The 72089-nt window shown below is 39.1% G+C and overlaps 1 protein-coding gene across 3 annotated transcripts; it reads left to right on the top strand.

The window, feature by feature from the left end:
• Positions 1-20643: 20643 nt before the first annotated feature.
• Positions 20644-61023, top strand: NTPCR (nucleoside-triphosphatase, cancer-related). Of its 3 annotated transcripts, XM_069064865.1 has the most exons (6): positions 20713-20861; positions 25525-25687; positions 27144-27240; positions 49684-49893; positions 51183-51275; positions 60359-61023. In XM_069064865.1, exons 1-5 carry the CDS (start codon positions 20828-20830, stop codon positions 51225-51227), a joined length of 549 nt encoding a protein of 182 aa, XP_068920966.1. In that variant the 5' UTR covers positions 20713-20827; the 3' UTR covers positions 51228-51275; positions 60359-61023. The 3 variants fall into 3 exon arrangements, with proteins under 3 accessions (XP_068920967.1, XP_068920966.1, XP_068920965.1); XM_069064864.1 differs by lacking the exon at positions 51183-51275 and having other exon boundaries at positions 20714-20861; XM_069064866.1 differs by lacking the exons at positions 25525-25687; positions 51183-51275 and having other exon boundaries at positions 20644-20861.
• Positions 61024-72089: the final 11066 nt, after the last annotated feature.

The raw sequence follows: 72089 nt of genomic DNA, 5'->3' as shown, positions 1-72089 counted from the left end.
ATGTACATCAAAGCATATTATTTTTCACTTTATGTATTTTTTCTTTGATTCTGTTTCTTCTCTCACAACATGACTAATATGGTAATATGTTTTGCATAAATGAACATATATAACCTATAACAAATTGCTTATCACCTCAGGGAGAGTGATGGTGAGGGAGGGGAAAATTTTGGAACTCAAAATTAAAAAAAAATAAATGTTAAAAATTGTCTTCATATGTAAGTTAGGAAAAAAATAAAATATTATTTTTAAAAATTAGCAATGAACTTATGTCCTGAACAAAAGTCTATCCCAAAGCTAGGGTGTTATTATATTTAGCAAAAGGATCACCAGTCAAGACCCAGCAGCGTATCTTGGTTGAGCCTTTGCACACTATCTTGAAGTTTTTTTACTGTGCCTGGGTCACAGTAAAATCACACTAATCTGAAGAAATTGTTCTTCCTTCTCTTCTACTCCCAGGGTTGTTGTGAGGCTAAGATGAGATAAAATTTGTAAAATGTTATGTAAAACTTAAGCACTATGTAATGCTATTTATTATTATTATCATTGTTATTATTCATACTACAAGGTTTCTCCTTTCTTTTCTGTTTCATCACCAGACTCTGGTAACAGACTCTATTGATAGCTGAAACACTGATTCTCTCACAGATACTCAACCCCTAGCCCCAATCCTAAGCTGTTCACCTTGCTTCTGTGCCTCATTACATTGTGGGCTCCTTGAGAATGGGGATTGTCTTTGCCTTTAAAAAATAATCCTCTTTTGCCTCAGTTTCCTCATCTGTAAAAATGAGGTGGTGTAGCAGCAAGCACCCTAACATACCCAGGATGGCTGCTATCACGGGTTCCTAGATCTGCTTTTCTAAAGGAAAGCAACTCAAAATGGGTTAACAATCTTATTTTAATCAAACGTATATCATTTACCTAGTTCAGGGGAAAAAGTCAACACCCCGAACTTCAGAGAATACAAGCAGAAGTTACGAGCAGACAGAGAAACAGATCAGCAGAGAGGGCTTCCAGCTGTCTGACCATTACATCCATACCTAGTTAGTTACCAGAGAGGGAAGCACCAACATCTGGGTTTTCAAAGCTAGGGGTTTCAACGGCTGCCCAGGGTCTCATCTGGTCAAATCACACAACTCTTCCCAAAGTAAGCCCCAAAGCAAAACCTCACATTAGGGTATATATAGCCTTCTCCTGGCTCAGAGAATGTCACAACCCTCTTGATCCACTGCCCAATCACAAAGTAACAAGATGTGGGCATTCCTGAAAAACAAGCCTCCTGCCACAGGTTCCATGTGACCACATTCAGCTTATTAGAGGGCAGAGTATATTTTCAAATCAGGGAAGGTTCTCATAGTCACTTGAGCTTATCAAAGGGCCAAGGGGCAGGAAAGATCTTCAGATTCCCATTTCCATAACAGGTGGAGAAAGGAAATGGCCAACAATCCAGTATCTTTGCCAAGAAAATCCCAAATGGGGTCATAAAGAGTTGGACATGACTGAAATGACTGAAAAACAACAACAAAGCTTCAGGGAAGAGTAGATTAGTTAGCATAAATTTGCAGTGTACCAAATCATCACATTTTCCTGATTTCCCCCAATTCCGTTTAGCAGTATTTGAACAGGAATGAGGAGGCAAATGCTGGGAATAATCCAGTTTGTAAGGTATGATTAGTGACATAACAAAGAACAGGGTATTTAAGTGTAGAAGGTAGAAGATAGTTTAGAGTTGAACTGGCTCACCAAGGGGTCAAATTTGGGAAGAGAGGACAATATAAGCAGAGTAACAGTAATGATCTGACAGTACTGAGAACTGCAAGTTTTGAAAGTCAGTTGTGAAAAAGAATATGTTTAAGAATATGGGGGAGAATTGTCAACAGGATTACCATCTAACCCACACCTTTTCATCTTGTTCACAAGAAAACAAGGAATAATTTACTTTGCCAACATCTCGATGCCCTATGTCTTTGGCATTTTTCTGATCCATCAGCTAACTTGGTATTCCAAATATTTAATTATTTATGGAGATGCAAATGTTCACTTTACATAAAGGATTCAAATGGATTTCTCATACAAAATTTCATTTTAAAAAATCCATGTTTTATTTTTTCAGTTTGTTATATTTTTTTTTCCCCTTGAGATGGAGAAGAGGGGAAAGCTTATTCAGAAACTGCTAAGGGTAAAATAAATAGTCAGAAAGAGATGAATGATGTCTCATGAGCTGAGACATCAAAACAAAAACAGAGAAGTAACCTTATATATTAGCAAAAGTATTTAATTTTTATTCAATATTGGCGCTGCTAATTATTACCTATTTTACTTTGGATAGATCACTTAACTCTTTGAGTTTGTTTCCTCACCTACAAAATGAGGGGTTAGATTAGATGACTTTAAAGGTCTCTCTTAACTGAAAATCTACGACTCTACATTATCCCTTGTTATGAAAGCTGTAATCTAGTTTTGAAGACAAAACTAACATAAACAAACTAATTAGAGAATCAGTGTTTGAGTGTGCGGTACTAATTATAAGTATAGTAGGGATTCAGAAAAGCGAGTTTTACGTGGTTTAAAGTAATTCAAAAAAGCTTTGTGGAAGAATTGGGTCATGAGCTGAGACATCAAATTATGCTTTCTCATGAATCTGGAGTTGTAGCTTGAAGGAAATCTGCATCAGAAAGCTGAGATAATGTATATGATAGGGCTTTGAAAACTAAATGGCTATAAAAATGTAAGAGATAATGATGATGAATGATCATAATGTGTGAGTTAGTTGCTAAGGGCAACATGACCTGAAGTGGAAACCACTGGATGCAAAATACTAGTAACTATTCTAGTCAACAGATTCTGGTTGGGAATAGGAAAGCTTTTCTCTCCTTTGAATGGACTCCCTTCTGATTGGAAAAAAAATACAGTAACATCATTAGAGATAAATCTTGTGTAACTCATCTTCTTTTCACATGTGGAAAAAGCAGAAATTTTTATTGTTTATGAGTGGTTGTAAAAACTCTAAGAGGGGTATCATTATGAGATAAAGATAACAAGTAAGTTGGAAGGATATATCCTAATCAAGTCCAGGGATAAAATAAGGCTTAGATTAAGCTGTGATTTTTTTTTTTAAAGCAATTGAGGTTAAGTAACTTGCTCAAGGTTACACGGCCAGGTGTTTCTGGGTGGGCGCTAAGTGTCTGAGCCTGGGATTCCATCTCCAGGTCTTCTCAACACTGGAGCTGGTGCTCTTACTCGCTGTGCTACCTGGCCGCCCCGATTAAGCTATAATTAATACCCATTGAGAATTAGTTGGAAAGATATCAAATTGTGCTCAGGTATTTATTTCTTTAAATCTTGCTATATATAGGTATCACATTAAAAAAATCATCAGTATGAAATTCTTTTTATTTTAAGTCATGAGTAAGGAAAGTACCACATTTATGTAAATGGTTTAATTTTTTTTTGTTTGCCAAACCATATGATATTTTTTCTTGTTTGTTGCATGCATAGCAGAAAAAAATGCTTACCCTAAAGTCAGAATATCTAGATTACAAATCCCATCTCTGTTATTCTTAAAATTGTGGTCAAGGGATGGGAGAATGTGATACAGAGATGAAAGATAAGAAGAAAGGCCCTTGACCCCTTCATGTTAAATAATAGATATGAGACTATTCCATTAAGGGTGAGGTTGAATAATCTGAAGAAGAATCATGTTTGGGCCCCAAACATAATTGGAGGGTCTCATATTACACGTCAGATCTGATGAGCATGATGATTCAGGAACAGGGTATTTAAGTGTAGAAGATAGTTTAGAGTTAAACTGGTTCATCAAGGGGTCAAGTTTGGTGATTCAAATGGGGACCAGTGATACTTCCAGAGGAACCTAGGAAGTATTACTAGGGATTATGAAGTCTTCAAAGAAATTGAAGCCCTTCATGGGGTTTTTTACTTTATTTTCCCATTGCTACTGATTCAAGCCAAAAACCTCAAATGAGAAATGAAGTTTGGGGAAGTTAAACAGCTGGCTAAGAAGATGTCTGACAATAAGATTTGGATTTCTGGACCATTGATAATAACATAGTAATGATAGGTTTTTGACTGGAAATGGAGTTTAGCCAATGAGGATTGGTCAAATATATAACCTGCAGCCCAGAATTATTCTGAACTAAAGTCTTACCTTCTGTAAGAAACCTTTCTTAGTCCTCCTTAATCTCAGTGGCATCCTTCTGAGGCTACCCCCAATTTATCTTTATATCTTGCTTGTCCATAATTGTTTACATGGCCCCTCCCCCAGAGGTTCCCAAAGTGACCATTACCACCCTCTGGGGAGTGCTAGAATGATCCAGAGAGGTGATAGTAGCCTCTGGTGCAACTGGGGATCACTGAATAAAAATAAGGGGGTAGTGCAAGTCTAAGGAAAGAAGAGAAGAGAATTTTGAAAAACCATTCGTACATGTTTCATTTGTTGTGTAACAGAGTTAGTCATAGTGATTATGTTATTTTACAAATAAACACACAAAAGTTATAAATGATCAGTAGTGATCAAGTCCACTGACAGGTCTTAACAAGCAAGTGTTGGCAGACAAGCATGTTATACATTGTCCCAAAGTCCAGCATGCATCAACAGGAATATGTGTGTGTAATGACTTGTTTATATTATGATACTATACAGTTACATGATGCAATATTGCATCATCAAATTTTCAACACAGGAAAAACTCCACAAATGTGTGATAAATTATTAAATTTAAGTTGCATCATTTTATAAAATATTATGTATTTCTTTGAAATGACACAAATTTTGAAAAACAAAAGTTAAAGGGTTAAAGTAGATTACCAGGGGGGCACTGAGTAAATTATTTTTGAAAAGGGGGTGGTAGGTCAAAAAAAATTTGAGAACCTCTGCATTAGATTGTAAATAGGGACCTGAAAGCAGGTATTGGTATTTTTGTCTTTTTTTGGATCCCCAGGGTTTAGTGCAGTACCTGGTGCATTGTAGGTGCTTAATGAATACTAACTGACTGGCTGACTCACAAGGGTTTAGGTTAGGGAATCTCTCTGTAAAATCCTAAGGATTGTCCTTACAACAGAAGAAAAAGTGTTCCCAGAACTCAGATTTGCGTGTGTGTGTGTGTGTGTATGTGTGTGTGTGTGTGTGTGTGTGTGTGCAGTACTGAAGGATGGTTAGTGGACATTTAGAAAAGGAAACAGTGATCATAAAGAATGAGCATAATTGAATCAAGGAGAGATCATGACAAATTCACCTTGTTTTATTTATTAACAAGGTTATATATTACTATATTACTGAGGAATGCTATAGGTATTGTTTAATAAAATCTCTTATTTTATTGCTCTTGCCAGAATACAGAAATATGAGTTTGGCCTCATACTTTTCTTTTTTTTTTACATTTTTATCAGTGATTTAGGTTAAGTCACAGATGATATGCTTATCACTTTTCAGATTACACAGAGTTAGAAGGGATAGATAACATGATGGATGATGGAGTAAGGATCCCCAAAAATCTTGATGAATTAGAACCAATCCAACAAAATGAAATTTAACAGACATAAATATAGAAAGTAAAATGTTTTGACTAAAATTAATCAACTCTAGAAGCAGAGATAAGGGAGGCATGACTAACCAGTAGCGATTCATTTGAAAAAAAAGATCTGATTATTTTAATGGGCTACAAACTTAGTATGACTCAGTAATGGAACATGGCAACTAAAAGAACTAATGGGATCTCATATTTCTTTAAGAGAAACATGATATCTTGAACAAGAAAGGAGTTAGACCTGCTGTATTCTGCCCTGGTCAGAACACATCTGAAGTGTTGGGTTCATTCTGGCTACCATATTTTAGCAAAGAGAGTGACACATTTTAAAACATTCAGAGAAGGTCATGAGGAAGGGCTTCAAAACCAAGACCATGCTATATAAAGATCCAGTGAAAAAGTTAGATATTTAGACTGGAAAAGAAAAGACAAGGAGGATATGATATTCATCTTCAAATATTTGAAAAGTAGTCCTGAACTAGGTACAAAGGGTAGAATTGGATAAAAGATAAATTTTATTTTAGTATAAGGAAAAACCTGACAATTACAACTCTTTAAAAGTGAAACAGAAAACTTCAAGTGGTAATGGATCCCTTTCATTAGGTGTCTTTAAATGAATGTTGGCATACGACTTGTTGAGGATATGGTACAGAAGATTGTTATTCAGGTATGAATTATCCTACATGCCATTTGGAGTTGCTTCCAATGCTAAGATCTATAAACCTGGGAGAAAAAGTAGAAGCTTACAAATGGGTGACCCATGTTGTCAAGACCCGGTCCATAATTCTGTTCTCTATCTTCTGTTCTAGAAGCAAGTTATTATTTGGTATTAATTTTGAGAGTTTAGTTAACAAATTTCTTTTCTATCCAGAAATTGCTTCTTGTCCTCCATCTGACTTCTAAAAGATAGAAGAGAAAGAGAAGAAGGACAATAAAATTTCACCAGGGTTTAATTTGTTTTTAGTAAAAGGCCATGGTCAAATGGACAGGAAATAAGTGCCACAGATGCTGTTGCTGTTGTCTGAACCTGATATTTTTCTAGAGAAATTTTCCTTTCAAAAGCATTTGGGAGTTATGGAGAAACACTAACTGGTATGATGTAAGCTAAGTAGAGCCCTAGAGGTCCGTGTGTGGGCACAAACAGATTAAGTTAAACACTTACTAAAATTGCTTTCTGTACCCTAGATGAGAAATGATTGATCGCAAGTCAAAATGTTCTCATTTAGAGAGAAAAGGCTTACAGGTAAATCTGGCCTAAGGCTAACCCCACATCCTCTTTTCTCTGACATTCACATTTTGCCTGGTAAAACCAAAAGGAAAGGGTGCTCAGCCTAAGGTCACTTAATTCCTCACATATAGCATTCCAGCTGGTCTTCTGTTGGTTTAATCTTACAATTTGAGACAATAATGGGAAGTAGGGCTTAAGACATATGACTAATGGCCATCAGAGTCCACACACACACACACACACACACACACACACACACACACAGACTCTCTGACTAAAGTCTCTGGTTTCAAAGTATCTACATTTAACAAAACTCTTAAGGATGTTTTTAACTCTCCTACAAATAAACAGTTTAAATAAGAGAATAATTACAAATTATATAAAAAAATTACAGAATCATAAAATTATTGAGGGATCCTTGAGGGCATCTAGTATTACAAACTCTGAAGCACTGTGTACATGTGAGGAATTACAATGACCTAGGCCACCTGTTCCCTTTGATTTACCAATCACAGACTTAGAGTTTGAAAGACTTCAAATGGATCTCAATCCCATCATATGACAGATGAAAAAACTAAGGCTCAGAGAAAGGAAAAATGGGCCCTGAAGTCACAGAATCAGGAATATAATTAAAACAACAAAATAACTATAAGTTTTACATAGAACCTAAAATATTTCAAAGCTCTTTAACTTTAAAATTATTATTTTTTTCAATCAGGGAAAGTCTGCCTTTTCTGCTCGACCCTCTCCTCTTCCCTCTCATTGAGAAAGCAAGAAAAACGAAATCCTTTTTCGCAAACATGTATAGTCAAGCAAAACAAATTCTAGAACTGACCATGTCCAAATAGATATTGCTGTGGGTCTACAGACAGAGATATATCAGTCTGTACTCTGTGTCCATCACCTTTCTCTCTGGAGGTGGGTAGGGTGTTTCATTAGGGGTTTTCTGGAATTATGGTTGATCTTTTTGCATTGATCAAAGTTCTTAAGTCTTTCAAAGTTATTTGTCTTTACAATACTGTTATTGTAGAAATTTTTCTCCTGGTTCTGCTCACTTCACCTGTTTGAATTCATACCATTCTCTCTAGGTTCCTCTAACACTTATTCCCTTCACCATTTCTTCCTGCACATTTCCTCCTCATCTCTCACCTTGTGAAGATCTTGTTGACTTTGATTCTCACTCTGATTCAAGGATGGTATCATGAAGTCCAAATCTCCACTTAAAGAGAAACTCCAGCTCAGATATCTCCTTATCTCTCACCTGCCTGTGCTACCTTGGGATTTCTTTGATTTTTCTACCTTGCCCCTGCATTGGATACCTTCCCTGTCCTCTTATCTTCATCTCCCCCACTTCACCTTCTTTTGGGGTTTTGTCTTCTCCCAGTAGATTGTCAGCTCCTTGAGGGCAGGGAATATTTTTTTTCATATTGTATCCATAGCTTAGCACAGTACCTAGCATATTTTGTTGTTGTTGTTCAGTGGTTTCAGTCATGTTCGACTCTTTGTGACTCCATTTGGAGTTTTCTTGCCAAAGACATTGAAGTGGTTTGTCATTTCCTTCTCCAGTTCATTTTACTGATGAGGAAACTGAGACAAACAGGGTGAAGAGACTTGCCCAGGATCACACAGCTACTAAGTGTCTGAGGCTAGATTTGAACTCAGGAAGATGAGTCTTCTTGATTCCAGACTTGGTACTCTATGCCATGCACCACCTGATAAATGTTTATTTACATTCATAGAGCATAACTTGTTCAGTCATTCCCAAATTGATAAGCACCATTGGAGCTTCCAATTCTTTGCAACATCAACAAAAAGAATTGCTCTAAATATTTTTGTTGTATATTGTTCCTTTCCCTCTTTCTTTAATGACTTTGAGAGATAGGCCTAGAAGTAGTATCCCTGAGTCAAAGAATATACACAGTTTACTAACTTTTGACCCAGAGTTTCAAATTGATTTCCAGAATGGCTGGACCTGTTCACAGCTCCATCAATAAAGTATTAATGTACCTTTTTTCTTAATCCCTGTCTCTCCACTTATTCTCTCACCCTACACCCACAGATTCTTTTTCTTTCTCTTAAACCACTCTTCAAGAGCTACCCTCCTTAGTAAAAGTTTGTTTTGCTTAAGACTAATCCTTCCCTTAATGTGGTCTATCTCTAATACTCCCCACTCCCATTTTCCTTTTCCCTGCTTGTTCCCTATTAGGTGAAATACATTTCTGTATCAATTGTGTACTCATATTACCCTCCCTTGACCAGTACAGATGAGAATGACATTCAAGTTTTGCTTACTCCTCTACCCTTTTCCTCCTTTTTTGTATAGTTTTTTACTTTACATCCATATTATCTGAGATAAATTTCCTCCCCCGCTGTGTATTGCCTTTCCTATCTCTTCTCTTTTTTCTTTTAAGATCATCAAAATATAACCAAAACCCAAACAGGTCTTCTATCTTGTTAGATTCCCTTGATGACCATTATAGTTTATCTTTGTTTAATCCCTTATGATTGTTTGGTCATATATACCTTTTTATGTTTTGTTTGACTCCTATATTGGTATTTCAAAATTTCTATGCAGTTCTCATATATTTATAAGTAATGCTTGGTAGGGGCGGTCAGGTGGCTCAGCGAGTAAGAGCACGGGCTCCAGTGTTGGGATGACCTGGAGATCAAATCCCAGGCTCAGACACTCAGCACCACACCCAGAAATAACTGGCCGTGTAGCCTTGAGCAAGTTACTTAACCCGATTGCTTAAAAAAAAAAAAAAGTAATGCTTGGAGGTCTTCTATTTCCTCCCTATATCACTATATTAATTTTTGCTAGGTATGTGATTCTTGGTTGTACGTCTACATCTTTTGGCTTATGATACTGTATTTCAAGCTCTCCACTCCTTTTAAGTGGTGGCTACTAAATCTTATGTGATCCTGACTGGCTCCTTGGTACTTGAATTCTTTATTTCTTTCTCTCTGCAGCATTTTTTTCTTTGACCTGGAACATGGAGCCATTTTTCTTTAATGATTTCTTACCATATGATATGTAGGCAACCTTTTTGGTTATGATTTTCCTCAATTTATTTTCAAGGTCAGTTGCTTTTGCTATGAGACACCTTAAATTTTCTTTTTTTTTCTTTTGTCTTTTAACTTTGTTTTAATATTTCTAGTCATTAGCTTCTATTTTGTCTATTCTAATTTTAAGGGAGTTTGATGCTTGGGCAAAGTTTTGTACTTCTTCCAAAATGTTAATTCTCTTTCCAGTTCTGTCTTCAATAGTTCTTATTTCTTTTTCTATTTCATTAGCAAAAAAATTCCATTCATAAAAATCAAATATTGAGCATTGTTTTATTCTAGAAAATAATGATGATGATGGCTAGCATTTATAAAATGTTTAAGGTGTGCAAAGCCCTTTGCAAATATTATCTCATTTTATCCTCAAGGCAACCTTGGAAGGAACTACTATTATTATCACCATTTTACAGAAGAGGAAACCAAGGTAGACAGAAGTAAGCTTCTGAAGCTGAATTCTGACTACAAGTCTGGATTCTTCAGCCTAGCTGCCTCTGGGTGTTGAATGTTATCTAATTCCAAGGTTTTAGGGATAGCTTAGTCTGGGGACCTGAAAGCTTTCAGTGTTGCCAAAGTATTCTGATCTGTCCTCCTGGTCTGGTTCTACTAGATCCTGAGCACTGAAAATATTGCTGTGCTGCAATCAGGAAGAAGCCTTTAATATTTCAAGATTTTTTAAAATAGCTGCTCTAGGTAGAGTTTGGTGGAAACCTTCCAGTAACGCCAGCAATAGTCATCAGGAAACCGGGTCTTATTCTTGGCTCTAATGAGCAAATATAAAAGGAATGTTATACTTCAAGGGGAATGAAAAGCACAGTTAACATATGTGTCCTGGGTTTAGAATCATAGGATCTGGAAAATGTAAGGGGTCCCAGTGGTCATTGAGTCCAACCCTTCATTTTATAGATGAGGAAATGAAATAGAGAGAACTGACTGCCCATCAACATACAGTTCTTTAAAAAAAACAAACAAACAAACAATTTTATTTCCAGGTTTTTTATCACTTTTATTTGAAATATATTTCTTTCCCTCCCTTACTCTATATCAAAGAAAACTATAAATACCATAAATGGCACAAGATTGCCAGAAAAAAAAATCACTTGATTGATCATTATTCTATATTCAAGCCATTTTGGACTTGGAAAGAGAGAAGTTCAAACAGATATAGTTTCCTTATGCCTTCTGAGATGCCTCTTTACCTCAAGACATTTCGAGGTAACATTTATAGGAATCTTGAACAAGAAAAAGATCATATGTTAAAACATTCTAAAACAATTAGTCCTGCCTCAGTTTCTTCTTAGATCAATTATAATAAACTACAACAATTCCTTACAATCAACAATTCCTAGAGGGGATGAACAGAGAGGAGATGGTCCTCAGAGGGATCAATAGTTCAATAATTTCAGGGGTGGGGAAGGTGATGAACACTCTAGAACCAACACAAGAGGTATTCTTTGATCTAAGTTTTGGTTACCACTCTTAAACTACTTCCCTAAGAAAGATCCCAAATAAGAGCTTCTTAGACCAGAGAACATATTTTTTCCACACCAACAAGCCTTGCCTTGTAAAAAAAAATTTTTAAAAGGTGTGAAGAAAAACAGCTCAAAAAAAAAATTAACCAACATATCTAGTGAGTCTAAAAATGTATACGATATTCTATACTTGTAGACTACTACCTCTGTACAAAAAGGAAGGGAGTACTTTTTCTCATTTCTTCTTCATGTAAAAGCTTGGTGATTTTAATTATGGTATTTTGTAGCAGATTTTGTTTTCATTTGTAATGTTGTAGTCATTATTTATATATACATATTTTTGTGTAGTTATTGTTTCACTGGTTCTGTTTACTTCACTGCATCTGTTCATGTCTTCCCATGCTCCCCTGAAATTTTTATATTCATTGTTTTTAAAAATAAATTTATTATTAATTTATTTTAAACATTCTCTTCTTTTTAAATTTTGAGTTCTAAATTCTCTCCCTTACTCCCACCCCTCTTCCAACTGCTAAGAAGGCAAGCAAAATGATATCAGCTATATATAATTTCATATATATAGCAAAACATTTCCATATTAGCCATATCATCAAAAAAAAGTAACAAAAAAGTAAAGTGAGGAAATTATACTTCAATCTGTACTCAGAATTCATCAGTCCTCTCTATGGAGGAAGATAGCAATTTTTTAAATTACATTTTTTTCCCAATTTTTAAACATTTTTATTTAAAATTTTGTGTTCCAAATTCTATCATTCCCTCCCTTCTGTCCCTTCCCCTTCCCTGAGACAGTAAGCAATAAGATATAGGTTATACATGTGCAATTATACAAAACATTTCCATGTTAGTCAATCGATAGTATTTTTCATCATGAGTCCTTTGGAATTGTCTGCTCCTTTGCCATTCATATTCTAAGACTTCTGTTGTTTCTTTTTGTTGCTGTTGGTTTTCCCACATGGAAGCTGCTAAATTTCATGTGATTCTGACAATGGCCCCATGGTATTTGAACATTTTCTTTCTGGCTGCTTGAAGCATTTTCTCCTTGATCTGGGAGCTCTGGAAGCTGGTTATAATATTCCTGGGAGTTTTCATTTTGGGACCTCTTTCAGGAGGTGATCTGTAGATTCTTTCAATTTACATTTTACCACCTGGATATAAGATATCAAGTTGGTTTCCTTTATAATTTCTTAAAACATGATGTCTAGGTTCTTTCTCTGATCATGACTTTCAGGTACTTCAATAATTCTGAAATTATCTCTCCTCAATTTATTTTCCAGGTCAGCAGCAAGCACCCTCGCATATCCAGAATGGCTGCTAGCATAGGTTCCTAGATCTACTTTTCTAAAGGAAAGCAACTTAAAATGGGTTAACAATCTTGCTTTAATCAAACATGTGTCATTTACCTAGTTCAGGGGGAAACGGTCAGCACCCCACACTTCAGAGAATACAAACAGAATACAAGCAGACAAAAAATACAGAGAAATAGATCAGTAGACAGGCTTCCAGCTATCTGACCATTACATCCATACCTAGTCAGTTACCAGAGAGGGAAGCACCAACATCTAGGTTTTCAAAGCCGGGGTGGGGGTGGGGGGCTCAACAGCTGCCCAGAGTCTCATATGGTCAAATCATACAACTCTTCCCAAAGTAAGCCCCAAAGCAAAACCTCACATCACGGTATATATAGCCTTCCGCTGGCTCAGAGAACGTCACAACCCTCTTGACCCACTGCCCAATCACAAAGTAACAAGGTGTGGGCATTCCTGAAAAACAAGCCTTCCTCCACAGGCTCCGTGTGACCATATTCAGCCTAGTAGGGGGCAGAGTATATTTTTAAATCAGGGAAGGTTCTCAGAGTCACTTAAGCCTATCAAGAGCCCTAGGGGTAGGGAAGATCTTCAGATTCCCATTCCCATAACAGTCAATTGTTGTTCTGATGAGATGTTTCATATTTTCTTCTTCTTTTTTTCATTCTTTTGACCTTTTTTATTGTGTCTTGATGTTTCATGGAGTCATTAGCTTCCACTCACCTAAATCTAAGTTTTAAGGAATTATTTTCTTCAGTGAACTTTTGTACCTTCTTTTATTCTATGTGGCTAATTCTGTTTTTTAAGTAGTTTTTTTCTTTAGTGGATTTTTGTGCCTCTTTTACCATTAGGTCTATTTGTGGGTTGTTTTTTTTTTTTGGTCTTTATTAATTTGTTTACTTTTAGTTTACAAGATTCATTACCACAATTCCTTGAGTTTCAAATTTTCTCTCCCTCCTCCCTCCCCCCCCTCCCATGGCAGCATACAATCAAGTATAGTATCTGCAAATACTTTCACATTAGGCATTAGGTTATAAAGAAGGATTGTGTCAGATGGAATGAAGAATGGGAAAGTGGAAACAAAACCAACCAAGAAAAAGAAAAAGGGCAGGTAGTTTGCTTCAATCTGGGTTCAAACTCAGTTCTTTCTCTGGATGTAAACATCTTTCTCCATCATGAGTCTTTTGGGGTTGACTTATGACTCTGGATTGCTGAGAAGAGTCTAGTTTATCAAAGTTGGTTGTCACACATATGTTGTGTCTGTAATTGTGTACAAATTCCTTCTGTCTCTACTCTTCTCACTCAGCATCAGATCATATAAGCCTCTCCAGGTAAATATGAAGTCCATCTGCTCCTCATTTCTTATTGCACAATAGTATTCCATAACATGCATATACCACAACTTGTTCAGCCATTCCCCAATTGATGGGCACCCCCTTAACTTCCAATTCTTTGCTACCACAAAAAGAGCTGCTATAAATATTAATAAAAATTATAAAAAAATAGGTCTTTTTCCCACTTCTATGATCTCTTTGGGATACAACCCTAGAAGTGGTATTGCTGGGTCAAAGGGTATGAAATTATTTATAGCCCTTTGGGCATAATTCCAGATTGGTTTCCAGAATGGTTGGATCAGTTCACAACTCCACCAGCAATGCATTAGTGTTCCAATTTGTCCACATCCTCTCCAGCATTTGTCATTTTCCTGTTTTGTTATCTTAGCCAATCTGACTGGTGATATGTTGTACCTCAGAGTTGTTTTGATTTGCATTTCTCTAATCAATAGTGATTTAGAGCATTTTTTCATATGCTTATAAATATCTTTAATTTCTTCTTCTGTAAACTGCCTGTTCATATCCTTTGACCATTTATCAATTGGGGAATGACTTGTATTCTTATAGATTTGACTCAATTCTCTGTATATTTTAGAAATGAGTCCTTTATCAGTGACATTGTAAAAATTCTTTTGCAATTTTCCACTTCCCTCCTAATCCTGGTTACATTGGCTTTGTTTGTACAGAAGCTTTTCAATTTAATGTAATCAAAATTATCCATATTGCATTTGATAATGCCCTCTAATTCTTGTTTGGTCATAAAGTCTTCCCCTCTCCACAAATCTGACAGGTAAACTATTCCTTGCTTTCCCAGATTGCTTAGAGTATCAGGCTTTATACCTAAATCATGCACCCATTTAGACTTGATTTTGGTATATGGTGTTAGATAATGGTCTATGCCCAGTTTCTGCCATATCTATTCCAGTTTTCCCAGCGGTTTTTGTCAAATAGTTCTTATCCCCAAAACTGGGGTCTTTGGGTTTATCAAAAAGTAGATTACTACAGTCATTGACTGCTGAATCTTGTGTACCCAATCTATTCCATTGATCCACTACTCTATTCCTCAGCCAGTACCAAGTAGTTTTGAGGACTGCTGCTTTATAGTACAGATTAAAGTCTGTTATAGCTAGTCCACCATCCCTAGCATTTCTTTTCATTAATTCCCCTGATATTCTGAACCTTTTGTTCTTCCAAATGAATTTTGTCTAGCTCTATAAGGTAGCTTTTTGGTAGACTGATTGGTATGGCACTAAATATATAATTTAATTGAGGTAAAATTGTCATTTTTATTATATTAGCTCGACCCAGCCATGAGCAATTGATGTCTTTCTAATTAGTTAGATCTGACTTTGTGTGAAAAGTGTCTTGTAGTTGTGTTCATATTGGTCTTCAGTTTGTTTTGGCAGGTAGATGCCCAAATATTTTATAATGTCTACAGTAACTTTAAATGGGATTTCTCTTTCTATCTCTTGCTCTTGAATTTCATTAGAAATATACAGGAATGCCAAGGATTTATGTGGGTTTCTTTTTTATCCTACAACTTTGCCAAATTTATTTATTGTCTCAAGTAGTTTTTTACTTGATTCTGTAGGATTCTCTAAGTGTATCATCATATCATCTGCAAAGATAGATAGCTTGGTCTCTTCTTTGCCTAATTTGATTCCTTTGATTTTTCTTCTCTAATTGTTACTGCTAACATTTCTAGTACCAGATTGAATAAGAGGGGTGATAGTAGACATCCTTATTTCACCCCTGATCTTATTGGAAATGCTTCTAGTTTCTCCCCATTACATATAATACTTATTGAAGGCTTTAAATATATGCTACCTGTTATTTTAAGGAAGGCTCCATTTATTCCTATTCTTTCTAATATTTTTAATAGGAATGGATGTTGTATTTTGTCAAAAGCCTTTTCTGCATCTATTGAGATAATCGTGGGTTTTGCTAGTTTTATTGTTGATATGATCAATTATACTGATGATTTTCCTAATATTAAACCATCCTTGCATTCCTGGAATAAATCCTACCTGATCAAAGTGCATTATTCTTGTGATAAGTTGCTGTAGTCTTTTTGCTAATATTCTACTTAAAATTTTTGCAAATATATTCATGAGGGAGATTGGTCTATAATTTTCTTTCTCTGTTTTATCTCTTCCTGATTTAGGTATCAGTACCATATTTGTGTCATAAAAAGAATTTGGTAGGACTGCTTCTTCACTAATTTTCCCAAATAGTTTGTAGAGTATTGGAATCAATTGTTCTTTAAATGTTTGATAGAATTCACTAGTAAATCCATCTGGCCCTGGAGATTTTTTCCTAGGGAGTTCACTGATGACTTGTTTGATTTGTTTTTCTGAGATGGGGTTATTTAAGTAATTTACTTCCTCTTCAATTAATTTGAGCAACCTATATTTTTGTAAATATTTATCCATTTCACTAAGGTTGTCAAATTTATGTGCATACAACTAGGCAAATATTTGTGTTTTATAAGGTGTTATTTTCTTTAGTATTTTTTGTATCTTTTTACCAAGCAATTAATTTTGTTTTCATGAATTTCTTATAGTACTCTCTCGTTTCTTTTTCCAATTTTTCCTCTACCACTATTCTGGCTTTCTTTTACTTTTCCAGGAATTCTTGTTGGTTTGGGATCTAATTTGCATTTTTCTTTGAGGCTTTGCTTGTAAATGTTTTCACATTGCATTCTTCCAAGTTTATGGCTTGGTCTTCCCTACCATTGTAGTTGTTTTTTATGGTCAAATTCTCTCCTTTTTTCCTCCCAGTCTATTTCTTGACTTTGAATTTTGTACTAAATTTGGGCTCTGTGCATCTTTGGGTGGGGAAGCCCCATCCCAAGCCTTAAGCTTTTTCATGCTGCTGTTTTTAGAGCTAGTTCTAGGTGTCTGTGATAGTAATGGCAATTAAAGATTCCCCTGTATTGGCTTGGTTTTCAAATTGATTGTGTTAAAACCCAGAGCTTGTTAATCCCACCTGTGGGATGGACTTTTTGATGTGAAAAGAAAGTCCTGAACTGGGAGGAGCTGGTGAAGTAGATTTGGAGAGACAAGAGAGAGGCGGAAGATCTTTTTGGAAGCAGCACCTCGTGGAGAGAGAGAGACTAAGAGAATTGCTGGTGGCCGCTTTGAATTGCCTTGGACTTTTGAGGCCTGCCCCCTGAGCTGCCAAGGACTGAGGAGACATGGCTGTTTTGCTGGTACTTTGTCTGTCTGTTTTGATGTTCTTTTGCCAGATTTGTCCACTGGTGAAAGACAGTCCTTTTGTTGAAGAAGTCCTGGAACCTGGCTGTTCACTAAGAAGCCCTGAGACTGTCCTGCAGACAGAGAGTGAATACTGTCCACTGGTGAAGGACAGTGCTGTTGTTGCAGGGGTCTGGGAGCCTTTCTGTTGGTTCAGAAGCCCTGAAGAAGGATTTTCTTGTTGTATGTTTACAGAAATCCTGGGAGAGGGCTTTGCTAATGTGTTCAGGGGTTCTAGGACTGTTCTACAGACAGAGGATGAATTCATGAAGGGACTGGCAATCTATCTTGTGGCTTTGCTAAGCCTTGTCTCCCCAGGAACGAAGATTGCTGAGAACTTGCCTCCTGTCAAGATGAAGAAAAGACCTCCATTTGGGTGTTAAGTGCTGTGTTTAAACTTGATGTAACTCTGGGGTAGATTCAATTGTGATCCAGGGGTGGGGAACTTTTGACCTTATGTTTGGAAACTAATCTCCATTTGAGAAGAGGGGCTTTGTGGTGGACTTAATTAAGGTATGGCCTAGGGGTGGAGAAGTATTTAGAACAGAGACTTTGTAATTGATTGAATGATTGGAAGGTCCTGGGGTGGGGTAGTCCTTGGAAATTATTTAATCACATTTAGTAAATGCTGTATTTGGAATGATGTCATGTTCTTGGTTGGTCATTGAATAAAATGGAGAGCACCTATGCTGGTATTCTGAACCTTGGGAAGTTGCCTTTCCTTGGCATTACATTACAGTGTCTAAAAGCTTTTGGTGCTTCCAAGGTGTGGTAAACTACAGAGAGTTGTGGTCATTGCTCTCCTCATCTGCACTCTGGTCTTCATCTAGCAAGGGCCTTTCTTTCCCTGAAGCCACAAGAGCTAGTGCACCTCTCTGCCTTGGAATTATGACCAGGGCCCCTGCTCCCTTGTGACTAACCAGAAATGCTTTTCTCTGGTTTGGAGCTATGACGCAGAACTGTCTATGGGCAATAGAGTTGCCAATCAGTGCCAGCAAAAGGTCCCTTGAAATGTCTCTGATCAATTGTCTAACCCCCTTACTATTTCTGGAACAAAAACTCACAGAGCTGCTGTTGCTGCTTGCTGCTGTTGCATCAGCAGCAGCCTCTAAAGCCAACAACTGGAACTGTTGCCCTGCTCTAGGCAGCTCCCACCCTGGTGTCATAGACCTCTCCTGTCAACCTAAGTTGTCTTAGACTGGAAAAATGTCTCACTCTGACCTTTTGTTGGGTCAGCTGCTTCAAAATTAGATTTGAGGAGTTATTTTAAAGTTGTTGGGAGGAGAATGTTGGGAGAATTCAGTTTGGTTGCTTCCTATAATCTGCCATCTTGGCTTCATCATCATTGTTTTGTGTTCCACAGTAAAATGACATTTCAATGGGCAGCTAGGTGGCACAGTGGATAGAGTGCCAGGTCTGGAGTTAGGAAGACTCATCTTTTTGAGTTCAAATCTGGCCTCAAACACTTCCTGTGTGACCCTGGGCAAGTCACTTGACCCTGTTTGTCTCCATTTCGTCATCCATAAAATGGGCTGCAGAAGGAAATGACAAACCAATCCATTATCTTTGTCAAGAAAACTCCAAATAGGGTCATGAAGAGTTGGACATGACTGGAATGACTGGACACAACATGGCATAATATTTATGTACTACAGTTGGTCTGGCCATTCTCTAACTGATAAGCATCTACTTTGTTTCCAGTTTTTTGTTTGTTTGTTTGTTTTGCTGCTACAAGCTGCTGTGAATATTTTGTTATTTCTGAGACCTTTCTTTTCTAGCTCTGACCTCCCTGGGTTATATGCTTAGCTGTGGCATCTTTGGGTCAAAGGTTAGGGATGTTTTAGTCATTTTCATGGTATACTTCCAAAATGGCTGAACCAAGTCACAGCTTGACTAATGGTATAATATACCATTTGTGTATTAGTGTGCTTATCTTTCCATAACTCCTTCAACACTGACAATGCCCATCTGTTATCCTCTCTGATAATCTGTTTAGTATGAGGTAGAGTCTGAATTGTTTTGATTGCATGTCTCTTATTATTGGTGATTTAGGGCATCTTAGAAAATGGCAGTCAGGATTTGAACCCACATATTCTGACTCCATATCCCATGTTCTTTGTTGTTGTTTGAAGAGACCTTAGCAAGCATCTAGTTCAAATCTCTACCATATACATGACTTCCTTTTTGTAATGTTAACCCAAAGTTCTCAACTAGTATCTATTTGAAAACTGCCCCATAAAGCAGTCCTTTACATATGTGGTCATATCCAATTATTAGTAGGTTATTTCCTGTTTTAAACTTAATCTACACCTGAATTGGGTCAAGGAGGGCCATAGGCAGTTACCCAGATTGTGCTGAATGGTGAAACCTCTCTGAAGACACTGATGGATCTTGTGGCTTCACCTGTTGCCTAGAACTCCCATCTCAGGATACTCATTCTAAACTCAAAAGAGATATAGGCACAATGCATTCACAAACACATGGCAACTGGTGAGGGCTGGTTTACTGCTGCCCTTCTCTCACCTAACAGATCACAGCAGTCTTCTTCACTAAAAAGCTCCTAGGAGGCTTATATCCTTGAAATTCTAGTCTGCAGCCAATTAAAAGATTCTCTAAAAATTTTTTTGTTACAACACAGTACTGACCCCTGAGTTGTCATGGCTGGCATGGCTATCCTACTCTCATGGAGGCAGTAGGATACCTGCACGCAGGGAGGGGATGGACCCATCACCTATGACTGATGCAAGCATATTCCAAGCTTCCGTTTATTTGCTTGGAATGCCACTTGGGCATTCTCCAAGGAGGACAGTTGCAGGGGCAGCACTAGGAGCTGAAGTCCCCTCCTTAAAACTTGGTCCTATCAGGTTTGTCAAGGTCCCAGAACTTTTAAAGTGAGATATAAGAGTTTCACAACAATCAATAAATCGATGTACATTTATTAAGCATCCACCATGGGCTAGGCACTTGGCTAACCAATACACAGGATGAATCACCCCGCTGGAAAAAGGTAGCCCTATATGGCTGGGTTTTGTTTTTTTTTTCAATATGGGAGAGGGTCTCACCAAACCAGTGTCCAGCTGTAGAGCTAAGGCAGCTAGGTGTTACAAGTGGGCCTGGAGTCAGAAAAACCTGAGTTTCAAATCCAATCTCAAATACATTTAGAGCTGTGTCATTTAACCTGTTTGCCTCAGTTTCCTCAACTGCAAAATGGAGATTATATTAGCACCTGTTTAAGAAATGGTAGCTGTTCTTATTAGCATTAGCTTTTCCCCTTCTATGGATTATCAAGTACCGGTGTCAGTGATGTGCCCAGTAGGTCCTGCTAGAAATGTCATAATGTCATTTCAAATGCATATTAACTTTCCCTTCATCCAAACTGCATGCAGCCTGTTCAGGGCAGAAAGAAGTTTTCCCCTCTGTCAGAACTCCAGCCCTTGAACTCAGGATGCAAAAGCAAAGGGAAGCAGAGGATGTGCAATGGACCATCAGTAGAAGCACTCTCCGCCTTCCTCAGGGGGAGGGGGAAGAGGAAGGGAGGGGAAGCGGAAGAGAAGGAGGTGGAGCCGGAGGTTGCACATCCCGAGAGGGAGGATCTGAGAGCTCCAGATGCCAGCATGGCCAAACACGTGTTCTTAACTGGGCCGCCAGGTAAAGCCCGCTCCCCGGCAGTGCAGCAAGCACCAGGGTCCAGGCCTGCTTCTAGATTCCCCTCCCACCTCTCCTGGTGCTCCTGAGTCCAGGCAGCAGGCTCGAGCTGCTTGAAACGCGGAAGGGAAGTTAGGTCGTTGGCCCGCCCTCCGTCCTCCCCGGGGGTGAAGGGCACGGGCCCGCTGGGCACTCGGGACCTAGCCCAGTGTAGCGGAGGGCCGTGTCCCCACCCTGCTCCTTCTCGGCGTGCCTCGGTGTGGGGGCTCCCCGCCCTGCCGGGGCCGCTGCCGCAGCCTGCAGCCGCTCTGCCTTCTCGGGGCGCAGAATCCCGACCGCGCCCGCCCCTGCCCCTGCCCCTGCCCCAGCGATGCGGAGCAAAGCGCAGGGATTGGAGATTGAGGACGTGTCTCCAGGATTAGCTTCCTGGCTGGAGGGCGCCTCCGTATTTATCCTCCACTTCTGGCCCTTTTGGGGGGGCTCAGGGAGAGGAGGAAGTGCTAAGGATAGATAATTAAGCCATTAACAGTTGTTGCTTCTTAATTAGTTCTGCGACGGCCAGAGGCTGTCTAGTCTTGGTTAGAGCTGGGATCAGCTACCTGGTCTAAACTTCCTAGCTGGGTGCCCTTGGGCCAGTCTCCCAGACCGCTGCCTGCCTCAGTTTCCTTATTTTTTAAATCGGGATCATAATAATGCATGTCCCCCAGGGTTGGTGTGAGAAAAAACTGTGATAATATTTGTAAAGCCCTTTGCAAACCTTAAAGCACTACAGAAATGTTGGCCATGATTAATAAAGTGTCTAGTCACTGTGTGATCCTGGGCAAGCAGCTTAATCTCTGAGTACTCCTGGCTATTCTCTGAAACTAAATTGTTGGAAAGAAGCTGACTGGCATGGAGAGAGAGAGAGAGAGGGAGAGAGAGAGAGACAGAGAGAGAGAGAGACAGAGAGAGAGAGAGAGAGAGAGAGAGACAGAGAGAGAGAGAGACAGAGACAGAGACAGAGAGAGACAGAGAGACAGAGACAGAGAGAGGGACAGACAGAGACAGAGAGAGAGACTTTCCTCGCTGGGTAGTTAGTTCCCTGTACCAATATATAATCCGAGGTCTGGTTCCTCTCAGTATTCCACCACAAGATGCTCACAGGACATACTTGCACAAGTTTTCCTGGGAGTGATACAGAAGCAAGAGTGATGGAGCTTTGGGAATAGGACAGTGTAAGGGAAAGGGAATAAGCATTTATATAGCATCTGTTCCTACTACATGCAAGGCATTGTGCTAAGCACTTTATAGATACCTCATTTAGAGTAGTGAGGTTGCCAGTCAAGATCACCATCAGGTGATTGTGGTCTGTATAGGACTAGGTGATAGAAAGGTGTGTGGATGTACACACACAGACACACACACATACACACATACCCATTCATGTGTTTGTAGATGTTCAGCTGTGTCCAACTCTTCATGACTCCATTAACTTGTCCTTGGGGTTTTCTTGGCAAAGATACTAGTGTAGTTTGGCATTTCTCTCTCTGTGTGTGTGTGTGTGTGTGTGTGTGTGTGTGTGTGTGTGTGTGAATGGATGAAACAGATGAATGGGGGGAGAAACATCTCTTCCATTAGAATGTGTGCTTATTTAGTGCAGGGAGACTGATTTTGCTTTTTCTTTGTAAACCAGTCCCCTCCCCTCCCCCCCCCCCTCAAAGTGCCTGGCACATAATAAGAGTTTAATAAATGCTTGTTAATGTATTGATTCTGAGCCAGAAGACCTGGGTTGAAATCCTGGCTCAGCTCTGTGTCTTTATTCTTCTTGAGTTTCTCACTTTCTTTACCCTAATATGATCAGGGTGGATTGAGTGGATGAACTCTAAGGTCCCTATGATCTGAAATGGTCTGATTACTGTGAAGAAATTGTTTTCTTTATTACTCATTTTGCCCAGTGGGCCTAAGAAATGAACACCAATTGACTAAAATGGTTCCATGGATCAGTGAGCTTAGTGTTACTTCACCTGATGAAGTTCCCAATTTTCCCTGTAGTCTTGTCCTGCATTTCTTGTATGTGTCTTTATGCAAATCTACAAGGAGCATGCTCCCTGGTTCTCTAGGTTTGTTTGTTTTTTAGATACTTCCTGGGTACCTGTGTACCGTTCAGGCAGTCCATCTGTTATGATAGGTGTTCTTTAAAATGCCTAAGGCCACTTATAAGCACATATGTCATCATATGCTAAGGCTACTTCAACCCACTATTCCTCTTTCCATTGCTCAGCAGAAGTGCTGATCTCTGGTATTTTTTCAGATAAAATCCTTTCTAATATAAATGATTTTTTCCAATGTTTATTGCCCTTGTAGCAAAAGGTGAGTTTGAGATTTAAAATTTTTAAAGAACCCAGAGGAAGCCAATCAAAAACATTTAAATACAAATTACAGACAGTTCTCCAGCTTCCAAATGGATTATATTCTAAAGTTCCATACACATTTCCCCATAGGTTTCATTTCAGTTCAATGGACATTTTTTAAGTACTTTTATATATGCAAAGGATTGTGTTAGGTTTTGGAGAGATACAAACATGAAAAAATGATACCCCCTGTTTTCAAGGAGTTGTTATGTTCACTTCCCAGGCTGGCCTTTAGCTCCCTCTGACCAATCACTTCGTGGATCAGTTATGATAGTAGTAGCTAGCATCACTAACCAGAGTAAGAGATCATAAAATCAGAAGAGCTATGTTTTAACAGAGAGAGGAAGACTTTTTTTTTCTCTTTTCCTAAGCACAGTAAAACTTCAATGGCACATTAACATAACAGTATGTTATCTTGTCCAGTTGACATCTCTTTGAGAAACATACTTTATGGTATAGGCATTTATATAGGAAAAGATATTTAAGGGAGATAGCCCAAGTGATGCTTATTTAGGGTAAGAGCCAGAATTAAAGCTTAAGTTTCTGACTCGTAAAATGGTGCTTTTGCTAGAAAATATTTTTTTTCACATTCTTTGAGGTACTTAAACCCTTACATATTGTTTTTCATGTTTAAGCAGCCTTGATCCAATTATGGTATTAGGGTGGAATGAAGAGGTTCCAGCCTAATATAAAGGATATATAAAATTAAATGATTCTGCCTTGATCATAAATACTTTCAAGGAATCTTAAAGATTTTTTTTAGGAATTTGGGCTAACCCTCTATTTTTGCAGAATAGGTAATCTCCTGATTAATATTATTAGAGATGTATAATATCAATTATAATTAAAATACATTAGTAAAATATAAAATAAAAATAACAGTAGCTTGCCACGTATATAGTGTTTTAAAAATTCACAGAGCACTATCTTGTGAGCTAGGTAGAGCAAAGAATATTGTTCCAGTTTTATAGAGAAGGAAACTAACTCAGATTAAAAAATAACAACAGCTGATATTTCTAAAGTATTGTATAGATGACTTAAACAAGGTCACACAACTAAAAGTATGGTTATTGAGAGTAGAAATCAGGTTTTCTAACTCCTGATACAGTATGTGCTTTGTAGATCATGTCTTCTCAGCAGGCTTGGTCAGAATGATTAGAGTCTCTCCATTGCATCCAGTCTTGATGTCTCCAGAAGGCAAAATTTAAATGTTTCCAAGATACTATGTGACCCCTTAGTACTCATTGTTCTGCCAGCACAGTGGATGGTAAGATAAACTAGCTTGTTACATTCCACACCCAGTAGGAATGGGCCAGAGGGCCAGAAGACATAGTATCCCTTGGATACCATGGGATTAAGGGGCTCAGAAGAAGGCATTGTAGTAGGGGGTGGGGCTTGGCATCCTAAGTGTACAAGACAAGGGTGGGGGTCGTGTAGAAGGAGAGACTGGGTTGAATATTAGTGTTTTTGAGAGACTTTGTCCCCTTAAGTTGGGAATTCAATTTAATTCAACAGTTATCTGTTGAAGGCAAGGCATTGTGGTGGGATGGCAGAGGTAGAAATGGTACAGCACCCGTTTTCAAGGATCCCACTTTCATTTGCAAGATATAACATGCGTACAGAAAAGATGTCTGAGGCAACTAACTAGAGAGAGGGACAAAAACTCTATGGTCCTTAGTCAGAAGAACAAAATATTTTCCTGTGCTATTAGTGTTAAGAGACCAAGAAATCCAAATCTTTTTCACATTTACTAAAGCAGAGGTGGAGAAACTGTGGCCCTCTAGGTCCTTGGGGTATGGCCCAATCCAATAGGGCTGCACTTGAGGACTTAGAGGGCCACTTGTGGCCTCAAAGCCTCAGCTTCCCCACCCCTGGACTAAGGCCTTTGACCTCAGTGGCTTGGTTTTGCTTCCTAGATGGAAAAATGAGTCAACATCTTCTGTCTGCTTGGAGAAAACTAAGGCTTGTTTCATAGGATGTAAATTACCGGAAGAGATTAACATCAAAACCCCTTTTGTTACCTAGAATTGGCAGTGAGACCTTATGCTGTAAAATGAGGCATGCTCCAGAATGCAAAGAGAAAGCCTAGAAACAGCAGATTTTGATTCTTCTAGTTTCAATTCGAGATTAAAAAGCTTTCACACCTGGAGCAATCAGAATTAAAATAAAATTAGTATTCATGGGATGCATTTATATACTGTTGGGCATGACTGCCACTCTGGATCTTAGCTCTGGTACTCCTGGCTTCATTAATGGATACTTGTTTTTTCTTTTAGGGGTTGGAAAAACCACGCTAATCCAGAAAGCCAGTGATGCTCTCAGATCATTGGGTGTGCCTATTGATGGATTTTATACAGAAGAAGTCAGACAAGGCGGGAGAAGAGTAGGATTTGATGTGGTCACATTGTCTGGATCGAGGGGGCCTTTGTCTAGAGTTGGGTACTGATGTTTAGATTATGGGGGTTCTTCCTCTCTTATATGCTTTAAAAAAAAACATTTTGGGAGACTTTCTCTTCTGATGAAGTAGAAGTTTATTGCTCAGTGAGCAACTTCTAAAATCATATTCTGAGTATCCGTATCAGATTGAAGACTTTGCCCTACATTCCTCCCTCTCATATATGGGCATAGTGTTTAAAGGGGGTAGAGCTTTGGGAATTGAGTGAATGGAATCTGGATTTTTTTTTGGTGCAGACCTTGGGCATTTTTCCAGAGAAAATGAAAACACAGAAATAGGTTTTGAAATCAATTTAATTCTGCAAATATTTATTGAATACCTCCAGACATTGTGCTGTGTTGTGAGAAATATAAAGAAGAGAAAAACACTTCTCTTTGGGAGAGTTGCCATATATATTATCCATGTGGATAATATATATGTAATTCTAATTAAAGTAAAATGTGAAAATACTGGAAGAACTTCCAGCAAAATGCCCTGTTAGTTAAGGAAGGAGAAATGAGATCACTTTGGACTGGGGAATCAGATGCATTAAGCATTCATTAAATACCTACAGTGTATCAGGCATTGTGCTAGATTCTGGGCATAGCACTATAATTATGACAAAAGTCCCTGCATTATGGAAACTTACATTCTATTGGGGGAAAATTACCCTTACATAGTAGGAGGGAGAGAGGAAGGAAACAAGCATTTATTAAGTGTCTACCATGTGTCAGGCTAAGTGTGTTTACAAATGTCTCATTCTATCCTTGAAACAACCTTGTGAAATAAGTGCTATTATCCCCATTTTACAATTGAGGAAACTGAGTCAAACAGCTGTTAGGTGACATGCCCAGGGTCACACAGCTAGTAGGAGTCTGAGGCCAGATTTTAACTCAGGGCTTCCTGACTGACTGCAGGCCAGGCACTGTATCTACTTTGCTAGCTATCTCTAACATGAGCCTCTGGACTTGGAAATAGGAAGACCTGGCTTTGATATGCATTAGCTGTGTGACCTGAGACAAGTCTCTAAACTTCAGTTTCCTCATCTGTTTAATGGGGTTAATAATAGGACCTACCTCACAGGGTTGTGAAGATCAAATGAATTAATGTTTCCAAGTGCTATGATGTAAGCTTTGTATTTTTATGATTGTATCTCCAGTGCTTGGTACATACTAGGAGCCTAATAAATGCTTATTGAAAGATTGAAAAATATAAAATATGGTTCCAGAGTCAGAGGGCTGACGGATCTGCCATCAAAACTCAGTACTGGGCCTCCTGTCCAGTCCCCCAAAGCACTGTCTGTGTTCTGGAGAGTGGGTGGATTGCAAGCCACCAGTTTTAGGGATGAATAGCTCTAAGGATGATTCAGCCCAGAAGGGAAAGCCCCAGGGATGTAGCTGAAAATGAGACATCAACAGAGAAAACTGATGTGATTCAGAACAAGCTGTTTTTTACATTTAGGTCAGAGTCTCCCACTGGAAGACGTGAATACCGAGTGGGCCAGTATGTGGTAGACCTTCTTTCTTTTGAGCAGTTAGCTCTCCCAGTGTTGAAAAACGTGAGTATTAACTTAAATCATCTCTCCACCAATCTCCATTGGCATCGGGGAGACTTGGATGACCTTCTGACCAGAGTAGTTTTTTCTGATTCATGGAATGTCAGTTTTACACTTTATGGCATCTAGGCCAGTTGACTGATTTGCTGTCAGGTTCTATTATTAAATAAGTCCCTAGGACTTTAACAGTTCAAACAATTACTTGCCTTCATTTATATGCAAATAAGTTACTTCTTTCCATTTTTCAACACTTTATTTAGCCTTGTTGGTTTTAGAGCTGGAAGAGATCTTGGAGGGATTGTTCCCCCACATTTTGCAGTTGAGGAAACTGAGACCCAGAGTAAATAAAGTAATTTATTTAAGGTCCCAAAACTAGTAAGTGGCACTGCCAGGATTTGAACTAAGGTTTGAAAATAGCATTTCTTTACTCCCATTGCTATGACAAGTTACCTCTTGCTGGAAAAGTAGGTCAAAGTCACATTGTGGAGAACATCAAATGCCTGACTACAAAATTTGTATTTTATTTCATATAGGGAGCCACTGAGGTTTTTTGAGCAGGGGACTTAGATGTATGTATACATTGGAAAACCTTTTTGTTATTGTTGCTATTGTCATTTATGTCTGAGATGGTCTGGATGGGGAGGAACTGGACAAAAGGAGAACAGTTAGGCCATTATGGTAGTCCAAGGGAGGATGTAGTGGCAAGCACCCCAGCGTTCCCAGGGTGGCTGCTAGCACAGGTTCTTGGATCTGCTTTGTTAAAGGAAAGCAACTCAAAATGGGTTAACAAGTTTACTTTAATCAGTCAGACATATATCGTTTACCTTGTTCAGGAGAAAAAGTCAGCACCCCGAACTTCAAAGTATACAGGCAGAATTATCAAGACAGAAACAGATCAAGTAGACAGATTTCCAAACTGTCCAACCATTACATCCATACCCAGTCAACATCTGGGTTTCCACATCTGGGTTTTTCAAAGCCGGGGGGGGGGGCCCTGGACAACGGCTTCCCAGAATACAGATCAAATCACAGAACACTTCTCAAAGTGAGCCCCCAAAACAAAGCCTCACATCAGGGCTTATATAGCCTTCTCCTGGCTCAGAGAATGTAACAACCTTGTTGACTCACTGGCCAATCAAGAAGTATCTATGAAAAACAAGCCTCATACCCCAGGCTTCAGGTGCACTTTAGCCTAGGGGCAGGGAAGATCTTCCAAATCTGCATTCCCATTACAGAGGAACACTCAGGGTCTAAATTGTGATGGTAGCCCTGTTAGTGCATAGGAAAGGACAGATAAAAGATATAGATAGAGTGGATGCAATATTGACAAGCCTTGGTAACAGATTTGATGTGAGGGGAGAGGGATTAGGAAGTATTAGAAATGACTGAACTTTTTGAGTCTTGGCTAAGTAAGAGAATAATGTGGTACCAACAACAGAAACAAGGAAGTTGGGAGAAGGCAAGTTTAGGGGAGAAAGACAAGATAGAAAAGTAAGTTTTTGACATGTTGGTGTTGAGTTACCAATGGGTCATTCAGATGAAGATAGTCTTTGAACAGTTGGAGATTTGGGATGAACAGGAAGGATTGGAGCTGGATCTATAGGTTTGAGAACTGTCTTCAAACCACTTCTTATTGATGTCATGTGAATGGCAGACATCAGTATTGGAAAGAATGTAGAGAAAGAAAAAAGAGCCAAGGACAGAGCTTTGAGAACATCCACACTTAGGAGATGTGAAGAGAATGATAAAATTGGTGATCAAGACAAATTGGTCAGATAAGAGGAGATTCTGGAAGGAGCAGTATCACAACCACTGATGGAAGAGAGAGCATAGGGTGTCTCAATACCACCAAATCCTTGCAGAGAAATTGAGGAAGATGAGGGCTGAAGAATGACCATTGGATTTGGTGCCTTTCCTCAGGGAACTGAGTTTCAGTAGAATGGTTGAGCTAGAAGCCAGAAAAGGGTTTAAAGAGAGATATTATGAGGAAGTAGTGAGAGGAAGTGTAGACCATTTCTATAAGCTTAGCAGTAAAGGGGCATAGAAAATATTGCAGTGTCAAAGGAAGGTTTTACATTGATTTAGAAAAAATTAACTTCTGTGAACAGGTTATTCATTGAAATCACAAGTGCTCTATTCTTGAGAAACTTTTCTTTTTCTTTTTTTGCATTGTTGTAAGTATTGCCTTAGATGGCCTTAAGGAAAACGATCCTTTGTCAAGTTTATGATCTTCTCTCATTGTTTGGTTAAAGTTGTATATATATTTTTTTATCCACTTTCTTACTGCATCTTCCCTAAAAAGAGAAATGCTATAGGGTATCTTCATCTTTTTGACATTTTCTAAATAAAAGGGAATTAAATTTGAATTTTGTTTGAGAATTGAATTGGAATCTTGGGAAATGAAGGGCATGAATTGCTAATTCACGAATACAGGTTGAGTCTTAGCAGATGAGTTATCTTCCAAGTATAATGAATGGATTCAGCAGAAACATGGAAAGACAGGGATATATTTTCATAGTAGAAAGGCATTTACTTTGTGCTTGAATAAGAAATCTAGAGCTTAGGAGAACAAAAACTAAATTCACTTGTCAGGTTGTCCTTGATTGTCTAGAGGTCTTCCCTCATCACACACACACACACATGCATGCATGTACACATGTGCACACATATGCACATACATGCACCCATGCCCCCCATGGTCAGAGAGAAATTCAAAACAAAAAACAAAGGAATGTGATTTAGTGGAAAGAGTACTTTTTATAGTCAAAGATCTTGAGTTTGAATCCTAGCCACGTTGTTTTATTAATTGTATGACCCCCGGCAGGTCACTGTATCTCTAGGCTTTACTTTCCTCATCTATGGGTTTTGGACCAGTGAACCAAGGGAACTTGGAGTTCTAAATCTATGATTCTGTGAGCCTAAGAAATTTCAAGTTAAGCCTGAGACTTGTTGGGCAACCTCACGTCATTCCCTAGAGCAGTAGAGAAGCAAATTGATTTTTATTTACCTTGCTTAAGGTGCATACACATTGTATAACCTAATAGAAAAGTGGCCTTGTAAATTTTATATATTGATCTGTAAGGTTGCATAGGAAGTCATTTTCCAATGAGTAAAGAGCTTGAATCATTTAGGAAACAATTCAGAAGTTCTCATATCCACTTCCATCTTGATTATCGAACACAGCCTCTCAGAACATTAGGGGATATAGGCTTCTGGTTTAAAAGCCTTCTCTTTCTCCTTCCTGGCTTGTATGACTTGTGAATCATTTGTTTTCCGTCTACTCTTAAGTAGGAGAAAGTGTATTTTTGGGGGGCTGTAGGAAAAGATGGGGAGAAAACCAAGATGGGGAAATATAAAGGACAGAATTTGGAATGCTGCCAATTCAGCTAAGCAAATTGAAGCCCTGAGAAATCTGATTTGAGGAATATGACATGTTAGATAGAATCTTGTGACAGTGGTACTCAGCATTAAAGATTCTTCAATAACTCACATTTATCATAACAAGGCGCACTATCACACAATGAAAGTCTTAGACTCTGGTATTCCATAGAATTTTGGGAGCAGAGTTGGGGGATCAAGGGGAAGGAGATCATTTCTTTTGCTGCAGGCAAATATTTTCTCTTAATCTGTTGATATGGAAAAAAGTAGAGAGTGGATCACAATGGAAAATTTTCTATATGAAATCAGATTTCAGAAAACAACATTTCTGATGATATTGAACCTTTTAATACAATCATCACAAAATAAACATTTGAGATTTAAAATTTAATAATTTGAAGATATATGTCTTATTATCCATTAATATAGAGAGGTAAGTATAGATTTTACTTTTTCTGAGAGTCATTTTGGTTAGTGGAAAGAGAACTAAAGGCAGAAGTTTGTTGTCGTTTAGTAGTTTTTCAGTTGTGTGTGATTCTTTGTTACTCCATATGGGGTGTTCTTGGCAAAGATACTAGAGTGGTTTGCCATCTCCTTCTCCAGCTCATTTTGCAGATGAGGAAAGTGAGGCAAATGGGGTTAAGTGATTTGACTAGGGTCATGTAATTAGTAAATGCCAGAGGCCAGATTTGAACTCAGGGAGATGAGTACTGGCACTTGTAGCAGTAAGCACCCCAGCGTCCCCAGGGTGGCTGCCAATACAGGTTCTTGGATCTGCTTTGATAAAGGAAAGCAGCTCAAAATGGGTTAACAAGCTTACTTTAATCAGTCAAACATATATCGTTTACCTAGTTCAGGGGGAAAAGGTCAGCACCCCGAACTTCAGAGTATACAGACAGAATTATCAAGACAGAGAAACAGATCAAGTAGACAGGTTTCCAAACTGTCCAACCATTACATCCATACCAAATCAACATCTGAGTTTTTCAAAGCCGGGGGGCTCTCAACAACAGCTTCCCAGAGTCTCATCTGATCAAATCACAGAACACTTCTCAAAGTGAGCCCCAAAGCAAAACCTCACATCAGGGATTATATAGCCTTCTCCTGGGTCAGAGAATGTAACCACCCTCTTGACCCACTGCCCAATCACACAGTATCAAGGTGTGGGCATTTCTGAAAACCAAGCCTCCTGGGACAGGCTCCATGTGACCACATTCAGCCTATTAGGAGGCAGAGTATATTTTCAAATCTAGGAAGGTTCTCAGAGTCTCTTAAGCCTATCAAAGGGCCTAGGGGCAGGGAAGATCTTTAAATTTGCATTTCCATTATAGCACTCTAACCACAGCACCAGCTAGCAGCCCCCAAATCAGAAAACTTGGGTTAAGTTACCAGATTATAGGGGACATACTAATCTCAGGTATCACCATAATGTAATGACTGACCTTACAAAGGCAATGGATCATAAAGTGGCTTAATAATGATAATAATTTATGTAAACAATAGTTAAGAGTGTTGGACTTAGTAAGAATTGGGTTCAGATTCTATCTCAGACAGCAGTGACCCTTGGCAAGTCTTTCAGACTTGACCTTTTAGACTCAGTTTTCTCATGTCTAAAGTGGGGATAATTACACTCTTCCTTCTCTCCTCCCCCCTCTTGGGTGGTAAGGGTCAAATGAAAAAATACATATACAGTGTTTTGCAAACCTTAAAGTTCTGTGTAAATGCTGACTAATAGTATGTCAATGTATGATAGTATTCTGAAGGTCAAAGAATATGTAATTGTAGGTCTATGGAAGGGAAACAATGTAAAATTAACAAAATAGAAAAAAGGAGGATGAATGAAACTCAGCATATGGTTTAAAAATTTGGAAAAGCCACAGATAAACCCAGAATAATCACAAAAGATAGACTCACAGATTTAGGCTTGGAAAGGACATCACAGGTCGACTAGTATGTCTCCCTCATTTTACATAGGTGGAAACCAAAGCCCAGTGAAGTTAGGTGATCTATTCAGAGTCACAAAGGTAGTATGAGAGGCAGAGTTTGAACTTGGGTCTTCTATTCCAGTCTGCTTATTCCACCAAGCCACACTGCCAAGAGATTCTCAAAAATTGGATAAAAAATAAACAGACTGGGCAGGAGTGGGGGGGGAGAGGGGGTGAGAGGGGAGGTGGAGAAATACTGCCGAATTGGTAAACGAAACTAAAATCTATTTCTTTGAAAAGATTAACAAAATCAAGAAGGCTTTAACTAATCTAATCAAATCTAAAGGAAGAAGGGGGAATATCATATCAGATTGCCAAAACAAAAAAATGTACAAGATAAAAGTTAACAGCAGACAAGAAATGTCAGAACCTCTTATGTACAAGTATTGTTTTTCATCCTGGATCTGTGATTTCACTGTATATATTCTTTGTAAGGAAACGCCTTATGCAGATCAGTACTATCTGTAGCCCAGAGACTTGAGATCATTGCCTGGGCCTCTGAATGCCCTGGTCTCATACAATCAGCATTTGTCAGATGTAGGTCTTCCTTATCCTGAGCCTGGGTCTCTAATCTATTGTCATACTTGTTTGTGTTAGACAGTTACATGTCAACAACTCTAAGAATTCAAAGGAAATGGAAGATTATTTATGGTGACATAGAGTATCAAATTAACAGAACATGAAACAGGTATTCTCTGAACAATCCAGTTTCAGAAAAATACAATTAAATTAACTTTAAAGGAACTACCAAAACAGGAAGGTGGGGTTGGGAACTCTTGTGCAGGCAAAGTTCACCATATTTACCTGTGAATTCTACCAAACATTTAAAGAACAGTTAATATATGTACTATGCAAATTATTCTCAAAAATTGAGAAAGAACACATTCTACCAAACTCCTTTTATGAGACAAATCAAGTACTAATACTTGAGCCTGGGAAGGATAAATCAAGTACAGAAAACTATAGACACTGTAGATTGCTAATGAATGTTCATTCAGAAATTTTAAAACATAATATTAGCATAATGACAACAGTAAGATTAAAAAAAATTATTCACTCTGATCAAGTTGGATTTATTCCAGGGATACAAGAATAGTTCAGCATTAGGGGAACAATATAATTAACCATAAATAAGAAGAGACACACTTCTAGATTGAGACCACTTAGCGACATACTATAGCCTTTTGAAATTCACATCAGTCCATTTTGGTCAGATAAAAGATTTGCCAGAAACAAACAAACAAATTTATTTTTGAGAGTAGAAACTGCTTTTGACTCTGAAATATATTTTACCGAAGGGTTGAGAAGCTTCATGGGGACTGGGGGAGAAAGTGGAAAAGGATTCTTGTGCAGAGAAATTTATTTTCTTAACACTTGACCCAGCAACAATGCTTATTTTTTTTTTTCCAGACCATTGGGCTTAAGACAAATTTTAGAGAAATCAGCTTTCAGTGGGGACATACCTCTCTGAAGGGTAGGAAGGGCTTATGTGCGTAGTTCTTTAGAATTGATAGCAAAGGGAATATTAATTTTCCTTCTTTCCTTAACTCATCCTTTAATTGATGTATTATGAGAATAGGCATTGAAAGCAAAAGCTGCCACTTTCTGTTAGTAGAACCTCTTTGTTAGTAGAAAAATGTTAGTAGTGAGGCAGACTAGGAAATGCAATGAAACTTCACTATCATGCTCTTTTCTGGACTGAACCATAACGATGTTGAATTGATTTGGGATTTTCCTCAGGTTACTGACAGGTGGGGCTGGGGGTGTGTTTCCTCTCCAAACTAGTCTTCCTGCCTCTATTTCTACTATTTTTCCTATACCTTATGGTCCTATGTTAGCCATGTAGTGTGACCACCCTTCCTTCCTCAGGCCCCTTCACCCTGTGCAGCAGTAACCACACTGGCATACCCAGGATGGCTGTTAGCATAGGTTCTTAGATCAGTTTTACTAGGAAAGATAGCTGTTTAAGGGGTCAGCGGCCTTTTTTTAATTACATTCACTAGTTCAGGGGGAAAGTTAGCACCCTGAACTTCAGAGAAAATACAAGCAGAGAAATAAAGACCAACAGATAGGGCTCTGACTGCCTGAATCAAAACAATATTGCTATTCACTTTACATACCGTGTTTCCCCAGTAATAAGACACTGTCTTATTTTTTTTGGACAGAAAAACACCAGAGGGCTTATTTTCAGGGGAGGGCTTATTTTAATGAACATTGACAGCAATTTTAATAAACAGGTAAATGTGAACAAAAAAATGTACCTTTATTCAATAAGCAAATCACTGGGGAAGAACAGGATGACGCGCTCACTGCTGCAGCTCTGATTGGATGCAGCTCGGAGCGCGGCGTGCGTTTCACGGGGGGGAGGGACGGTGCATACAGAGGGTACCGTAATGTAGCGTGTAGCGCAGGGGATCACCTTCACTACAGTAGCAATCTCAATAGGGCTTATTTTCGGGGGAGGGCTTATTTTAGAGGAATCTTACACAGTAAGGGGAGGGCTTATTTTCGGGATAGGTCTTATTATCGGGGAAACACGGTATATCCCTGGATTGAGAAAGCCTTTATATCAGAGCAGTTGGGGAGCTGTGAACATACAGCCCCTCAGAATCTTGACCAGGGAATCACAAGATCCTTCTTATAAGCAAGCCTCCAAAGCAAAATACCAACTCAGAGTGTATATATATACTTCTCAGAGCCAGAAGATACCACGATCCCTGAGACTCAGTGCCTAATTAGAAATTAGCAAAAGGTGTGAAGCCGGGGCAGCCAGGTAGCTCAGCGAGTAAGAGCACCGGCTCCAGTGTCGGGATGACCTGGGGATCGAATCCGGGCTCAGACACTTAGCACCCACCCAGAAACACCTGGCTGTGTAACCTTGAGCAAGTTACTTAACCCCAATTGCTTAGGGGCAGCCAGGTGGCTCAGCGAGTAAGAGCACTGGTTCCAGTGTCGGGATGACCTGGGGATCAAATCCGGGCTCAGATACTTAGCACCACATCCAGAAATAACTGGCGTGTAACCTTGAGCAAGTTACTTAACCCCAATTGTTTAAAAAAAAAAAAAAGAAAGAGAGGTATTCCTGAGGGTGGCAATCACCTCTGATTGGTCAGCAGTTAATGAGAGAATGAATATTACAATGAGGGACCAGATCTGAACTTTGATTTTGTCATTTACTTTTAAGTAAGTCCCAACCTTGGACCATCTATTCAAAGAATTTATCTCTACCCAAACCTGAGTAGAGCACAGTGGCTACCCTACCTGAGTGGGGTCTGGGTAGAGGAGAAGATTAGCTCAACTTTCAGAGACAGGTCTTGAAATGAGGATAAAAGAAAAGGGGAATAATCTGAATCTTTCCAAATCATTGTTCATTAATAATCATTTCTCTCACTTTAGGATACTCACTTTAGATGCTTTCTAGGGCTCAAGACACTCCTGTCTTTCCATGCCACCCTTTGCCACACAGGACTTGTCTTCCTGTGCCACCCTTCCTCTTGAAACCCCTACTGAATGTGTCCTAATCAGGTACAAAAAATTCCTAGTTATGACTACTCTTCAAGATCCATTCTTTAGGACCATTATTATAAGTAATACTGTTAAAATGACATCTTTCTGGTACTATATTTCTAATTCCTGAGATATCATTAGAGATTCATTCTTTCCTAAAGGCTTCTATGTGCCTCTTTCTTGTTATGCAAATACTACTGGGAAGAGTAACCCTATGATTTTTTTTTTCAGTCATTTATAGATTATTGTGAGTAAATTTTTTTCATATCCTTTTTTTAGGTAGGTATTTTGATTTTTGCATTGGTTGGGAGCAGCAGAATGCCAGGTAAAATTTCGGGGTAGGTAGTCTAAGAAGAAGGGAGAACAACTTAGATGAACTTTATCTGGTTCATGATTTGGTCTAGAGTGGGCATAATTTAAGATCAGAAAGAGGATAGCTCTCCCTTGAGAAGATGAAGAAAAAAAATTCTTGTCAACTTCTGCTGGAATTGGAATGTTTGCAAACAGATACAAAGAATTTCTCATCAATGTTATGTATTTGCAAATACCTTTTTATGACCTTCTCCAGTCTTATACATTCCATAAATTTAAGTCTAAATGAACCCCTAAAAAAGTTCTTGAAGGAAATTTATTTTATTCTTGAAACTGATAACTGCAATTAAAAAAAATTAATTGAATCTGTGATTTCTTTGGTTTAGGGAATTACCACTGAGAAAAGTCAATTCTGCCAAAGCAGGTTGGCCCTTGCTTTGTGACTTTTTCTTTTAGAGGGAAACCTCAAGTATTGAGAGTTTAGAATAACTTATCCAGTGGTACATAGCCATTTTGTGTCAGACGCAGGACCTGAACCAGTGTTGAAACCCGCAGTTACCTTTTGTACCCTAACCACTTTACATTAAAGAATCAAGCAAACATATAACACCAATTATCAAAAGTTTGAAAATTTATCAGAACATTTCTCAAAGCAAGGGATTTTTTTTTCTCTTTTCAGCAATTATCCCTTAACACTTACATGGTAAAACTTCAAACATAGATAAGTAGGAATTAATGGGCAGGTGTTTTTTGTCCCTTTGCAAAAAGTACACTAAAATAGCATTATTACCTAGCATTTATATAGTGCTTTAAGTTTTGCGTTATTGTTGTTTAGTCATTTTTCAGTTGTGTCTACATTGTGACCCCATTTGGGATTTTCTTGGCAAATATACCGGAGTAGTTTATTTCCTTCTCTAGCTCATTTTATAGAAGGGGAAACTGAAGCAAACGGGATTAAGTGACTTGCCCAGGGCCACATGGCTAGTAAGTATCTGAGGCTACATTTGAACTCATCTTCCTCACTACAGGCCTGGAGCTCTATCCACTGCTCCCCCTACCTGCCCTAAGGTTTACATAGCAATTTACAAATATTATCTGATCCTCATGACAGCATTGAAAGGTAGGTGCTTTTATTATCCCCATTTTACAGATGAAGAAATGGAGGCAAACAGTGTTAAATACTTGCTCATGGTTCACTAGTGTCTGAGGCCAGATTTGAGCTTAGGTATTCCTGACTCCTAAGTCCAGTCTTCCATCTGTTGTTGCCATCTAGCATTCCAAATGTGGAAGAGGTCCTATAGCCCCGGGATAATTTGCCTCGTTGCAAATAGGTGCTTTTTTGAAGATGGATTATAATGTACACTTACATAAAAATAAATTCACATCTTTATTTTCAGTATTGGGTAGGCTGAGATCCTAGGTACTTTAATCATAGAGTAATTGGAGTTAAGGTAATGGAATTGTTATACCTTATTGAATTTTCTTGCCTATGATGTATTAACTACTCTTTAACTGCTAAAAATCGGTTTTAAAAGTTATCCAGATCATTAGATTGAAAAATAGTTTCTTAATAGAGAGTTAAGAGCCCTGACTTCTCATTATTAGAGAGAGGCAGCTTGGCACTGTGGGGAGAAAAGCAATGGATTCAGGATTAGAGGCCCTGGTTTTAAATCCTAGCTCCAACATGTACAACCCATGTTTCCATGAACAAATATCTGTTTTTTTTCTCCTTCTCATCTTAATCTCTCTTTGGGAACGAGAAGAGGAACAAACCTTCCATAACAAAAATGCACAAGCAAGCAAAAATTCCCAGCTTGGCCTGGTTCAAAAAATATCTTAATTGTACACTCAAGGGACCATTCTGTGGCAGATAGCTTTTCCCTAGGCCTCCTTAGACTGGTGGTTTGCAGAGAAGGGCTGGAGAAAGCATAGTAAAGAAGCAAGATCATTGGAAAACTTGGGGGCACAGTACTTGAGTCCTGCTTGGCTTAACTCTCCACATGACCTTGAGCAGATCACTTAGCCTTTTCTGAGCCATAGCTTGTCATCTGTCAAATGATGGATTTGGACTGGGTGACTTTTAAAAGCACCTTCAGCTCTTAATCTCTCTCTCTGTGTCTCTGTCTTTCCCTGTCTCTCTCCTTTTTCTCACTCTCTCTTTCTTCCTCCCTCCCCCTTCTCACTTTCTCCCTCTTTTTATTCTTCTACCTTTCCATCTCTCTCTTCCTCTCCCTCTCCCTCTTTCTCTTTCCATCTCTTCTCCCTTTCTATTTCCCCCTTCTCCTTCTCTCTCTCTCCTTTTTATCTCTCTCCCCGTTATTCTCCTTTTTCCTCCTTCCTTTTCCTTTTCCCCCTCTCTCCTCCCCTTTCTTTTTTCCCTCCCTCTTTCTCCCAACCTACATATCTTCCCATCATTTGATCTTTCTCCCACCTCTCCATAACCCTGCCTTATCCCTGAAAAAAGTAAGCCCAGAAACCAATCAGTATGTTTGTTGTTTAAAAAAAAAATTTGTTAGCAATGTTGATGAAAAAAATAAAGTAAGCTGATAGCATTGTTATTAATGCTGAGGGTGAGGCAAGAGTCACTGTACAACTGAAGAGAAACATAACAATATATTCTTGGAGTCTGAAGGTTTAAAGCTGGAAAGGATCTTATAGAGCTTCTGGTCCAGTTGTCTCATTTGACAGAGGAAGAAACAAGCCTAGAGAAGTTAAATGACACCTCTAAGATCACACAGATGTGAGCGACTAACATGGCTAGGATTTGAATTTAGATTCTCTAGTTCTCAGTTGAGGATACTTTTATCCATGTATATCTATAGATATTTTACAAAAATGCTTATTTTATATTTTAGTTTTCATTATATTCATCAAATGTACAAAGTAGTAGTGACTTTTACTTTCAGTAGTAGTTTTTATTTAGTGCCTACAGTATACTATGTGCTATAAAGTCAGATAAGACAGACATACTCTAGGTCCTGAATCTGCCAATTAATAGCTATGTGACCTTGGTTTGACAGGAGCCTTAGTTTCCTGATCTATAAAGTAGGATACTTGTGCTACCTACCTGACAAGATCAGATGATGTAATCAGGTATGTCCCTTAGTCAACAAGCATTTATTAAGTGTGTGTTACTTGCCAGGCATAATGCTAAGTGCCAATTAAAAACAGCTTTTGTCCTCAGAGAGCTTCCATTCTAATTGGGGAACCAGCATGTAGACAACTATGTACATACAAGATATATCCCATGTAGGCTGGAGGTAATCTTGAAGACACTGGCAGCTGGCGGACTGAGAAGAACCTCCTGCAGAAGGTGGAGTCTGAGCTGAGTCTTGTAGGAAGGCAGGAGTATGGATGTATAGATTGCTTTTAACTGTAAAAAAGAGTTATGAATATGATCTATAATAATCATAGCTGATATTTATACAGTGTTTTGTGAGAGGCAACATAATAGTGAAAAGAGTGTTAGCAAGAAGACCTGCCTGGGCCAGATTTTATCTCTGACATTTAGTAACTAGCTGTGTGACCATCGGCAAGGCACTGCCTCAGTTTTTGCCTCTGCAAAATGGACATAATGATATCTCTAGTACATACCTTCCAGGATTGTTGCAAGGCTCTTTAACAAGCTGTAGAAATGTCAGCAATTGTGATTTGTGTCAAGGAGGAAAAACAAAAGACCAGGTGTTGCAGGTTTGAAAGATAAACAATATCTGCTTTTAAATCGAACATGAGCACACACACACACACACACACACACACACACACACACCACCATGTATATGAGCTTTGGGTATTGAGAAGAGTAGACTAAAGGATGGGGTAGGGAGCATGATAGGTTTCTTTAAGTATTTGAAGGACCGTGTTATGGAAATGAGGAAGATTTGTTTTGTTTAGCCCCAGAAGACAGAATTTGGAGTTCTTAATATAAGGAAATCCTTAAATAATAAAATTGATAATGACATTTAGCATTTCTGTAGATAGAAATTATTGTTATTACTTTAATATTAATTCATTTGATGCTTATAACCACCCTGTATGAGATGCTATTATGATCCCTATTTTATAGATAATAAAACTGAGGCCCAGAGTGGTTAAATGACTTTCCCAATGTTGCACTGCCCAGTAAGGGTCTGAGGCAAGAATTGAACTTAGGACTTCCTGATTCCAAGTCCAGTGCTGTATCAGAAATGCACTGTAGCTGGCTCTTTGGAGTAATCTGAAAAGGAAATGGGGAGCCATGGGAAGGTAGGGTGATTAGAAGTCTTCAAGGATTACCACTTGGTTGTAGAGGACATTCTTTCTCAAGAATGAGAATACTGAGGTCTCTTCCATTTCTGAAGTTCTGTGATTCTTTGATATTACTGTAACTGATCCTCCCATGGTTCAAGATAGAGTCATCCCACTAAGTACTGCTTTAATAGTAAATAGTCATCAAATCATAAAGGCTAGATGAGACTTCTGAGACCATCTTGTTCAACCTCCTAATTTTACAGATAGGGAAACTGAGGCCCAGAGGGGGTTAAATCACTTACACCTAGTTACATAGGTAGTATGTTTCTCAGGTAGGATTTGAACCCAGGTCCTACAACTTGAGTCAGTGCTCTTTTCACTCTATCATATATATAGTGAGATTCTTTTGAATCACCTTTCAATAGAAAATGCTATTTCTCTTAGGGTCAGTAATCTAAATTCCTCATCCCCAAGGTTTCTGTGGCTCCTGGATAAGTATAATTCCTATTTTTTTTTTTTTTGCAAGGTGTGAAGGCTTTAGGAAGTGATATTTTCAAAGTGAGCATTTCCATTTGGTTGGAAAATGGAATTTTCACATGTGTCCAAATGTCTCTCTTCCCAGCAGTGTTTGAATAATGTAGGCGTGATCTAATTTGGGTGAGGATCCTTGAGAATTGCAGGAAGTTATTGGTTTTTGTTCTTTTTTTCTTAAAAAAATACATACATACATACATACATATATATATATATATATATATATATATATTCCCCCCCCCACTCCCTTTCAGAGTGTTACATACCTCCTGAATTGGCTGCTTTCGAAACTGTCACTTTGACATGCCAAAATAGAGTTCCATTTGGCTTCAAAGAGTGGCAGAGGAAATTCACAAGGCTCCATAATTATTCATAGAATCTTGAGATGGAGGCAGCTAAATGCGCCCAACACATCCCTGATAAGAGTCATGCCGATTAGACTGGCTTGCACCCAGGAAGATAAAACCTGCTAGGGAGGTGGATGTCTTTTGTGCATGTCTGGGGGACAAGTGGCTGCTGGCTTCGATTCCATTTCCCTCCCCATCAGTATCAACCTTCATTCTAAAGAAAAGGCCTGTGCTAATTGGTGACTTGCCCTGAGAGGGGGAGCTGTACCATCCCTTCCCTACCTCCTCTGCTGATAGGATGTGGATGGACTTTCCAGGACTAAGTTGTCTCCCCTGCAGTGACAGAAAGAGATCTGCACATTCAAAAAGATTAACTGCCTCAGAACTCTTTGCCTTTGCCCTCATCTTTATAATCTCATGTTTATGGACCAAGCATCGATTGTGTAGGACAGTGCTCCATGAACCTAAGAAACTATGTCTTATAGTGGAAACAAGGTTAGGAATCCAGTATTTTTTTAATGCTTGGCATTTGCCTGCCTGGCACTGGGCTAAGCCCTGGAGATAAAAATACAAGCAAAAAGGAAGCTAGTCCTTGACCTCAAGTAGCTTACGTTCTAATGCAGGAATACAACATTTAAAAGGGAGCTACATGTGTTTGGAGGAGTGAGTGGAGACGTAAGGAGCAGGCCCAAGAGGGGAATGAAAGCTGGCCTGGGCTCTTAAACAAAATGGAGACCTCATGAAGAACTCAGAGGACCTGAGTTCAAATCCTGACTCTATCACTAATCATTAGTGTGACTATGGGCAAGTCATTTCATTTTTCCAGTCTTAAGTTTCCTTATCAAAAAAGTGAGAGGGTTATACTAGATGAACTCTAATTTCCCTTTTAGTTCTAAATCTATTTTCTTATAAACCTGGGTATTTTTTTAGAATCAGATTTTTTTTTGCACTAGTTGACATTTTGCTTTTACATTACAGACATCTCCAGATTAACCCCCATTCTTTTGTTATAAGAAATCTTTTTTCATAACACAGTAAAAAAATGAAGCTAAACAACAGAGTGGCCTCCTCTGAAAGTGTATACAACACATTCCACACCTCTAGCACTCCACCTCTCTATTTTTAAGTGTTGTTTTTTTTAATTAAAAGAAATCGATTCACTCTCTCTTTCTTCTTCCCATTTAACAAATAGAGAAAAGAAAAACCCACATGTACAAACAAGATATAAACAGGATAAAGTGGGAAATATGTCAGAGGGAAGGCACTAGCATTAAGGGGATATAAAAAAAAAAACCTTATAGAAGGTGGGATTTTAGCTGAAACTTAAAGGAAGCCAGGGAAGGTTGGAAGCACAGATAAAGGAGAGCAAGTAGGCCAGTATCTTGTTATTTTTGTTCTGTCATTTTGGTTGTGTGTGACTCACCATGACCCCATGCGGGGTTTTCTTGGTAAAGATACTGGAGTGGTTTGCCATCTCCTTCTCTAACTCATTTTATAGATGAGGAAACGGAGGTGAACAGGGTGAAGTGACTTGCCCAAGGTCATACAGCTATTAAGTGTCTGAGACCAGATGGGAACTGAGTTTTTTCCTGACTCCAGGCCTAGTGTTCTATCCATTGCACCACCTAGTTGCTGTCTGGTCAGTATTACTAGACTGTGGAATACATACAAGGGTGTAAGGTACAAGAAGACAGACAAGGTAGGAAGAGCCAGATAGATAGATAGATAGATAGATAGATAGATAGATAGATAGATAGATGAGGGGTGGCTAGGTGGCACAGTGAGTAGAGCACCGGCCCTGGAGTCAGGAGGACCGGGGTTCAGATCTGGTCTCAGACACTTGACACAAAAATAAACTAGCCATGTGACCTCGGGCAAGTCACTTAACCCCAATTGCCCTACCGTCCCCCCTCCAAAAAAAAAAAAGCAAAAAAAAAAAAGATAGAAGAAAGGATGATAGGGAGCAATAGACAGTTGAATGGTAGAGATAGATAAATAGATAGATATTCGTAGCATGATTTTTTGTGGTAGGATGCTTGCATCTTTTGCTATAATCCTTACCTAGCTTATAACTACAGAATGGGTGTTACCTCGGACAAACTGAGACCTGGGAAAGACCTAGTTTAAAAAGACCAAGGTCTTCCACTGCATCCAGGGACATCTCTAGTCTTCCTGACCTATGTTTTGCCACTGGATTCTGAGGACTCTAGAGGAGAGTGAGGTTGAAGATTTTACACAGTTTTGTCTCATTTAAATGCATTTCACTTGCAAATCAAGACCACCCTCCTGAGGGGGGTCACTGGTCATTGGTCCTCTTCAAGAACTAAGGACACAACACAACAACAACAAATTCCCACCTTCAACAAGAAGGCATTCCTGGTTCCCCACAATGCTGGTACCTTTCCTCTGACATTGTTTCCATTTGTTGATGTTAGCATTTTGTTGCACAAAGCCTTTTTCATGTTGTTTACTCCATTAGATTGTGTATGAACTCCTTGACAGTGGGGACTGTTTTTTGCTTTTCTTTGTAGACACATAATAAATACTTGTTGACAACTTAAAAGACTCAGAATAAGTTTTGCAGTACTGTTTGTGGATCTCCTTTATATGATTAATGAGAAGATATGAACAAGAATAACTTAGGATGCATTGGTTATAATCTGCATTGGGGGAGGAGTCAACAAGCATTTATTAAATACCTATTGTATGCATTGTTGTGCTTAGATGTTGGTGATACAAATAAAAATAATGAAACAAAACAATTCCTACTTGTGAGGAGTTTTTTATATATAGTGTGTATATATGTGTCTATATATACATGTAAAAAATAACATATAAGTATATGTGGGCATGTGCCTATGTGGGTATGTGTATATAAACATACATATATACATACACTACCTAGTTCTCTAAACTACTTAATACTTATTTTACATATTCATGTATATGTATTTAAATACACATGCTTTTCATATGTAGGAATATACGTGTGTGTGTATATATATATATATATATACACGTGTGTATACATATACACATATATGGAAATTAAGCACTAAGTTTAGAGAGTTAGGTGGCACAGTAGATAGAATATGAGGCCTAGAGTCAGGAATACTTGTCTTCCTGAGTTAAAATCTGACCTCAGAGACTTCTAGCTGTGTGACCATGGGTAAATCACTTAACCCTTTTTGCCTCAGTTTCCTCATCTGTAAAATGAGTTGTAGGAGAAAATGGCAAACCACTCTAGTATCTTTGCCAAGAAAACCCCAAATGTGCTTAAGAAGAGTTGGTCACGACCAAACAACAACAAAGTTTAGGGAGGGAGGGCATTAGCAGCTGGAGTAGGGACAGGGGAATGGATTGGGAAAGGCTTCATGTAGAAGGTAGGTCTTGAGCTGTATCTTGAGAAAAGAGAAGAATTCTAAGACGAAGAGTGAAGAGGGCATGCACTCCAGACATGAGGGGCAGCCAGTGTAAAGACAGGGAAACTATACATAGAATATTCTGTATGTGAAGAACCAAGAGAAGGTTAGTTTGGGCTGGAGGGAAAATGTATTACAGTAAGCCTGGAAGGATTGGTTGAGTTAATGGCTTTAAAAGCTAAACAGAGACGTTCATATTTTATTCTAAAGGCAATAAATAGGAAGAGGCACTGAAGTTTATTAAGTAGGGGTTTGACATGGTCATAGTCTCACTTAAGGGAGAAAACCCCAACGTTTTGGCAGTGGTCTGTATAACACAGATTGAAATGGACTGAGATTTGAGTCAGGAGGCTGTTGATTAGGAAAGAGGTGATGGCGTATTTTAGATCTAATCTAAAACCTTTGCATCAGATCCCAAATCCACGGATGTATCAGAGTATCATGTTTCCTCTCTTTTTGCTTCTTTACACAAATCTAGAGTCTGAACTAAACTGAATTAAGGTTTGCCTGAGATTCACTTAACATTAGAATGGCTACAGCATTAGCATTTCCATTTAAAATTCCTTCATGAGACTGGTACAATGGAAAAGAACTCTTAGGCTTGGAACCAAATCATGCTCTCTGGATCTTAGTTTTCCTCATCTGGAAAATGAAGGGCTTGGCTTAGCTGACCTTATATCTCTGACAAACACGTGATTTTATAATTGTCAAATGGGATTGACAAGTCATTTGGGGGAGAGGTCCTTTGTTGAAATATTTTGTCTAGGCTTGGGTAAATAGGGTGTGAAGTTAATAACTGTGCCACAATTGAACTTAAGGTAAACTGAGGCACAAAGTTAAATTTATTTGTAAGGCTAGCAGTTACCAATAAAAAAGGTCCCTCAGCTCTCCAGTAAGCCAAAAGACCCCAAATCAGGGCAGAGAGATCATTTTTATAGATAAAAGGAGAATTAAAAAAAAAAGGAAAGCAGTGTCATGTATGGGGAAAACAATAGGATTGCTTACGAAGCTTGCAGCACGACAGGCATGAGGAGTAATATGATTGGCTGTAAATTGGGAATGAGAGGGGCTAGCAGCAACTCCTCCTTCCATCCTGTCACTGAGGGATTTTCCCTGTTTGAGTCTACCTGCAAGGACGGGTTATCGATAGTGGTCCAGACCACCTTGGATAACAGACTAGGCTTCCTGGCATCCACTTGCATCTTTCAAGGATAACAGATTTCCTTGAGACAAGAATAAAGCAGTGATTAGCAGAAGTGAACTTCTAAACTTAACTCAGAGACAATGAGTGACTTACAGGCAAGCTGAATTTCCAAACTTAACTCTGAGACAAATGAAACATGACCTAGGCAGTTAAAAAACGCCGACGGTGATACAGAATGAAATCAGTAACAATATAGAATCAGTTACAAAAATGGAGATGATATCAATTTAATTTTCTTAACTGTGATGATGCTGACCAGGAGCTGACATTTACATAGCACTTTAATGTTTGCAAAAGCACTTTATTATTCAATTCTCACAACTGCCTGTGAAGTAGGTACTGTTTTTATCCCCATTCTACAGATGAGTAAACTGAGGTTGAAAGATGTTTACTGATTTGCCCAAGTGTCTGAGGTGGGATTGGAAGCCAGCTCTTTGTGACTCCCAAGTCCAGTGTTCTCTCTGTTTTGCAGACTTCTCATTGGCCCTAGTACTGCAGTTGTATTTCCATAGCATAGGGGCTTGGCCAAACCACACCAGTGTTGGTGAAAAGTGAGAAAACACTGCTCATTTCCCAGAGATAATTTGAATGGCTGTAAATGACTTTTTTTTTTCCCCTGGGTAATTTAATCATTTTATTAATAATGCCAGCATTTTTTTTTTTGCTTTTTTTTTGGAGGGGGAAGGCAGGGCAATTGGAGTTAAGTGACTTGCCCAAGGTTTCATGGCTAGTAAGATGATCAGGTGTCTGAGGTCAGATTTGAATTCAGGTCCTCCTGACTCCAGGGCCAGTACTCTATTCACTGCGCCACCTAATAGCCCCAATAATGCCAGAATTTTAATATAAGGATGATTATTTGACTGTTTCTCTTAGACCAAAGATGGTCATGGTGGTAGACTCACAGCTTTTATGCCCTTTTGGAAGTGGAGTGTTCTCAAAAGTGGCATTCAACTCTGATTGGCTAACAATTAATGAGAGACTGAATATTACAGTGAAGTGCTAGACCCAAAGTTAGATTTTTTAATTTACTTTTAAGTTAGCCCCATCCTTGGGCAATATTAGCTCTATCTTCAGAGACTGAGGTCTTGAAATGAGGATAAAAGGAAAAGGAGGAACTCTGAATTTCCCCAAATCATTGGTTATTAATAATCATTTCTCTCATTCCTCCATTTGATTCTACTGAAAAGTGCGGCCTCTGCAATGAATTACTAACATAACAAACATTTTATCAAGAGTTTCTAACTATGGGACTTAGGAGGGGCCACAGTATGAGGGGAAGAGGGAAAGATGGACAGGTGCTTTGGCTGTCAAGGACTTTTAAAGATCCTTAGATGGGGAAGGCTCTGTAGGTAAGCCTTAAGAATAGTTGTCAAAAACCATTTGGCCAACAAAAGTCTCTGAAGTTTATAAATACCATCCTTCAACCAACAATTTGTTCATCTATTTTCAATGAAGTAGACTGTTGTAGACTCTATGGAGGGGCTAGACAATTAAAATCCAGATGTGGGAAACAGAACATGAGCACACAAATTAGCATAATGATATTAATGGTGTAACTAACATATCTGCTAGTGTAAAGTCAATGATTTCTACAAATGCTGAGTGATTGCAGAGTAAGAAAATAATCAGAGGCAGGTAGGGCCAGGCAAGGAAAGCTTCCTCATATTAAAAGCTGTTGGAATCAGGAGAGACCTTATCAATCCTGCTATGAAACCTTGGGCAAATCACTACCTCTCCTCTATAGACATATAGTGACAGCATCTATTTCATGGGTCTTTAGGGCTATATACATGTCAGCTAATATTATTCCTCAAAGCATGGATTTTATAGGAGGCAATGAACAGACTGGCAGAAAGGACATTCCAGTGGTAAGAACAAGCCTACTTACCTTTAGTGACCCTCATTTATCTGGAAATCTTTCCACCACCCCTCCCCTGAGCAACTGCTAAAGACATTATGGGTGTATTCACAATTACAATTCAATTCAGCCAGTGTTTATTAAGTCTCTGCTAGGTGAAAGGCCCTTTGTATAGTGCTAGAGATTCAGAGGGAAATTAGATATAGATCTATGGAAATCAAGTTTAAAAGATCTGAGAGAAGAGGCCTAATAGCTGACATTTCCTTTTCTCTTAAATGAATGGGGGTATTCAGAGGCAGCTAGATGGCACAGTGTTGGTCCTGCAGTATGGAAGACTCATCTTCTGAATTTAAATCTGACTTCAGACAGGTGTGTGACCCACAGCAGGTCAACTTAACCCTGTTTGCCTCAATTTCTCCATCTGTAAAATGAGTTGGAAGAGAAAATGGCAAGCCATTCTAGTGTCTCTGCCAAGAAAATCCCAAATGGGGTCACAAGGAGTCAAAACACAATTGAAATGACTGAACAATAACAAAAATGAACAGGGATAATAACATAATATTTACCTCATGGGGTTGTTGTAAGGAAAATACTCTCTAAATCCTAAAGTGCTATGGAAATGTGACTTCTTGCTGTTAGTGTCCTTTAAGCCCCATGTTAATTTCTTTTAAGCTTGGGTCACTTAGACTTGTGTTTGTTTTCTTTAAAAAAAATTTTTTATTCATATATGTTTGACATCACCTTCATTTCAAATGTATTTCTTCTTCTCCTACCAGAGAGTTATCCATTGTAACAAAGATTAAAAAAGAAGTATATTCACTTCTGCATATGAAAGAGGGAGTTTCATTTTTTTAATCTCTTCTGTAGGATCAAGTTTGGTCATTATAATTGTAGAGTTCAATTTCTTCCCTTTTAAAAAAATTATTGCTCTTTTAGTTTTCATTGTAGTAGTCACTTGTGTATATTGTTTTCCTGGTTCTTATTACTTCCTTTTGTATCAGTTCATATAAGCCTTCCCTTGCTTCTCCCTGTTCTTCATATTCATTGTTTCTTTTGTCTAATACTCCACCATATTCATATACAAAAATTTATTTAGGTATTGTCCAGTCCGTGGGCAGCTACTTTATTTCAAGTTCTTTGCTATTACAAGAAGTACTGTTAACAAACGTTGGAATCTTTCTATCTTTAGCCTCCTTGAGGGAATATGCCCAGCAGTGGAATCTCTGGGTCAAAGAATATGGACATTTTAATCACTTTCTTAACATAATTCCATGTTACTTTATGGAATGGTTGGTTCTTTTTTATTTTCAGGAATGCAAATGTAAAAGTGTGCTCATAACTACAGTGATTAGGGTGTTGAAATAACTTTTGTCAAAATATCAGTTGCTTACCATTGGGAAAGAAATACAGTTTCTTTCAGGCAGCTATAGAGTCCTAGATTGCCTTAGTAGAGGTCATTTATTAAGTATTTTTAGGTTCCTTAGATGAATTATTTGCTTCCCATGAGTGACTGGTCAATATCCAAAGGGAAGCTGACTTACTTGGGTATATCTACCAACTCAGATTCATATCTTTTCGGTTGACTGGGATATCCATGGAGGAAGGAAGAATGACTTGTTTATACACTGAGGCTTTGGTGTCAGATCTAATATATCTTTAAAATCCACAGGCAGATGCTGGCCCCAGCCCTGGGAAGAGGGTGTGTATCATTGATGAGATTGGGAAAATGGAACTCTTTAGTCAGACTTTCATTCATGCTGTGCGTCAGACTCTTTCCAGCCCAGGGACTGTGATCCTTGGCACGATACCCATCCCTAAAGGAAAGCCATTGACACTCGTGGAAGAAATAAGAAACAGAAATGATGTTAAGGTGTTAAATGTAAGTACAAGCAATTCTCTGTTGTCTTTATCTTGTAAGGAGGGAATGACCCCAATAGCAAAGAGTCCAAAAATAATTTGTATCAATCGTGGGAGTGCCTTTTTACACTTAAAACTTAATATGGGTGTGTCTGATTTCTGGGAATTCATAACATTTCAAATCAAATCATGGGGCTACAGCATGAAGACCATACCAGAGTCAGGAGGAGGTGGAAATCTCCCGAGGTTTCTCATCCTGCCTTTTTGCTTGCACGCCCTCCTTACCTCTGCCCCTAGGAATATTTAATTTCCTTCAGAACTCATCTCAGATGTCACCTCCTACATGAGACTATTTCTGATACCTTCAAGCTGCTAGTGTCTCTCCCTAAAGCTATCTTCTATTTATTTTTTATACACTTAAATGTATGCTTCTTGAGAACAGGGACTGTTTCATTTATGTCTTTGTATTTCCAGTACCTAGCACATAGTAGGTGTTTAATAAATGCTTGGTAATTAACTAATACTTCCCAGCATTAGAAACAGGCTGTAATGGAGAGACCACTAGAGTTAGAGTCAGGAGAGTCCCAGGGTTCCACAGGTGTTGTTCAGTCATTTCAGTCCTCATGACTCCATTTGGGGTTTTCTTGACAAAGATACTAAAGTGGTTTGTCATTTTCTTCTTCAACTCATTTTATAGGTGAGGAAACTGAGGCAAACAGGGTGAAGTGACTTGCCCAGGATCACATAGCTAGTAAGTGTCTGAGGCTGGATTTGAACTCAGGAAAATGAATCTTCCTGACTCCAGGCCCAGCACTCTATCCACTGAGTCCCCTAGCTGCCCCACAAGTTCCACAGCACCCCTACCTTTCATCTCTTCTTATCTCTCTTCTACTGGAGATGACCCATTGATTATCAAAGGCTGTTCTAGTAGTCTGCCAGCACTGGTCTCTTCTGCTGAGCTCTAGAGGCTATGAGAATGGGCCTTGGATGGCCAAGTTAAGTTTGAAGAGGGGCATCACCAGATGTTGGATTTTTTCATCTGCATCGGGTCACAAAACTCTACTGGAGTGTAGTGAAATGTGATCAGCATGCATGGAAGGTGTCTCGCGCCTACACTGATAAAATCATGAACCCCTCCAGTATGGGATTACTTTGTTTTCTATTATCTTTCTTTGCTTGGTTTACCTCCCTTCTCCCTTATTCTATTTCCTTTTCCATTCCTAGTCGATGGTAGTACCTAGAGCTGACTGCTTTAAGACAGAGTGATGAAGATTCAAGTTGACTATTAATCAGCCTACTTTACTTCATCAGGCACAATGTAGCTGTAATCAGTATGACCACAGATCCAGCTGTTGACACTTAAGGTTTTCCAAAGTCATGAAAGCTCCAACTCGCCATGAAGAGGTAGGCAAGCCTGGGAAGGAGGAGCAGTCTTTTTGCTTATATCTAAACACTCAACTTACTATCCAGAAATGATGGAATTTCAGATTATCTTTTCTTTCTAAAGTTTCAGAGAGCTGAGACCCACTGCTCTTTCTCTAATGGGGCCTCTTAGATAAGAGTTTTCTGTGATGAATATAGTGTTTTCAGGGAGATAGGCAGTGGAAGATGATTGGTCATAAAGATAGATTAAGTTATCAGGAGGTCAGTAGGTACAAATTCCGAATCTGGAAGCTTTGGCAATTGCCGGTGTTATAGCATGAAACAGGAGTGGATAAACTAATCTAATCAGAAGGTCCTAACAGATCAGGCAAATAGGGGTGTTCAGTTGACTTTTAAATCCAGAAGTTAAGGTTGCATTAAGATAATGCCAACATTCTTCTCTCTCTAGGATAGAAATTAAGATAATACCAACATTTTCCCCTTCTAGGATTAGAAATTAAGACAATGCCAACATTTTCTCTTCTCTAGGATTACAAATTAAGACAGCGCCAATATTTTTCCTAAGACAATGCCAACCTTTTCCCCTCTCTCTGATTAGAAATTAGCCTGTACCTAGCCCTGTGTGGTTCAGTGTGTAACAGAAGTGCTCTGTTTTCTCCAGCTATTCTTGTCCTCATTATGCTCCTGTGGGATCTATATGTGTTTCCTTGTACCCAGATTGAAAATGGGATATATAAACGTGTGACAACAAGTATTTATTAAGTCCCTACCTTGTGCCCTGTGCTAGGTGATACAAATAAAATGAATTAAAAAAAATTTGAATTTGTGAGGTTCTTATATTATAATTGGGCAAAACAATAAGTAACATATGTGAGTGTAACCAGAATAAAGATAAATAGAATATATTCAAAGTAGTTGAAGATAAGGTAATTTGGGAGGAAGGTTCAGGAAGGGTGTCATGTAAAAGGTAGTGCTCAAGTTGCATCTTTTTTTAAATTTTTTTAGTGAGTCAGTCCAGGGTCACACAGCTTGTCAGTGTCAAGTATCTGAGGCAGGATTTGAACTCAGGGCCTCCTGACTCCAGAGCCAGTGCTCTATCCACTGTACCACCTAGCTGACCCGCTCAAGTTGCATCTTGAAGGAAGAGCAGGATTCTGTGAGGTAGAGGTGAGGCAGGAATGCATTAGAGGCATTGGAGATAGTCAGTGCATGGGTATAGAGGTGGATGATAGAAAACTGTATGTGAAAAACAGAGAGAAGGTCAGTTTTGTTGGATCACAGAGGGCAGAAGGAGTAATAAGGTATAGTGAGCTTGGGAAGGTAAATTGGGTCCAGGTTGTGAAGGGCATTCACAGCTAAGCAGAGGAGTTTCTGTTTTATCTTAGAGGCAATGGGAAGTCACTCTAGTTTATTGAGTAGGCAAGGGGAAGGGAATAAGCATTTATTAAGTATGTGTTATGTACCAGGCATTGTGGTAAGTCCTTGATAAATATTATCTCATTTGATCATCACAATAATCCTACTATTATTATCATTCCCCATTTTACAGCTGAGGGAACTGAGGCAGATAGAGGTTAAGTGGCTTATCCAAGATTACACAACCAGTAAGTTGTCGCCAGTTGCATTTGAACACAGGTCTTCCTTTCTCCAGACTCAGTGTTCCATCCACCATACAACCTGGCTTCCTAGGGGGTTGACATGGTCATATCTGTGCTTTAGAAAAGCCACCTTGTTCGCACTGTGGAGTTTGGACTGAGTGGAGGGAGACTCGATGAAGGGAAACCACTTAGGACACACATGTAATGACATAGTCAAAAGGCATGAAGGGAACTTTGATTTCGATTCATATATATATATATATATGTTCCTTCAAAGTAGGCCTCAGATACCTAAAATGTATATGGTACCTTGTAGTTTTCAAGTCAAGAAACACAGGTTTTAGTCCCAGCTCTGCTACTGACTCATTCTGGGAACCTGAGCAGATTCTTCTCTTTTGATCTCACTTCTCCAAACTGTCAAGTGTTAGAGTAGGTCCTTTTCCAATGCCAATATTGTAGGGTTCTAGTCTGTCATTTGTAATTTTTCTAGAGGGCTACTTTTTCCAAGGATCAGCAGTTTTATTTGCTTAAAGGTTATAGCTGATGAGAGACAAGTCTTAGGATAGTAGCTAGAGGGTGGGCCCTGGAGTCAGCAAAAGGGTCCAAGTGCAGCCCTAAACATATACCAGCTTTGTGACTTCAAATAAGTCACTTAACACCCAGCCCATACTCTAAGGCTGTGTAAGTGGCATATCAAGTTATGATTTGCATTTATAGAGGGATTTTTTTTACTGGGAACTTCCCATAGGAGAGAAATCACGGGTCAGGTTAAAAAAAAGTTAAATGGCTAAATTTAGTATGCATCTCAAGAGGAGCTGAGCCTAAAAATGTAAAATCTCCAATAGGCATAATATTTTAAAACACCCTTTACAGACTTAGAAAAATATGAACTTTATGGACTTTTATGAATCTTTATGGATTTAGAAAAATAAAACTATTGTAATTTATAAGCATTTATGTATATTTGTGCTATATATTTTCATTATATATTATATGTAGTACATATGACATTTATATATGTCTATATAATTATAAGCATTTATATGCTTTAAGATTTGTAAAGCATTTTGTTGTTGTTGTTGTGGTAGAGTCAGTTCAGTCAGGTCTGACTCTCCATGACCTCATCTTCTCATTTAGTAATCCAGTCAGAAAAGGAAAGGAGGTTAGTCTGGCATGAAACCATGGGGACCCTTCGTCATCACCATTGCCTCTTTCTAGATGCTCACCCTTAATGATCTGTTCCAGAACATTTCTAGGATCAAAGTCAAGTTCACTAGCCTACTATCTGCAGGCTTCATTCTGTTCCCTTTTGGGACAATCAGGGTAACTCTCTAATTTTCCTGTGGTCTTTGTAGTATTGCTGGCAGTGACTTGGCAGTCCTGTCCATCTGCCAGTTCTTTCAGTCCTCAAGGATGGAATTCATCTGGACTGGGCGATTTGGGTTCATCAAGGGCATGTTGGTGCTCTCTTACTGTCTCCTCATTTATCTTGAGTATTAACTCCTGTTAATCATTCTATTCTCTTCTATCTAGTGCAAAGGTCATTCTCCTTCAAAGAAAGAAAAAGCAAAATAATTGAGTAGCTCTGCCTTCTGTCTTTTTTCAGTTATCATTCCATCCACCCTGAGCAAAGGTGCTATCCATCTTTGATCCTTTTGGCTTAGTGCAACTCTTCTTAGTGCCAGGGAGACCTGGTTCAAGTCTTGCTTTCAATATATACTGACCATGTGAAACTTTGGAATCAAACTCAGAATAGAAATGGGGAGTATACATAAGGATCCCTTTGGGTCACATATTGACTTAGAAAACCTCCAATTAACATTATCTATGTGTTTTTTAAAAATTTATTTTATTAAATATTTCCCAATGACATTTTAATCTGTTTTGGGCTATCATCAAGGGAGTTTTTTTTGCAGCAGGCCTGTGAGCCCTCTCTAGACAACTTTTTAAGACTATAAATTTCAGGGAAGGCGCTGACCTGCATTGATAGTGGGAATTTCTTCATCTGGGGGTTCCTGTATTTACAGATCTAGTCTCACTCTCTATCCCTAGACCTAAAATAAACCTATTTTTGTTGTCTTTAGCCCTCACCACCTTCAGCTCATTCTGAATTTTAACATTCCTATCATTCTTAAGTTTTGGGTTTTTTTTTGTTTTTTTTTTGCTTTTTGGAGGACAGTTGAGGTTAAGTGACTTGCCCAAGGTCACATGGCTAGTTTTTTTGTGTTAAGTGTCTGAGGCCAGATTTGAACTCAGTTCCTCCTGCCTCCAGGGCCGGTGCTCTATTCACTGCTCCACCTAGCTTCCCCTCCTATCATTCTTTTTCACAAGGAATATGTCACACTTTTATGGTCTTTTCTGTTACTTGGCCTTGCTTCTAGTATCTGCACATTTCTTTTTAAAATCTAAGATGATTGAGGAGTTCCCTGTGTAGCCACATCATTGTCTCTCGTCACAAATCCCACTTTTCATCTTCATTGGAATGGTTTTCCTTTTTGTCTTCAGAATTTCTGTCTTGAGCATCTCTCATTCTTCCTGGGTTGGCTTTCCCTTGGTTGCACTTTAGCACCCCTTTGAAATAGCTAAGTCAAGCATTTATCAAAGACCTACTGTGTGTCAGACACTTTGGTAAGGCCTGGGGGATACAAAGAAAGGTCCTGCACTCCAGGAGCTCACAGTCTAATGGGAGAGACAACAAACAACTATGTACAAATATATATAAGAATAAATGGTAAATAATCTCAGAGGGAAAGCACTGAAATTAAGGGAGATAGAAAAGGCTTCTTACAGAAGGTGGGATGTAAGCTGAGTATTAAAAAGGAAGTCAGGGAAGCCAGGAAGTAGAGGTATGGGAGAAATGAGTTCTAGGCGTGGAATCATTCCCAGCATTATGTAATTTCCAAATTTATTATTATTTATTGACCTTTTTTTTAAAAGTATTTATTGGAGTAGAGGGGGAAATCTATTAAGAATCTTTGAAAATCATTTTACCAGTCTTTTCTGGTACTCTAGCTAGATCCCAGACAGTAAGAGTCCTCTGAATCTAGTTTTAGAAATATAATAACAATAGCAACAACAACTATGATAATAATGTTAAAATGTTATATATATAATATAATATACATGATATATAATATGTAGTGATATACAATAATAGTTATGATAATGATAACTAACCTTTTTGTAGTGCTTATTATAATTCTGGGTTATATTTACTAATAATAATAGCTAATGTATAACATTTTAAGGTTTGTAAAATGCTTTACAAAATTATTTCATTTTTATCCCTGGGAAGTAGGTTCTCTTATTATCCCCCTTTTACAGGTGAGGAAAGTGAGGCATAGAGAGGTAACTTGTCCAGAATCACCTAGCTAATGAATGCCTGAATCTAGGTTTGAACTCATGTCTTTCTAACTCCAGGTCCAGCAGTGTTCCATTTAGTTGTGATTAATCAGTCATCTCCAATTCTTCCTCTTCCCTCCCCCTCTCCCCCACACATACTGTGCCAGGCTCTCTGGTTTATAATTATAAAGAGTGAGATAATAACTCTAAAAGAGCTTTGTATTTTATTGGGAAGACAACATAAACAGATACAGCTAGAAAAAAAAAACTGACTTCAGAGCTAGGAAAAAAAACTCTGTTCAGATCCAGGCTCTGGGCAAATCCTGTAAGCTCTCAATGCCCTGGCCAATTCTCTAAGACTCTCTTAATTTGAAGACATGGTGCCAACCAATATGGGTAGATGGATTGTCCTCTTCCAGAAGTCCCTCATACTAATGAAATCACTATCCTTATCCCTAATTACTCTTAGGGAAATAACACTCTCCCGACCCCCTTGTTAATTTGTGGTTATCTCGTGTGTTTTTCACTTGGCTTATATTGTGTCATTTATTCTGAGCAATATTGGAGCTGCCCAATACAAAGTCATTCAAGTCTTACAGACAAGGAGATTTTGATGCATCTGTATCAATGATGTCAGTAGCTGTGTTGAGAAAAGACAAAACCTTTTGGTCATCATCTGTGGAGGGGATCCCGGTGTCTCAGAGGCTGTAACCATAGAGGGCCAACTCTGGGAGTCCTGGACCCAGCAACAGACTCTGTTGTCTGAGAACTAGCTTAGCTAGGTTGGAAATATTAAAGGAACAATAATCATAACTGATGTATGGTGGCCTTCTGGGGATTACATAGTTCTTTGCATGATCCTGCTTGGTCCTCACAATAATACTCTGAGGTCAGAAATATTTTACAGATGAGGAAACTGAGGCTAAGAAGGGAAATGACTTGGGGCGGCTAGGTGGCGCAGTGAATAGAGCACTGGCCCTGGAGTCAGGACAATCTGAGTTCAAATCCGGCCTCAGATACTTGACACAATTACTAGCCATATGACTTTGGGCAAGTCACTTAACCCCATTTGCCCTCCAAAAAGCAAAAAAAAAGGGAAATGACTTGCCCATGGTTGCCTAAGAGTCAGAAGTGTGTTGTAAATCCCAGACATCCAAGTCCAGTTCTTTTTATGATGCCACACTGACTCTCTAATTCTATGCCTTCATTCTCTGGGGTATCATCCACATGACAGGGAAAGATGTCATTCCTGGATGACATTCCCTCTGGCTTTTTGCCCTTAGGAATCTATAGGTGACTCTTTACATCAGAAGAAAGTGTGCTCACATCCCTTTTCCTCCTACTTTTTAGTTTCTTTCTATCTCTATTTTCTTTATCTCATCTCTCTGTTTCGTGTTTTGCTCCTCTCTGTCTCTTCAGCTCTTTTCTATCTCGTGTTTCTTTCTTTTTTTTTTTTTAAGCAATTGGGGTTAAGTAACTTGCCCAAGGTTACACAGCCAGTTTTTTTAGTGTGTGGGTGTTAAGTACTGAGGTCGGAACCGATCCCGGGGCCTCTTGACTCTAGGGCCCGCGCTCTTACTCACTGCACCACCTAGCTGCCCTCTATCTTGTTTTTCTTAAAGAGGATGGAGCATAAGGAATTTCCATCTCATGAATGCCCCCTCACCCCATATGTCATGAGGTTGTTCTGTGTCCTTTACTGAGACATTATACACTGTCTACAGGCTGATTAATGTTTTCTCGAGTTGGAATTTTTCCTTTGAAAAGTCATTCTTTGCATGTCAGAATATTTTTTAATCCCCCCAGTGTTATCGGAACGGAGGAAGTGAGGCTTGTCTCGGCCCACACAAGCCAGTGGGGATGAGTTGAAATGGTGAGCCTGGTCTTAGTTCAGTTCAGAACCCAAGACAGCAATCCCCAGGAAACTGAGCACATCCTCATGACCACATCCATATCAGAGCATTGGTATAGTCCTTACTACATTGGCTGGGTCTTGACAGTCTTTTTGCTTTATTGGGATATTTGTAATAAGATTTGAGCCATAAATCTAGAAGAGTAAATGACTGGCTTTCTTGAAGCAAATTGATTCTTGTCAGGGCATTGAGTATATTGAGTGCTCTGAGCATCCCTGAGGCCTTTCTGATTCTAGATTTTAAAACCTATTCCCTTCTGCAAAGATCAGATGTCCTCACCCTTTAGTTTTTATAAATCCCAAAGATATTCATAGCCACTGCAGAAGTAAAATGTGTTTTCTGTGGAAGCATCTCAGAAATTCTCGAAAACCATATCATAGTTCTCACACTTGTTTGCCACTATTTGTAACTCCGATAGCGCTTCGTGACATTTTTTTGACACTCAATCATTAATCTAACAATTATTATTACATGCCTTCTTTGTGAACTTCATTGCTCTGTGTTTTGAAAGAAATACAAAAAGACAGGGTGGTGTGGTAGTGTGATGGCCTTGGAGTTGGGAAGATCTGGGTCCAACTTATGCTTCTTTGCCAGTTAATAGCTTTGTGACAGTGAACAAGCCACGTGACCTCTTTGAGATTCAGCTTACTCATCTGTCAAATGGGAATGATAATAATAGACATATACTTGTACAACCTAAAAGTCCAGTGTGGTCTAAGGGATAGAATGCTGAGCTGGTAGTCAGGAAAACTTCCTTTCCAATCTTCTTACATCATGCATTCTGCCATCCACTGAAACAATTTTCTTGTTCCTCCTACAAGACACTCCATTGCCATATTCCATGTATTTTCACTGGCTTTCTCCCATGCCTAGAGTTTTCTTCTTCCTTATATTGTGTCTTCTGTGGCTTCCTTGAAGTCTCAGTTTAAATGCCACCTTCTACAGGAAGCCTGTCCCAATCCCTTTTAATTCTACTGCCCTGAGATAATCTCCACTTTATTCTGTATATATCCTGTTTTCATATCTGTTATCTCCTCTGTTAGAGTGTCAGGTCCTTGAGGGCAGGGACTGGTTTTCTTGTTTGTTTTTCTCCTCAGCGCTCAGCATGGTGCCTGGCAATGGTTAGATGTTTAATGGATGTTTGCTGACTCGATTTGACTTTTAGACTGTCTTCCAACTTACTTCTGGCACCAGCCATGTGACCACGGTGGAATCACTTCAGACAACCCAATAGGAATTATAGTACCCAGCCATAGGCAGATTGGGCTCTATTGGTAAGGCAAGTTGCTATGTTGGAGAGGTGAAATCACAGGTCCGTCAAAGATTCCCATGCTGCCCACCTCAGAGCTGTTGTGAGACTCACACGAGATCATTTTTACAAAGTGCCTTCACAGATTCAAATGCTATATGCATGTCATCTATAAATTATGATTGTTAGGGAATTAAATCAAATATAGTGCCTTCCCTGAGGAGCCTTTTGAAGCCTAGGAGGATCACAGCCTTGGAGCAGAAAGAGACCTTAGAAACCCTCTAATCCCACCTTTTGATTTGATAGATGAAGAAACCAAGAATTAGGGAGGCTGAGTGAATTCCCTCTGGTCACACAGGCAGGATCTGAACCCAGTACCTCCGGCCCTAGAATCAGGACTCTTTCTACTGTACCATGTTACCTTTTAGATAAATGCTGTCTTAGAGGGTTCTCTTCTTGTGTCTTAGAAGTTTTTCTCTCTACCCAAAGTATGATCTTGAAAAAGCTCATATCCTTAAGCACATTGCTTGATTGTTGTTGGCTAGTCCTTTTTTGGTCATATCTGACCGACCATGACCTCATTTGGGGTTTTCTTGGCAGAGATACTAGAGTGGTTTGCCATTTCCTTCTCCAGATCATTTTACAGAAGGGGAGACTGAGGTAAGCAGGGTTAAGTGACTTGCCCAGTGTCTGAGACTGGATTTGAACTCAGGAAGATGAGTCTTCCTCACTCTGGGTCTTGTACTCTATCTACTGTACTACTTAGCTACCCCCAACAGAGCACATAGTAGGCACTTAATAAATATTGATTGATTTGCAAGTGTAGATGCCAAGAGCAGACATAAATATCCTCAAAGTGATCTGTTCTTGAGTGGAATATACATTATGTCCTCTTTCCCAGTGAAGCTTTAAGTACTTTCACTCAGCATATTATCCATCAGAGGAGTAAGGGAGGAAACCTGAAGTTTGGCCTTATTGGTCTTTTTATTTTTTTCCCCACAGGTTACGAAGGAAAACAGAGATAGCCTCTTACAAGAAATCGTGACGGCCGTGCAGAACTGCCGAAAGTAAAACTCATTTGTGCTCCGTGCTTTCGTGTCTGCTAAGCAGTGGTGTGTTTCAAGTGGTGTCTGATTGGTACTCAGCCCATTTAGCTTTTATGCCATCAGGTTTATGATAACTGAGTGCTTGAAACCTTTGTGGCTCCTCCAAAGAAGTCTTGACAGATGTTTTCCATAAAATGTTTAAAAGATCAAATTAGACTTAATGCTGGATTGACTATACAAGATTAACAATCCATTATGGTTTATTTATGCTTAAAGCTTTCTGTTTATTTCCTCTTGCAGTCGTGTGCATGATTTGGGTTAATTATGAAATGAGAAATGGTTTGGAGAATATTAGATGGAATTTGTCCCATTGAAGTTTATAAATGTGTTCAGGGGAAGGGGGGAAGAAGAGTTCACCACTTAATCAACTTTGCATGTCATGAAAATCAAATTCCTATCCAGGTGCATCATTAGTCTGGTATAGCTTAAAGTGGCATAAGGGTTTGATTTATTACTATTATTACTGCAAAAGAAAATTGTTTAGTCCTTTCCTCATATTTTTGTTGTTGTTTGCTTATTTATCCTTTACAAATATTCAAATAAATGAGATGGTCGAAAACAGGTGGAGACTCATATTGAACATATTACATCTTTTAAAAAATTTGGAATTCTCAGATGTGCTCATAGACATAGTGCCATTCAGCAAGATGGGTAATAGGGCTACAAACTCAGGCCTTGTGAATTCTGATTCTAGCCATGCCATCCTTTGGCTGTGTTACATTGGACATGTTGCTCATCCACACAACCTCTCTGTGTCTTCTTATCCCACCAGCAAAAGGAAGACAAGAGATAAGATTGTCATCTTGAAATTATAATAAGGAATAAGTATAAAAATGAAAAGGCTGTTTAGTGGTTGAAACTGCACAAAGCACTTTTCTCACACAGTGCCATGAGACAGGTATTACAAATACTCTGGGTTTTTTTTCCTGGTTTATAGATGGGCAGCCTCAGATTTGAAGGATTCATTCCAGAGCCACAGAGCCAGGATTTGAACCCAGTTCTTTCTTGAATCTAAATGTAGCATCTCTTTAACTAATATCACATTCACTACCTTTATCGTATATATAATATACAGAATGCCTTTAGCAATGTAGTTAATACAGGACACAAGTGTAGAATTCTAACTAATTTGAAATGAAACTCACCATATGTGTATGTCTCAAAGGCTTTGTTGTTCAATTCAACAAGTATTTACTAAGTTCTATCTAAGAAGCAGTTATATTAACTATTCAACCTGGTATTTGATATATAGCAGTAGTAATTACCACTATGCTAGAAGCTTGGTATGGGGCAGCTAGGTAGCAAAGTAAATTGAGCACTTGGAATCAGAATGACTCATCTTCATGAGTTCACATCCAGCCTCAGACATGTACTGGCTGTGTGACCCTGGGCAAATTATTTAACCCTGTGTGCTTCAGTTTCCTCATCTGTAAAATGAGCTGGAGAAGAAAATGAGACCAGTACCTTTGTTTGATGAAATATATTTATTCAATATCTTTGCCAAGAAAACTCCAAAGGTGTCATGAAGGATTGGACATGACTGAGCAACAAAGATGCTTGGAATAGAAAAAAGAAAAAAAAAGAAACAATATCTCTCCTCAAGGAGCTCATATTCTGTTGAATACAAGAATATATATTAGCAGGTTATTATGATAGTCCAAATGAGATGTGACAGGGCAGGAGTGAAGGGTACAGAGGCACTCTTTAGTTTCTGTGCCTTTCTCTCATACAGCCAGTCAGCCTTAGGGGCATCCATAAGTTTTACTGGTGTTAAACTCTCCAGTGTTTTTTCTAATCTGTAACCACAGACTAATACTTAAAAGAGGAGACTAGAAATTAAAATAGTTCCCTTCAAAGGTCACCTGAAAAGTACCAACATTTTTTTGTAACATTGGACATGCCTTTAGACATTCATTCAGTTGGACAACAAACATGTACTGTGTGCCAGACATTATGCTAAGGGCTGACTCTGCAAAGAAAAAAGCAAAAACAGCACCTGCCCTCAAGAAGCTTACAGTCTAATGTGGAAGACAACATGCAAATGACTGTGCAAGAAGATACATATAGTGGAAATGGAAGGTAACCTCAGTGAAAGCACTAGTGAAGAGGGAGAATAGTAGGCAACTTGAAGAAAGTGGGATTTGAGCTGTATCTTGAAAGCCAAGGATGCTAGGAGGTAAGGAAAGAGAACCTTTCAGAACTCAGGGCTTAGCCAGTGCAAAGGTATGGAGGTGGGGAAAGTGTGTGAGAAACCTGATTTTGGTTTGCCAGCTCAGATATAGGGCCCTTGATTATGAGCCAATGCAGTCCTTCCTAAACATTTATAAAAGCTTATTGTGTGGAAAGGGACCTTTTTTCTTTCCTACACGACCTAATCCAAGTGTTACTTTTAAACACTAAGTTTGAACCTCCAGCAAAGGTCTACTCTAATGTACCCTGACATGAAGGTGATCCTAGACTCTTAAAGGCAATGGCAGCAGAGCATCCTATCCAATAAAACTGCCAAACTGGAAAAGCTTAGATAGAGATTCAGAAACAGACTCCAGCTATCACCTAAGGATCAGACAAGCTAAGTTTGAAAAGCTCAAAATATGAGGATTAATTAGCTACTGATGAGTTTATTCATATGATCTGGGTCACCATTAGGGGAGAACAAATGGAAGAAATCTATTTCGATCCATGCTAAGAAGATAACATGAGCTTAGCTGAAGTAGCCTCCTGACTACAAACCAAGTCAAGTATGATTTGCTTTGTACAAGGTCTCTTGAATTACTTTGAATTCATGCACCATTTCTGGTAAGAACGCTTGTTGTGTTCTCTTTCTAGTTCTGCATAGAACCATCCAAGTGGGCTCAACAATATTTAAAAAGTGCTCCATCTGCCCAAAGCTTTATAACTACATGTGAAGAGATTAATTTTTAAAAATTTATAATTAAAAATTTATTGCTCTTTTGGCTTTTACATTGAACTCATTGGCAGCTATGTCCCGTCCCTCAACAAACCTTCCCTTGTAACAAAAACCAACAGAAAGACAAATTCTGATGTTGCAAGGAACATTTCATACCTATACTGCCCCTGTCCCCCATCTCCCTGAAGAAAGGAGAGTGGTATATTTCTTCATCTCTTCTCCAGTGCCAAAATTGGTCATTATAATTACTATATAGTGGAGAACATTACATTTGAGCAGAAATTATTTTCAGAATGGTGTAGGGTGTGTTCAGGGAAGACTAGAACCTCTAGTGTGAAGGCTGTGAAGCCCTTTTCAGGGCTGCTTTCCACCTTAGATGTCCACCTGTTTTACCTCACTCTCACCTGTGACTCCAAGAAGCTGTAACATGAGCACCGGCCACACCCCAGTAAACCATTTTGACAGACAGGCTACACCAGGTTCCTTTACACACACTAAGGTTTTATAAACGTATAAACATCAAGGGGCCTCAAGTCCATTGGTGAGTTAGGGGAGTGTCTACCCCAAGCATGTGAAACCTTGCCTGGTGGAATGAGCAGATGAGAATAATCTGTTCCAATGGCCATGCAGGCAGCTGAAGCAGGTGCTGTGAAGCACTTAGAGTTTTATCAGACATGGAAGATGCCAAGGTCATTCATTTCATCTTCAGCCATAACCAGTTGTCTTGACTCTGTCCTGCCATTGGACTGTGATGACCAGAGGAGAGAGTTGAGGCTGACGACTTCATGAAACTCTGCCTCATTTAAATCTAATTTATACAGGAATCAAAAGACATCATTCATACCATTTTGCCATTTTTACTTATCTCAGTCCTGTGGCAATAGGCAAGTGATGATGATATAGGTGGCAGAGATCCCACCCTGTGGTCAAAAACATAAAGTACAAAAACATCTGCAAAGATGATTCCACTCACTGTTGGCACATGGAATGTGTACATACTTATAGACAATACAAAATCAAAATCCAGTAGATCTGAAAGATGAACAGCTCTTGTTGCAAGAGAACTCAGCAGTATAGCGTCACAATAGCTGACCTGAGTGAAATAAGGCTGGCAAATGATGGCCAGCTTACTGAAATTGAAGATGGATACACATTTTTCTCAAGTGGCCACCATGAGAGGAGCACCATGAAGCTGGTATAGGTTTTGCAATCAAAACTAATCTAGTCAACAAGTTTGTGTGCCTCCCAAAAGGAGTGAGTAACAGAATCATGACAGTGTGATTGCCTCTTGCAGGAAAACATCATACCACCATCATCAGTATTTTTGTTCCCACTATGATGAACCCTGATGAGGTCAAAGAAAAAATTTATGAAGACCTGGAGACCCTTATCATCAATGTACCAAAATAGGACAAGCTTATAATTCTGAGTGACTTATTTAATGCTAGAGTAGGCTCAGACTACCAGACATGTCAGGGAGTCCTAGGGAGGAAGGGATTGGAAACAGCAACAGCAATGGTCACTTACTACTGAAATTTGTGCATCTCATGACCTCATCACCAATATTGTCTTCCATTTACCTAAATGCAGTAAAACTTCATGGATGCACTCTCACAGCCAATAGTGACATAGACTACATGATTGTAAGAGACAGACAGGATGTGAGAGTGACAAAGGCAATGTGTCATGCAGAGTGCTGGACTGATCATAGACTTATCCTCTGCAAGCTAAATATTCATTCAACAAAAGCAGCAACCCCATGCAAAATGACCACCAGAAGAATTGTCAGCAGATTAGAGCTCTTCTCTGAGAGGGAACAGTTTGTTGCTAACTTGGAGGGAAAGTTGAGCCAACACACAGTTGGCAAGAGTGGAACAGAAAAGGAGTGGACAGCTTTCAGAAATTTGGTATTATACAGCACTGCATTTGCTCATCTGAATCAGAACACTCACAAACACCAAGACTGGTTTGACGAAAATCACGGAGAAATTGAGAAGCTGCTAAATGAAAAACAAGACCTCCAAAGGGTTTATCAGCAGGTTGTTTCATCCATTTCTAAGGAGGCAGCATTTAATTCCACCAAAAGTAAAGTACAAACAAAGCTTAGAGAGACATAGGATTCTTGGTTCAGTAAGAAGGCAGAAGAAATTCAGTTTTATGCTGAAAATAATAATCCAAAATACTTTTGTGATGCCCTGAAGGCTATTTATGGGCCAAAGATCTATGGGTACATCTCAGCTACTCAGTACTATTGGAGCCACATTGATTAGTGGTAGGGATATTATCCTAAAGAGACAGGATGAATACTTCCATAATATTCTCAGTGCACCGTCATCAATCAATGCTGAAGTCATTTACTATTTACCTCAGGTTGAAGTCAATCCCTTCCTAGCTGAAATTCCAACTGAAGAAGAGTTTTTGAATGCCATTAGGCTCCTTTTGTGTGGCAAAAGACCAAGTGCTAGTTCTATTCCAGCTGATACTTACAAGGTAGAGGGTCCATTGCTCATACAAAAGCTGACTGAAATTTTTCAGGTTATATGGCAAGAGGAGGTTATCCCTCAGGAGTTCAAGGATGCCTCCATTGCCCATCTCTATAAAGGTAAAGGAAATAGATTGTCCTGTGGCAATCACAGGGTGGTCTCTCTCAATCATTGCTGGCAAGATTCTTGCCAGAGTCCTCCTTAATAGGTTGATCCTTCACCCAGAAGATAGTCATCTACCTGAGAGCCAATGTGGCTTCAGAAAAGGCTGAGGAATGGTTGATATGGTGTTTGCTACCTGACAACTCCAGGAGAAATGCCAGGAGCAAAACAGAGGTCTGTACACACCATTTATAGATCTGAGCAAGGCCTTTGATACTGTCAGTTGTGAGGACTTCTGGGAAATTATGTTAAAATTCCATTGCCCAGGAAGTTCATCAGCATCATACATCAATTTCATGATGGCATTCTTGCCCAGGTTCTAGATAATGGACAATTCTCTCATGCCTTGCCAGTCACCAGTGGAGTGAAACAAAACTGTATTTGCTCCCATGCTTTTCAGCATGATGTTTTCATCCATGTTGTCATGCCTTCAATGAGGACCAACATGGCATCAAGGTCAGCTACTGCATGGATGGTAAATTCTTCAGCTTGAAAAGGCTATAAGCCAAGACCAAAGTGGAGGGAGTGTTGGTACATGATTTTCTGTTTGCAAATTATTGTGCACTCAATGCAGCTGAGATGCAATGTGGTATGAAGCAATTCTCAGCTGCTTGTGCTCATTTTGGCCTAACAATTAATACCAAGAAAACACAGGTGCTCCGTTGGCCACCACCACACCATCCATACACTGAACCTCATTACAGCAAATGGAGAAGTTTTGAATGCTGTGGATAAGTTCACTTACCTTGGTAGTGTACTTTCTGGGGACATGCATATTGATAATGAGGTTGACATATGCATTGCCAGAGCTAGTGGAAGGCTCCAAAGGAAAGTGTGGGAGAGAAGAGGTATTAGACTGACTACCAAACTGAAGGTCTACAGAGCTGTTGTGCTGACCTCATTGTTGTATGCCTGTGAAACTTGGACAGTATACAAGCGCCATGCCAGGAAACTGAATCACTTCCATTTGAATTGTCTTAGGAAGATTCTGAAGATCACCTGGCAGGATATAGTACCAGACACTGAGGTCCTTTCTCAAACTAAATTTCCAAGCATTCAAACTCTGCTTCAGAGAGCTCAACTCCAATGGGCTGGTGACATTGTTCAAATGCAAAATGTACACTTGTCAAAAAGACTTTTAGTGGAGGAATCAAGATGGTGGAGTACAAACAGGACTTCTGTGGGGCTCCAGCTTCCACCTCCTCTAATTCATGTAAAAGGTGACTCTGAACAAACTTTGGAGCTACAGAACCCACAAAATTACACAGAGAAGCTAACCTCCCACTGAGGCAGCCCGGCAGGCCGGCAGGAAGTGGCCAGCGTAGTGCTCTAGGAGCCAACCTTGCCCCAAGGGAGGTGGAGGTTTTAGCCTCGGGGTGGCCACAACTAGTCACCCGCTGGAGGGACTTCAGATCACCAGCAGCTGTGGTGGTTTGCAGACTTATCAACCCATAGATGCTTAGAACAAAGTGAGAGAGTCAGTGCAGTGTGGACTTTGGGATCCAGTAGTTCAGGAGTGCAGTCATCCTTTGCCCCTGGGGTGAGAAGTGGCTGAGGCACAGTGGCCCATGCAGCCACAGCCACGTGGCTGCTTCAGCTCCTGGACTGCAGATTGTAGAGGGACCAAGCAACCAGTCTGAGGGGTAATCGCTCTTGCTTTAACCTGCTTGAATCTGGATTACGGTCTAGGGTGGAGCTCCTGGGGTGTGTGACCAGTTTGCCAGAGAGTGTGGAGGCTTCAGAGAAGGAACCCAACTAATACCTTCGGCAGCTGAGAAAACCCCAGCATTTGGTACAAAGCTCCCCTGTCTGGTAGCAGAGTCCTACTGTGGCAAAAAGCCCAAAAGTCAAGTAATTGAGTGGCAACATGAGCAAACAAGGGAAGCAAAGCAAGCATAGCAACCCAACTTTACACTCCTATTTTGGGGACAAAAAGGATCAAAGCATGGAACAGGAGGAAGACAATGAAGTCAGAACTGCTGCACCAAAAGCTTCTAAGAAAAATATGAGCTGGTTAGAGGCCATAGAGGAGCTTAAGAAGGATTTTGGAAACCAAATAAGAGAAGTGGAGGAAAAATTGGGAAGAGAAATAAGATGGATGCAAGAAAATTATGAAATGAGAGTCAATAACCTGACTGAAGAAAATAACACCTAAAAAATAGACTAACTCAAATGGCCTCTTTTAGGCCCAAAAAAGGCAATGAGGAGAAGAGTGCCTTAAAAAAAAAAAGACTATTTTATGGAGAACTCACACAAGGCAAGTGTTCACATGGTGGTCCGAAGAAGTGATACAAGGACACTCAGGGTCTCCCTTAAGGGCTTTGGAATTGATTGTGTGACATGGGAGACACTGGCACAGAACTGATCTGCATAGTGTGCCCACATCAGAGGAAGTGCTGTGCTCTATGAGCAAAGCATAATTGAAGTATCTCAAAAGAAACACAAAATGTGTAAATTTAGAGAATCCACTCCAAATGTTCACATGGACTATTTGTGCCTGACCTGTGGTAAAGTATTTCCTATTGGTCTGATTAGCCACAGTAACTTTGACTCTACTATAGTGATATCATTTTGATCCTCTTTAAGATTGGACAACCACCAGCCAATTTTGTAGAACATACCTTTATAATGCCTATTCTAGCATATCCTTAAACCAAGGTAGCTTATAACCCATATGCATAGTTAATGGGTTTTTTTCTTAAGTGATACCCTTGTCTCTATGTGTGCCACCACAGAGTTGATCATGGGAAATCAAGAGAGCAGGTCCATGATCATGGGTCTGCACTGTAACCTCACCTTAATCCAATTCCAGTGGTCCAGATGGGTGCGGTATGATCAAGAAACAACCACTAGCCATACTATATGCTGTTTTCCTCACCACCATTAACTCCCCTATCATTCCTCCTCCCACCACCAAATTTACCAACTGGGGAAGTTTATAAAAGCAGAAAGCAGGATTGGGAGCCTTTATTTAGATTCAAAATGCCTGTGAGGCCCAGAAACTAAATAGAGATTTTCTGATAGGTGGTAGAATAATTGAAATCCTTGTGCATTTAAAACCTTCATATTCAGTTTCTGTCTTTTTCATATCTCTATGTAGATTTATATCTATCCTTCCTCCCTCTGCTCAGAGACTTGGCTCTTATAAAAGAGGGGAGAGAGAGAGAGAGAGAGAGAGAGAGAGAGAGAGAGAGAGAGAGAGAGAGAGAGAGAGAGAGACAGAGAGACAGAGAGACAGAGAGAGAGAGACAGAGAGAGACAGAGACAGAGACAGAGACAGAGACAGAGAGAGACAGAGAGAGACAGAGAGAGAGACAGAGAGAGACAGACAGACAGACAGACAGAGAGACAGAGAAAGAGACAGAGAGAGAGACAGAGAGAGAGACAGAGAGACAGAGACAGAGACAGAGACAGAGAGAGAGACATAGAGAGAGAAGGAGGGAGAGCAGTTGAGCAAAACAAAGATTGAGTACAATAGTATATCCAATGTCCATGGTACGCTCCCCCCCACAACACACACACACAAAGATGGGATAGAGATGCATTTTCTTATCCCTTTGGGACATTTTCCTTTTTGTCCTTATGGGTTTGGGTATTGTCTAAAATGACTCTAATGTTTTCAGCCAGTTGCCTTTGTCAGTTAACTGGGTTAGGGGGTGGGGCAATCTTTTCTTCAAATTAAGTAAAGTAGCTTGTTTTTTCCAGACATGTATCTGGGTGCAGAAAATTCTAGTAAACATTGAGAGGCCTCCTTGAGCTTTTGATTAAAAAAAAGTTTTATGAAAGCACTTGCTTTCCTTATTAAGGGTCTCTTCCATGCCAGGGGGGAGAGGGGGTTAATGAAAAAAATGTGTCTTCAAATCAGTTAGTTGGCATTTAGCAGGTGGGGTGAGAGCAGCACAGAAATTACAGCCATTCATCAGATGCAGAATTCATTAAAAAGAAAATTCAAATGTGGTTTGTAACACACCACTTGGTTTGAAGAAGGGTTTTTCCAGAAAAAATTGGGTTTGGGTGGGGCTGGTGGGACTTGAGTGGAATTGTCAGAGAGTTAATTTACTGAGAGTTCCCTTCCTATGCTTTTCCCTCCTTCATAAAACCAGTTCATACTCCTAGCCACATAGCATTTTCCTGAGCAACATTTTTTAATTGTGCTTTTTCCCCCTTTCCTTTGAGCTTTGGTTTAAGAGTAGAACACCTAGAAAGATGACAAGTGCTTTTTTTTTCTATAGTAACATGTAATTTATATAATGTAATGGCTTTGATCATGGAGTCTGCAGGAGGGATCCTTAGTCAAGTTGAACTTAAAAGCCCGGGCATTTATTACACAAGAGTGTCATATAGCCACCTAAAACCATACCTTAGCCCTAAAAACCAAGGATTTAAAAAGAGCCAATCTTTAGCATGATAAAGAAATGACTAAATTTGCTGGATTGTGCTAGGATTTTCTTTAGCAAAATTCAGAATATTTTAAACACTAAAAGAATAAAAAAAAAAAATGACCTCTCCTAATCTGCACGGTTTTAACAATGAGAACTTTATAATGTGGATTTTTAATTTTGTAGGATAATAGCACACAAATAATAAACCATGAATGATACAGTTTCAGGTTATAAAGATACTAGCTAGCTTCCTAGATTCTTATGTACAGGCATTTCCCTACTTTACTCAACTTTGGGTTGTAAAGCAGTTTCACTGAGCAGGTGAATCCTTGTGTGCACTGCCATCAGGGGCTGGCATTCCCTCAGTTAGGCTGTAGACAGGGAGCCCTAGGAAAAGTGGAGGTGACAGGAGAAGGGGGCTGTAAATAAGACATGTCTTAAATGGTGGTGCCTTCATGCAGAACTCATCTGATTTCTCATTTGACATTTTTCTATACTTGTTTGCCTCCTAGTTTATCTAGACTAGTTTTACTTTCTACTTAATTAGGCATGCTGAATACACATTTTATGGGTACAAATAGAAGTTCGTGGATCTAATGATTGTAGTAAACAACTTTCCAGACATGACTAGTTCAGACACATAGCAAAGAGTTTAAATGTAATAATACCAGATTAGCTACACAGTTTCTATGAAACTGAGTCTCACAGTTCTTATATTAACTTTCAAGGAGAAGCAATTTTCTACAGCCTCCAAGTAGTGAAAAATAATTATTCAGCCTTCTGCTGGCAGAACATTTGGATAACCCTGGAATAGAAGTGTCAGCCCTGGAAATGTCCTTTAAATGGGGCTAATAATGCATTATTTTGTATGGAACACCCTCAGATGAGCCAGCCTGTCTGAAGGCCAGGTTATTAAGCTCATGAATTGTGAATGGTCATTAAAAGTGAGACTGCACAGTTGGGCCTGGCCAAGAAGTCTAATCTGGAAAGGTCCTGGATAACTCAGGCAATGACAGTTGTCTTTTTTTTTCTTTTGACTAGAATTGTTCAGATTAGCAGCATCAATAGGCCCAAATTTATGAGGTAGCTGCACAGCCCTTTGATGTGCATTAGCTTTAGAGACCCAGAATTTCCAAGGTGAAAATTGTTCTAAGTGTATGGATACATAATGACTGCACAAGATTGAAAATATGAAAACTAAAGCAGAAATCAAAACCTACGAAGCAGTGGGATAGGTATTAAGTGTACTTAGGCGCAACTGAGTAATAAACTCATAAGCCTATCTTTTTTCCCTCAGATCATGTTGTTGTTGTTTTTTTTTTAATGGTTAATTTTTTTTCAATTAATAGGCTCCTTTTTTCTCCCTCATTGAAAAAAAAGGGGGAGGAAAGAAAAATAGAATATTTTTCTATGCCCTAAGAAATGAAGAAAAGGCTGGCTTCAGAGAAATCTGGGAAGACCTGTTTGAACAAATGTCTTTAATGGTGGTGCCTTCATGCAGAGCTCCTCTGATTTCTCTTTTGACATTTTTCTATACTTGTTTGCCTCCTAGTTTATCTAGGCTAGATTTACTTTCTACTTAATTTGACTTTTTTTAAGTTTCTAAACTGCTGAAAAGACGGCAGCTGGATAGCTAGCTTCTTACTAATGGCCCTAGGAGTCTTGACCTTATTTTCTTATTTGCTTGAGGGA

This window comes from Petaurus breviceps, unplaced genomic scaffold, assembly GCF_028583685.1.
Source record: "Petaurus breviceps papuanus isolate PSGF00001 unplaced genomic scaffold, PetGlider_PUasm1.0 90650, whole genome shotgun sequence".
Lineage (NCBI taxonomy): Eukaryota > Metazoa > Chordata > Mammalia > Diprotodontia > Petauridae > Petaurus > Petaurus breviceps.
The sequence above is the reverse complement of the archived record's forward strand: the minus strand, read 5'-3'. Positions and strand labels throughout refer to the sequence as shown.

Coding starts and splice junctions, on each gene's coding strand:
- NTPCR (XM_069064866.1), top strand. CDS start 20,659: ATGCAAAAGCAAAGGGAAGCAGAGGATGTGCAATGGACCATCAGTAGA. Junction 20,862..27,143: donor GTTCTTAACTGGGCCGCCAG/GTAAAGCCCGCT, acceptor TTTTACATTTAG/GTCAGAGTCTCCCACTGGAA. Junction 27,241..49,683: donor CTCTCCCAGTGTTGAAAAAC/GTGAGTATTAAC, acceptor TAAAATCCACAG/GCAGATGCTGGCCCCAGCCC.